The sequence below is a fragment of the Suricata suricatta genome, chromosome 2, assembly GCF_006229205.1.
Source record: "Suricata suricatta isolate VVHF042 chromosome 2, meerkat_22Aug2017_6uvM2_HiC, whole genome shotgun sequence".
NCBI classification, from domain to species: domain Eukaryota; kingdom Metazoa; phylum Chordata; class Mammalia; order Carnivora; family Herpestidae; genus Suricata; species Suricata suricatta.
Window position 1 is genome coordinate 44922940 of NC_043701.1, and position 70209 is coordinate 44993148.

Consider the following 70209-nt stretch of genomic DNA (forward strand, 5'->3'; position numbering starts at 1 on the left):
TCAGTAGGAGCATGGTTTGCCCAGAAACGCAGAGAGGTGAGCCAGACCCAGAATGAGGAAGGTGCCCCACCCCACCCGGTCCTACCCCACCCCACCCCATCCCACTTCACCCCACCTGCCATTCATCTGCATTTTCCCTGCAACTCTCCCAACCCCCACATCGCACCTACGTGCAGAGAGAGATTAAAACACTTGGTTCAACAAATGATGGAATAAATGAATAAACAAGTAATGACCAAGTAAATAATAGGCAATGCTGGCTTTCCCATCAGAGAAAAAGGAGAGAGAGAGAGGTAAACAGAGAGAGAGAAAGAGGACACTTTTCTTCTCTACAGAGGTAATCTGCTCTCCTCCTGTGCCTGCTTGAGTGGGGCTGGGGAGAGGAAAGCCTCCAGGCCTCTTGTTTGGGTTTCAGGTCTTGATGTTCACCAGACCAGTACATGTGGGCCTGTGCCTGTCAGGCTGGGCCCTGAGCAATGTTGGGAGATGACCAGACCTTGACCTTAAGGAACTCAGTCAAAGACAGTAGCTCCCGAAGTTGACTGCATCAGAACAACCTTGGGGATTGCTGTGCCCCAGCCAGAGAATTGCTGATCCCGTAGGTGTGGGGTGAAGCAGACAGTCTGCATTTCCAACAGGTGCCCAGGTAACGCTGATGCTGCTGATCCAGAACAGCAGTGGCTCCCAGTCCTAGTCCTGGTCAGAATTCGCTGGGAGGCTTTGAAACCACCCCGTGCCCATACCGCTTCCTTAACCAGCTACATCAGAATCTCTGGAGAAGGGACTCAGGTGGCAGAGCTTCTCACACTTCATCTAAGGCAAAAGACTGCTGCTTGTTCATTATTGCCAATCAGTTATAGAGCAGCACTTTCGAGAAATACACACACACAAAAGAGACATCTAGAAAAAATTAAATCAACCATAAAGTTGCACATATTGTCATTTTTTAATCCTTGGATTCAGCAAGCATAAAACTCCTCTGTCAATTGCCATAACAGTTTCCATATGCTTCTCAATTTCTGTACTTACTGCAAACTGGTAGCCAAAAGTTTACAAAATGACATCATCTATGGACACCTGCTTTCAGCAGTCCAGGCTAGACCTCTCACATTCAGGATCAGTCAAAGCCAGACAAAGATGACCAAAGCCTAACCTGCTCCTGGAAGTCATGTCTACCATCCTCAAATCTGGATGAGCATCAGATCCTCTTTCCTATATCCATAGGGTCCATCCTTATAAGGGCCAGAGTTGAGGGATTTTCTGACATACCTCTCAAAAACATCTGTACTAGGAAAATCAATAAGAGGAGACTTGTGGAAAGTACTGTTTTCTTGCAGTTAGATTCCTGGTTGTGAAGTCAGCAATTCTGAGTTCTGGTTTTAAATCTATCACTCACTGGCTAAGAGGCAAATAATATTTCCTCGGGTGTCATTTTCCTTCCCTGTGAACTGGGCAGAAAGGCATCTCTGGACCTGAAATGTCATTACTGTGGTTCCAATGATCTGGAAAATGCCTATCGTTCCATAGATTCAGTCATCAATGGCTGGGATGGAAATCACGATGAGATCCTCTCAGAAAGAATTCCCCAGCTAAGTCACACAGCTAAGAGGTCTGATCATTTTCATTTATTTATATCGAGAGAGAGAGAAAGCACACACAAGGTGAAGAGTGGCAGGGAGAGAGGGAGAAGAAAGAATCCCAAGCAGGCTCTGCATGTCCACCATGAGCCTGACACAAGGCTCCGTCTCATGAACCAAAAGATCATGACCTGAGCTGAAATCAAGACTCAGTAACTTAACCGACTGAGCCACCCAGGCCCCCCTAAGAGGTCTGATGATTAAACTGATGGCTGCTGTCCCTCCATAGGTAGATCTTGGCACCACCTCAGGGCCAGACTTGCTAATTTGAGTTGTGTTTGCCTTTTCCTAAAGGTGAGTTGTTGATTCTTTGACACTAAACCCTATGATCCAGTCATGTCATGGGTAGAGAAACAAATCTCGAAAGCAAGCACCCTAGAGGGACGTAAGTCCCAACTCTAGGACTTCCCTTCTCTGAGCTTCTATCTCCACATCTTCAATAAGGGTAATTAAATTAGGTGCTCTCAAAAGTCACCTGAAATGCTCAATATTAATTCACCAATCATTGCTAGACTTTAATCACAACACAAACATCTGTAAAAGATCAATATCACTTCTGGCCTAGACCATCAGAAACAGAGTGGCCAGGGTGATCTCCTCCATCTTGGCCACATTCTCCACTCACTTTCCCATATAAAACCTGTCATAGCAGCAACTAGACTGGTTGAGAGTGTGTGATGGGCCTGTCACCACTCTACTATGATGAACCCATTATCCTCAGAGGAGGTAGGGACTGTAATAGGTACCCTTCTGAGCTCCACTTTACATAGGGAATTATGACCCAGAGAACTGAAGTCACTCACCCAAGGTCACGCCACTAGAATGCAGCAAGCACAATTCTAACCAGGCAGCCTGGCTTCAGTCAATTGCTGTTGAGCCCCTACTATGTGCATATGATATAAGACCCTGCACAGAATCAATATTTGGGGACATCTCTGACGCTATTTATGCTTTGTTAAAAATCAATTGCTCCTTCTTCCCTAGCAGCCAAGGGAAATGCAGGAGAAGTTGGATTTCTCCTGTCAATATTCTATATACATGCCAAAGAGAACATTAGCAGGTTGTGCAGGGAGATGCAATTTTCCACATAAATACATCTTATTGTCACCAAATCAATGGCTTCAGTGCTAAGTTGGAGAGCACCATCTTTCTTAAGGGAAGAAAAAGCTTTTGAGTGAAATGCCAATTCTTCCTTCACAAACAGCCTCCTGGTAAGACTGACTGGCCAGGGTGGGGGGAGGGAAGGGGCAGGTGGTTGATGCCCCTGTGGGTTCTGAACTTTATCAGGAGACCTGGGTGGGAGATTTCATAGCAAACTGAGGAAACAAGAGTTGTATTTCTAAGGACCTTCAGACCTTAGGCAACCCTTCCTGCAGAAAGATACCCTAGCAGAGTTGTTAAGAGCATGGTCTCCTAACCCAGACTGCCTGGGTTCATATTCCTGAGTCTACCACTTATGGGATCTGTGACTTTGGGCCCATTATCTAATCCCTCTGTACTTCAGTTCCTTCATCCCCCAAACAGACCACAGAAAGATGTCTGAATATAGAAGTCCACCCAGTATATACATCAGCTGTTTTTATTTCAATTCCAGGTGATGTACAAAGCCTGCTATTTAGAAGTGCAGAAGTCAAGGGTTTAAGTCTCATTAAATATAGTTCCTTCTAAGAACAGTGTGATGGTCTTCCCTAAATGCAAAGCAGTGAGAATGCCCATCTATCCCTTCTTCCTTCCACTGTCCAATGGTACCCATCCTTGGGTTCCTATGGCCCCTCCTTGGCTGCCTGGTACACCCCAGCCTGGGTTGTTCTCCAGCTGTAGGGGAGTCAGGCTGAGAAGGGGGTTGATTTTTCCCTCTGCTTCTCCTCCCCTGCTTCTTATCCTTCTGGATCAGCCTGTGTCACCTTTTCTCCTCCTCCCTGAGGAGAGCTGAGACAGGGCTAGGCCCCCAGAAAGGATCAGGGGAAGGGCTAACTCATACCAGCTGACCACAGTCAACAAGCTTGCTCTGAAGACATTCTAGGGTGATTCTGGCCACAACTAATCTGCAAAGTCATCCACAGAGTAGGGCTTCCACCAGCCTAAAAGGGATGGCCTACTCTCTGATGCTTTCTAGGATTTTTCAAAAGCCTGGCTGGGGTTTAATTTTGCACTTTGCCCCAGTCTCACCCAGAAGCAGATCTTTCACCATATCCTGCAGGCTTGTATGTGAGAGATCCCCAGAACCCTAGCTCCAGGCCCTGGATTAACCCAAATGGTCTCACTCTCTCTGGACCCTCCAGCCTCCAAGTCTCCATCTGGAACTGAGAACTGTGAGGCTATGCAGTGAGGTGGGGGCAGCACAGGCCCAGGGGTCAGGAGGTCTGCAGTCTACTCCATGGTGCCCTTGCTCAAACGTGCAGACTAACCCACCCAAGTAGAGGGCCAAAGGAAACCCCTTCCCATCCTCCAGAGAAAGCCATAACCTATCTCCCCTGCTAAAGACCAATCCCTTCCATTTTAAATACTTTTTTTTCTTACTATTAAAAGTAATATATATCCTTGCAAATGTTTGGAAAATACTAAAAAGCATGAAAAAAGCAAGAAATCATCTATATTCCCATAATCTGGAATTATCTGTGTCTGACAACATGGTTCTACCCTCCCATAATGGATGTATTAGATGCACATGCTTCCACAAGACCCAAGAAAAGGAGTTAGGCCTCTATACTCACCTGGTACCATTGGATGTTGACAGGTGGTCTATGGGGCTCCCCGGAAAACTCAAAACCGAGCCAACCACATTCAGGGTTCAGACACACAGGACTGTACCATGAACAGGTGTAGGGCTGTGCCGTGGTTAATGTTATGTGTCAGCGTGGCTAGGCTGTGGCGCCCAGTTGCTTGGTCAAACTCCCGTGGAGATGTTGCTATGGAGATACATTTCAGATGTGACTAACATTTCAACCAGCAGAGCTTAAGCAATGCAGACCACCCTCTGTAACATGGATGGCCTTCACCCAACCTGTGTGAGTTCTTAAGAACAAGCACGAAGGTCGTCCTGAGGATGAAGGAACTGGGCCTCAAGTCTCCCACGTGGCTGTGGTCCATGGTTATAGTGCTGTACGGTGACCAGTGGTCAGTGCACTTGTGAGGAGCAGAGTGTGGTGTTCAGACTTGCCAAATCACCATGGTGTACACCTGAAACCAAAGTACATTGTCGGTCAACCATATTGCAACTTAAAAAAACCTCCCACATGAATGCTCAGCCTACGTCTCCAGCCTGCCTGGCCTGACCTACAGATTTCAGACGCAAGACTGCAACATCAGCTCTGACCTGCATTGCCAACCAGCCGGCTCACCTCTGGATTTCAGACTTGTCAGCCCCTACAACTGTATGAGCCAATTCCTTAAAAGAAAACTCTCTATAGGGGCTCCTTGGTGGCTCAGTGGGTTAAGCATCTGACTCTTGATTCTGGCTCAGATCATGATCTTACAGTTTGTGAGCTCGAGCCCCCACCTCCCTCGACAGTCTCCACGGACAGCATGGAGCCTGTTTTGGATTCTCTCTCTCCCTCACTCTCTCTCTCTCAAAAATAAAATATACTTTAAAAAAATCTCTCTGTATGTATATGCATCCTACTGGTTTTGTTCTTCTGGAGAACCCTAACATAAGCAAAGGTGAAATGGCCAAGCTGCTCTGGGACCGTCCAGGGGGAGTCACGGCAGGCCAGAGGCCAGAGAAAAGGAATGGTGTAGCGTGCCCCGGTGACTGTCATTGGCACCATCTCCACCCCTCCTCACTGGAGGTCTGTGGGCACATTTATCCATTGCAAGAGCTGTCCCAACAGCACCCTGCTGTGGGATCCCAAACAGAGGGAACCCAGAGGAGGAGACTGGTCTTCCTCCCTATCTGCCAGCAGGCTGCAGGGACTACCTTGGCCCGCAGTCAGCAATGTGCTATCCCCAGCACAGTCCCCGTCCGCAGGCAAGGGTAAGTGGGGCCAACGCATGGCAGACGCCAAGTTAGAGGCCGCAGATCCCAGCGCAGCTGGTATGGAGCAACAGGGTCTCAGGCTTGGCAAGGTGGAAGAGAGTCTGGCAGCAGCGTTTCCATGTAGCAGGAGTGGCTGTCCCCTGCTTCACCATCAAGGGCTCAGGGGACATCCACACATGAGCCTGTGCAAGCCAGAGAGCAGAGACGAGGGCCAGACTAAGAAACCAGCAGAAAGCAGGATTCTGACCAGAGGTGACCATGAGAACATGAGTTCCCGGGAACACATGACTGCCCAGGAGGTCACAGAACCTCCCCTGGGATGCAGGATAGCGTGCTTACACCAACTTGAGTTAAATCTCAAAGGACAGCTGTCATCACGTGGAAAGAGATATGAATGGTCAGGGCCGAGGAGAGAGCAGCCCTCACACTGTTGGGGACCTGGCTTCTCTCTTCTCCAGGGGCCAAGGCATGCTGGCTGGAAGGCAGGGCATAGCAGGGGTCCATGTCTTGCTTCAGGCCTTTCTTGGATTTTGATTAGTTAAACGTCTCCTTGTTTCTCTTGTTTCAGGTTTATTTCTAGCCTTATGCACTGTTGACGACTTTTGTGTATCTTGGGAAGGTGGGAGGGGCTGAATCAGGAGGGGCTGCTTTTAACTGTCATAACCCCCTAATCTGTCCCTTTCAGGGCTTCATCTTGTTCCAAGAATAGCTGAGGACCTTGGAGAAGAGATCAGGGTGGAAGGAAGTGGATTCTCTCCCACATTACTGACGGGCCGGCTGGGGCTGAGGGAGCAAAGCAGGGTTTCCACCCACCGCTAGGCCAGGAAGGTTATCACTGAAAGACCAGAAAACAGGGGCCCGACAGGGAGGCCATAGCCCCAGGAATCTGAACTTTTCTGGCTTCTTCCAAGACCTGAGGGTCATGGAAGGCAGCCCAGCCACACAGATGATCCTCATCCCCACTGGACAGATGAGAAACCTGAGGCCTTGAGGGGGACACTTTCGTCCAAGGGCGGACAGCTGGTAAGTGATACAGCAGGCCCAGAACCCTCACTCCCAGTCTGGGCGTGGGGCCAAGTGAGCAAGTCTTCCCAGCCACTGGCCTTGCTACCACACTCTCCCAGCCTGTCCCACTGGCCATTGGGAGAACAGTCTGGAGCAGATGGGGTGTCCCACTCTGGTTTCCTCTGGCTTGCTCCTTTGTCGTCCTGTGGCCCCAGGAAGCTCCTTTAGCAAAGGCCGTCTCCTCGCCTTGCCAGTCTGGCACCACCAGCCTTGGCCTTACCTCCCTTATGCTCATATTCCCAGGTTCAGTCAGATCTCCCCATGCCACTCAACCCCTGGCCCTGACCTCTGACCAGCAAAAGGCTGAGCCCAGGCCCTACCAGCCTCACAGACCACTCACTTTTTTTTTTTTTTTAACTCATGTCTTAGGCTTCTGCCCACAAGTCATCCCAAAACACAGGCAACCTGATCCAGAAGAAGAGTAAGGGACGGTGTCCTTATCTCCTCGCACTCTGCAGGCAGAGTGGGACACGGGGTGAGCCAGCACAGCGGCTGAGGATGTGGCCCCCCTGCAGGGGCAAGGCCATCAGGCTTCACTGGGCCTCCGTTTCTCATCTATGAAATAGGAATGTGAACTGTGTGACTGATAAGGTCCCTCCGGCTCTGATGTTCTCTGGGGAGCAGAATCAGACAACCAGAACTCAGGCCCCACTACCTCTTACCAGCAGAGCCTCCTGACCAGCCTCCTGCCTCTCTCCTCTCTCAGTCAAGCCGTTCTCTACCCAGTTCTTTCCACAGTGCCCACGTGACCATGTCTCCTCCATGATCGGTTGCTCCAGTGGTTGCTTTGTCCAGCCCCCACACCTCCTGGCCAGGGCTCTGTCCACCGACCAATGACACCTGGATAGTCCCCACTACCATCTGCGATGGACTCCACACCCACAAACCTCCACATGTCCCTGAACTTGTCTCATCCTCTGGGAGGCCCTCCTTCTACCTTGACCACCCATTCTACTGGCCTCCACAACTTCACCTTCACCCTGTTAGCTCTGCTTGTCCTCTGACCCTGGTGGCTGGATTGGGGACCCCATACTCACTGGCCTTCATAGCCCTTGCCTATTCACTGGTCTGCGTTCCCCCCATGCTGTGACAGCCCCTATGTCTTCTCTCCCTGCACCCTGCACTTAATAGCTGCTCAGTAAATGTATGTGGCCCTCATACTGAGGACAGTCTTCTGTCTTCTAGCCCGGTGCTCTGGGAGTCCAGGAAACACAGACCTGGGTGGAAACATCCAGATTCCACCCACTGTGTCCGGCCTTCTCAAATCCCTCTGTCTCTGACACTCCAAGCCTCTTGCCCTGCAACCCCCATGGCCATCTGCATCATTTGTTCACTTGACAAACATTTGTTCAGAACCTATTCCGTTCCAGGCATCTCTAGTAATGCCTTGCACAGGGTCTTGCACCTTGTGTGTCCTTAATGTCTGCTGACTTAAAATAAATTTTTTTAATGTTTATTTTTGAGAGAGAAAGACAGAGCGCAAGTGGGGGAGGGGCATAAAGAGAGGCAGCCACTGAATCCAAAGCAGGCTCCAGGCTCCCAGCTGTGAGTACACAGCCTGACACAGAGCTTGAACCACGAACTGTGAGATCATGACCTGAGCTGAAGTGAGACACTTAATCGACTGAGCCACCCAGATGTCCTTCAATGTCTGCTGACTTTAAACTGGAAGAAACAGTGACAATAATGGCATCTCCTCACATTTCTAGGGAGTGGTTGTTCCCACCACTCACAGTGGTATGTTTGGACCTCCATGGCGGGTGTTATTATTTCATTGTGCAGTGGAGGAATTCAGGAGAAAAGGTGAAGGGAGCAAGATGTGCATCACAGGGGTCACAGCAAACACTGGAGCAGGGGCAGAGGTGGGACCCATAGATTGGATCCCTTCCTGGGGGACAACAGCAGCCTGTCGCTCACTGCCCTCAGGATCCCCTCCATGGGTTTCTGCCCAGCCTAGTCCATGGCACCTGCTCCTGGGTGGAGCCTCACAGGGGACAGTGGACTGTGAAGCCACAGACATGAAAAGCAGGAGCCACACCCTAAGTGCCACTCAACACTGGACCCCAAACTATTCCAGAAAATACCAGCCCCACAGCTGTTCTCCAGGCACAAAGTTCAAGGCTCCTTCATAGGCAGGTAGAAACTCTGCCAGAGGAGACTTAATCCCTACTCATCAACATGATGACTTGTTTTTCTTTAGAGTTGAGTGACAACATAGCTGGTCATAACTCATGCTTGGACCTGGCCTTCCTGAAGCAGGATTCAGGAGAGGAAAAAAAGAGAGGGAGGGAAACCAAAGTAAAATCCCACAGAACCCACAGAAAAAAATAAAAATAAAAAAAATGATCAAAATCAATGCCTGTTTTCCCATCAAGGCTATCAAATTATATTCTGGAATCCCACTGCAAAAGCAGACTCTGCAGTCTGAGGCTAAATTGGTGTGAACACAGCTAAAATAAAGAGCGTCATAAGCCTGGGGGACAAGATGTCACCTGGCCATAAATTGCAGGGGAGCATCCCCTTATCTGCTATGGTGCCTGGTCTGGCAAGGCTCAGCCCCAGACAAGAGAGAAGGTCAGTATGGGGGGCCCCCACAAGGTAGGACAGGAGTCGGGCTGATGTCCACTGCGTGGCGCAGGCCCTGCCTCCCCCACAGACCTTGCTCTGGACTGAGGTACCATCTTACACCTTGCCTGGACTGCTGTCGCAATTTCTCTGCTCTCTCCTTAGCTCCAGGCTTGCTGTCTCCAATCCAAGACTGCCTGCTGCTCAAGCAAGCCTCCTAGCACGCAGACCCAACCCTGTCCCTCCCCTGCTCAACCCAAGTCCCTCTAAAATTCCAGTCCTCCAACGTCACCCTTTCCTTTCATAGTCACACACAATGACTCGACTGCCCCCAGCCCATCAGATTTACAGAAAGTCTGGACTCCCCTCACCTCTTGTCACTCCCACACATTTTCCTGGTCACCTTTCACACTGAATTCTACTCCTCTTCAGTTTCTGCTCCCGTCTGTGTTGGTCAGAATACCTGGGTAGTAAGCGGCAGAGACCTATCAAACTAGCTCAATCATGAGGGAGGAATTGTTGGAGAACTCCCTTATGGGCGGCAGGGGCAAAGCGGGCTTCAGGCTGAACTGGAACCAGAGGCTGCAAGGCCACCAGGACCTCCTCTCCCCATCTCTTCCGTGCTCCCTGGGTGCAGAAACTCATTGTCTTACTTTGGCCTCTCCCAATGGCAGCCCACAGCCATGTAGCTGCTGTGCTTGGTCTCTCTCACTTTTTCCAAGAGAAATAGTTTCTCTTTGATGCAATGTTTTAAAATCCCAGGGAAGGACCATGATCGAGTCAGTTCAGATCAGCTATCCATTCCCGTACCAAGCAGCTGGTGGTCAGTGCAGGAAGGCCTCTCATGTTCTCAGCCTGCTCAAGCACACTGGGCCATCCACAGTGGCTGCTGCCATCAGATCACATGGTGTGAGGGGCTACTGGGTGTCTCAGTCAGTTAAGCACCCTACTTCAGCTCAGGTCATGATCTCACTGCTTGTGAGTTCGAGCCCCACACGGGGCTCTTTGCTGACAGCTCAGTCTGGAGCCTGTTTCAGATTCTGTCCCCATCTCTCTGCCCCACCCCTGCGTGCACTCTGTCTCTCTCAAATATAAAATTTTAAAAAACATTAAAAAATTAAATCACGTGGTGGGAGTAGAGCTCACACTCTCAAAGTGGGCAACAGTGTCCCCCAAGAAGGTAAAGGCAGTTTTCGGAGGGTAGAACAAGCTCGGATCTGACAAGGTTGGTGGCCCTCCAGAGAACCACAGTACATAACCAGACATACAGTGTGTCCGTAGTATTAACATTTCATAGTGGGGAGAGTAATTAAGGAAAGAATCTAAAAAGGCTTGTTTCAGGGGCAGGAAGGGTGGTGATAATGAAAAAAATCAACAGTGAGCAACACCAGAGTAGAGGATGACGCACATTTCAGAAGGATGGGAGTATTCTGGACAAAACAAACAAACGGCCCAAACAAACGGCCCGTCCCCTCCCGCTTCCTGCAGCACCTCCCCCTCCCCCACAAGCACCACGACACACGCTGCTGTGCACAGTCCTCTCCTGTAGACGGAAACTAGGGAGGCCCATCACAGCCCCCGTTACTAATGGTGACTGACCGCTCACATCCCGCCCAACCCCCTTACACCGGTCAGCGCCACAGTCCTGTGGCCGCTTTTCCTTCCGAGTCCTTGGGAGAATCCCCCACCCTGATCCTGGGTCTGCTACCCTTCTCCATCTTGGATGCCAAGCTAAATGTAGAAATTTCCACCGTTTGATTTTACTTAGCAAACCACCCACCTTCCTTCTAGACCACCCTGAGTTCGTCTTTCATAATCAAAAAGAAGCCTTGAAGGCATTTCAAAAATAAAAAGCCTCTCCACCCTGGAGTCAGCCCTCAGGAACACAAAGCTCACAAATGACAATTTTGCATTCGCTTGCTCAGATCACAGTTGTAAGCTGGGTTTCTTCCACCAGCACGGCCTCTGAAAGCTAAGAAGGCGCTATCCAGAGGACACCCAAGAGGCTCAAGCACCTTTTTTTTAAATTATTGTTTTTGTAGTTGGTTTTTGACCCATTACACTTAGAGAGGTCAAGTTCAGACTCCCATGACCCTCTAGCCCCTAGGTCCCTAGGGGTGAAATAAGAATTCACAGGCACTGATGAGGGAAGGGCTCCCAGGTGAGACTGGAAGAGAAGGAGGAAAGCAGGACACAGAAAGCAAATCAGTCCCACAGCAGTGAGATGCCAGGCTGGGTCCCAGCCTCCCCTGACCCCACAGGAGCCCTACATTAGTTACACCTGGAGTTTGTCCACCTCCAGCCCAAGGAGCCCCAGCCAGTCAATGGTTAAGCACGCCTTTGAGCATGGGAGATGTAAATTCCTGGATACCTGGAGATCCCTATCTCATACAAAACGCAGTTCTAGTTTTCCGAAGAGCACTCCAGGGCAGAGGGGATTGGTTTGGAAGCACAAGGACTGCCCTGCTAGGGAGGGCTAAGGCCGAGCACCCGTGTGCTTGCTCTGCAGATCCTCCTAGAACCAGAGTGGACTTAGCTTCCTTGCAGCCTGTCCCCCGTTCCCTGGCCCTACCCTGTCCCCACCCAGCCAGGCTGCATTTACCCAGCTCCTTGCTTCTGCTCACCCTGACTCCTGCATCTGAAGTACAGATGTGCCCTTCTCCATCTGTTTAAGTCAGTCAAGGTGCTTCTCCAGCACCTTCCCCTGATGACCCAGCCATCACTCTCTAGGCTGCCCTGCACCTTGTACCATCTCTCAGCTCCCATCTCTGTTACTTATGCCCAGACCTCATGGGGTCCACATCGCTTCCCTCTTCTGGCACACTCCTCACACAGGCTATGAGATTGACCTTGAGGTCAGAGCCTTTGCTCTCTGTTGAGCAGGGTCATTGTGAGCCCTGGAGATGCCCAGTGACAGGTGCTGAAGAGCACTGGTGAGCCTCACGCCAACACAGCAGCTCTCTTTCTGAGTCTGCCCACCCTCCTGAGTCCTGCCAAGCGATCATCTTCTGCCAGGAGCCCAGAAGTCCATCTGACTAAGTCCAGCAAGCCATATCCTGCTCCAAAACTTGGAATGGGGTTTCTATCCTGTCACCTTCAAATGAATGGGGAGATCTGGTCAACCTTTCCTCAGTTTTTCCCATGAAGAGTCCCCCAGCCCCACTGCCACACCGGGCCTATGCTCTGTGCAACAGAGCAGGGAGGAGAGAAGAAATAAACAAAGGAAGGAAGACCCGGGCTCTACCCTCAGGAAGTGATCCCTGCCTCCTCCCCAAGCTGGTTGGAGGCCAGCCTCAACTGCTTCAGGGGCAGAGAACAGTCCACATTGAGGAAGAGCCAGGGACTGACTCTGGCCTGTGAGATGTCAGGGGAGAGTCACACTCCACAGCTGGTGCAGTCAGGTAAGGCTGCCTGGAGGAAGCAGGTGGAGGGGAGGAGGAGCTGAGGGATAGAAAAGTGTCCCAGCAGAGAGACCACAGTAAACACCGAGTGTCTAAGTTTCTTGAACTCAAGCTGAGTTCCTCCAGGGCCTGTCTCCACCTTGTCTGCAACCTCCAGGAAAAGTTAAATGCCCCACTAATCACATTCCTCAAATGCTTTCCCCTCATATTCTAAGAGGCTGGAACTGCTGTTTAAGCTTTTAAACTCTCTACACCAGGCCCACCTTTAGAACAGTTGCAAAGGTGGCTTCAGTGGCTCCAGAGAGCAGGCCTCACCTCCCGAACCCTGACCCAGTCCCAGGTTGGACCTGTCACCACCCAAGGCCAGTACTGCTCAGTCTTGCCTGACATTAGGATCTTTGAGCAATCTGCTGAGACATACCAATGAGTTCCTTCCCCTCCCCCACCTATAGCAAAATCCCCAAGGGTGGGGGCCTGGCATTGATGCATTTGTTGACATTGTTGTTTGTTTTGTTGTTGTTCTTGTTGTTCTTGTTTTCTAATGTTTATTTTTGAGAGAGCTAGCCAGCTTGAGCAGGGGAAGGGCAGAAAGAAAGGGTGACAGAGAATCACAAGCAGGCTCCACGCTATCAGCACAGAGCCCAACGTGGGGCTCGAACTCACAAACCTCAGGATTATGACCTGAGCCAAAATCAAGAGTCCAATGCTTAACACACTGAGACACCCAGGATCCCCTAGGTTGTTTCTTTTTAATTTAGCATTTTATTTCAGATTTACAGAAACATTGAAAGAATAATCAAAATTGTGCCATACACCCATTGCCCACATTTATTAATTATTTACATTTTGCTTTGCTGTTCTGTGTGTGTGTGTGTGTGTGTGTGTATTTCTCAGCCAGCTGCAAATAACTTAGAAACATGGTGCCCCTTTACCCCTAAATGTGGAGGTACTTCTTAAAGGCAAGAACATTCTCTTACCCACAGTGTAGTTATCAAAACCAGGAAATTGAACATTGATAAAGTACTATTATTTAATCTCGCCTCCACATTAAATCCAATGATCCCAATAGGCACAGGAGCTTAGTAAAGTCCCTCAGAAAATCAGGAAGCCCGGTGGGGATGACTGCCTAAGCCACTCTGTGCTGTGGCCACAACCACAGCCCAACGCCCTCTCCTCCCTTTCTCAATTCCTCTCTCCCCGAGTTGGGGACCTAAGACCCTAGCAAAAAGGGGCGGGCCGATATAAGGCATTAACCCCTTGTGTGCAGGCTGGACGCAGAGCTTGGCCCCTGGCTGCAGAGGCAGAAGCCGCTGCCCAGCACCTGCTATAAATAACCTGGAGGGGCAGGCTGTGAGGAAGTGTCACACCGCCCTGGGGTGGGGGTGGGGGTATGGGGGAAGAATTGTCCCTGGGCCCAGGGCCTTACCTGGGCCTCCTCGCTGGTAAGGAGGGAGGTGGCCAACTGGGCTCTGGCTGGGGGGTGGGAGGGGAGGAGCAAGCGGGGCGGGACCGATACACTAGAGAGGTGAGCTCTTTCCTGAGCCACCACCGACGAGCCACCACTGAGCCACCACTGAGAGCATGGGAGGTTCCACTGGGGCCCCGCGCCTCCTCCACGCCCCACACCCCCTCCTCTGTCTGCTCTGCCTCCTCCCGCCGCTGCTCAGAGTAAGTACTGCAGGGCGATAGGGGTTGGTCTCGGTGTGGGGGCGCCAGGGAGCGCGGGGCTCCTGGGGTGGAAGGCGGGTCTCTTTGCTTAGTGACTGGTCCGGGTTTCACTCAGCCCAGCTAGGAGCTGGGTTGAGGAGATCTCCGAACTTGGTGGCCAGGTTGAGGTTGGGGATCCCTGTATGGGATGAGGGGATGGAGATGGATCTCCTGCCGGGATGAGGGGTGCAGGTGGAGGGGAGATGAAAGGAACATCAGCTAGGATGGAACACAGAAGCCCTTATGGATGAGCCGAGCATTCTGGGTGATACTCATGTCTAGGATGAAAATGTATCCTCCAGTCCAGAAACTCCCTATCCCCTGTCCACTTTGTCCCCTCCCTGGTGGGTGCCTCTCCATCTCCCCATCACACCCTTCCTCACCCCACCCCAGTTCTGGCCCTTCCCACAAGGGACCACCAGGGCTGTGCCCCCGCCTCTTGCCACCCTGTGCCTCCCGTCCTCCCAGTGCCTTAAACCAGGCACCCCCAGTCCAAGTTGAGCAACAGGACAGAGGAGGCACTGGGAGGACCAATCTAGCCAAGGGTTTCTGAAAACTGTGGGCACACCCCCACCCCTGCCTGTGGCCAGAGTCAGGGTGTGAAGGTGGGTGCCGCAGTTGAGGATGGATGGGACTATACAGAAAGAGCTGAAGAAGTGGGGGTGAGGCTCAGACAAAATGGTTCCCAGAAACAGATGCAGGAGGAATCTACCTCTAACCTTCTCCCCATTTTACAGATAGGGAAACCAAAGCTTAGAGAAAGAGTGTCCTAAGTCACACTGCCCATGAAGATCCAAGACATTAAAGGGGTTCAGAGACACAAAAGGGACCCAGAGGCCACACAATGCAGCCAAGAAGCACCAGGCTAGAAGTCAGAAAACCTGGTCTTGTCCCAACTGAACCACACGCCAGCCTCTGGGACTGTTTCCTGGGCCTCGATGTCCCTGTATATACACAGAGGACTGTTTACACTCGTTCAACAGATAGATAGTGAGCATCCATTGACTGTTGGCAAAGTGGCTTTGCCAACACTCCTGATTCAAATCCCTGCTTTTCCACTTAGTGCGTAACCTCGAACAGGTTACTCAAATTGTCCAAGCCTCAGTTTCCTCATGAGAAAATGAAGGTGATATAAGTGCTTCCTACATAGAGTTGTCATGAGGAATAGTTGAGATAATATTAGGTAATATTAGATAATAGAGTAAAGCTCTTAGTACTGTGCCTGGCACAGAGTAAGCACTCAGTAAATTCAGCTATGGTTCTGTGCCATGTACTATAGATAAAGCATGATACACCAGGGACTCTGCCCTCCCAGTGGGTTAGGTCATGTAAAGGAGAGGGGCTGTCAGTGCTCCCCATGGGCAGATGGCCCTGACACATGCCAGGTTCTTTTAATGACATTGAAGGCTGTACTTGGGATGAGTAGAGGCTGTGGGGTGGGTTCACTATCACCTGCTCCACCCCTACCCCCACCCCAGATCTCCTGGGCTCTGAGCTCTTTTGCCTCCTGACTCTTGTTCTCAAGATACATGCTCTCCAAGAGAGTTGGAATTTAGGCCCAGGGCTGCCCCTTGACCCTCCCCTCTAGGGGCCATGATGCCAACTGCAGAAGCTGGTGAGCCAAGGAGAGCTTTCTGGTCCCTGCCCCCAGAGCCAGGCCAATGCAGAGAGATCTGTGGGAGGGTCTCCTTGGCTCTGGGGGTGTCGGAACTGAGAACCTCAGAGGCAGCAGTCTGCATCCCTTAGAGTCAACCAGACCCTACTGGAAGTTTTCTGGGAGACCTCAGCCTGTGACTGAAGATCAGTTAGGTGCCCAGAGTTGCTCAGCACATAACCTCCTGGAGAAGAACTGGACTGTGATCTCTCTGGCCCTAAAGTGCAGGCTTCCTTGTGGTAACAGGATTTATTTCTGGGTCCTCGTCCAACTATTCCGAGATTTCTGTTCACTGTGAAAAGAGAACACGGGACCCAGAGCAGGCGCGAGGGAGGGAAGGCGATGCAGGAGGGGCCTGGTCTCCAGCCCTCTCATGTCTTGAACTGGCATTTAAAGAGGACGATGCATGGTGGAGACAAGCAGGTGAAAACACCAACCAGGGCTCCTGCCCTGTTGAGTTGATAGCCTAGCAGGAGGCACTGCAGAAAGAAAATAACGGCAAAGAATAAATGTGCATTTGTAAACTCTGGTCTTCGGAACTAAGGAAAGTGTGTGCAGGTTATGATAAAGTCTGGTGAGAGGTGGACAGGACAGCAGGGATAGGAACAGGGTGACCCTAGAGGATGACCAAGGGGAGAGCAAGCAGTGAGGGAAGGCCCCAGACAAGCCCCAGCCAGGAGAAGACATGGTGTCAGGGATTTGGGGTCTGCTGGGTCCTGGTGGGATCAGATTCCTGTCCTGAAATCATGGGGAACCCTGGAAGCTTCCTGAGTAGGGGAGGGGCCTGCCCTGATTTGCCGTTGTGGAAGTTCCAGCTAGCGGTGGGGCAGACACCTGGACCCCAGAGGAACGGAGCCTTGACCTTGGTGCTCCTGGTTGCCCTCTGAGGCCTTGGGGAAGCTGCTTCAGGAAGCAGCATGTAATCATGGCGCCTATCTTGTGACCGGGCTGGGCTAAGGGTAGAAGGTAGACAATTATTTCCAGGCGGAAACCGAGGTTGAGTGGGGCTAAGTTATATGGCTGCTAGATTCTGGAACTCTTGATTCTAACCTTTTGAGCTCCTTGGCTCACCCTCTGTGAAGATCCCAGGAGTCTACCAGCTCCTCTTGGCTGGGTTCAACCCTTTGGACCTTTGGGTGGCACCCCCAAGGTCTCAGAACAGCACTTCTGTGGCCTCTTACCCTAGGTCCCACCTTCTGGTGGGGGCCTCTGTCCCAAGGAGGCTCAGCAATGAGACAAGTCCCTTCGTTCCAGAGGCCTGGGCCCTCCCTGAGTTGTGCAGCCCTCCCCTAGACTAAGGCCAGGGCCCTGCACACCTTCCCCACAGACACAGGGTCTACGGTATGGACGGGGTTTCAAGGGCCGTTTGCCAGGAGCTACATCATAATCACTTTTCCCCAAAATTCACCTACTCTCTGAGTAGTTGACTAAAGCCAATCATCTAATTTAATCTCTCTGGATTTTTTTTTGTTGCCACTTTGTTGATGTTTATGTACTTTTCAAAAAACCAATTTGTCTGAGAGCACTGCTTACTTAATTTTGTATTCCTGGTAAGTCTTAAATTTGCAGCACTCTATGAATTACAGGACTATTCTGTATCCTTTTAGCTGCCATTTTCTACTTTATCTGATTTTAGCCATTATTAGGACTGCTCAGCCCATTTGTCTAACGCCACTTTCTTCAAAATTCTAATTTTTTAAAAATGTCATTTCAAGTCCACCAAAGGGAAGGATAGATTATTCAGTAAGCTTATGTTTATTCTATTTGGCATCTACCCAGGGCTCAGTCCTGTTCTGAATCCTGATGCACATTACCTATTTTAAGCTTCAAAATGCCTCTAGGGGGTAAGACCATCATTCCCCCCATTTTACAGATGAGGAAGCTGAGGTGAGGTCGTGTGCCCAAGGTCACTCTCTGGTAGTGGCAGGGTCAGGATTCAAAGCAAGCAGCCTGACTCCAGATTTTCCTCCCTCTACAAAAATTTAATTAGGACACTCAGATACCAAAACAAATCAGAATGGAGTGACTTTTAGGTCAACTGGACATTAGATGAGTTAATGAGCAAGGAGATAATTTTAAGCCTAGTGACCTGCTCTAGGGCCTGCTGCCGGCCAGCTCCCTCCCCCCTGGAGTGGGCCTCCCTGCTCCTGCACTTTCTTCATCCTCAGACATCTGTGTGAGGGCCCAGAGCTCTGCAGAGGTAAGGAGAGAGGCGTAGAGAAGACAGCCCCAGGCTGTCAGAGAGCACATAGTAAAAAGAGGCTGCAGACTTCTCCAGGGGAGTCGTTGGATGTTAGAACTGGATGGGAGAGGGGACATCTTACGATGAGGCACCTGGGGGACCCCTCAGGGATTGGGGGGGCCACAGGAAGCTGCCATGGCTCTTGAGGTCCCCATTTGAAGTGTAGCACCTGGTAAGTTAGAACTGAGTATCTAGTTTCCCCTTCCAGGAAGCCTGCCCAGATACTCCAGAAAATAATTACCTACCCTCCGCCTCAACCAGCCCGAGCTCCAGTACTGCCTCCTGTGTGTCTGCTCAGCATCCAGGGTCTTCCTCCTTTGACCCTCCTACCATCCCCCCAGCACCCTCTTCTCCCCCTCCTACCCCCTTCCCTATCCCCGCCTTCTCCCCATGTCCAACATCCTCCTCTCCTCTTTCTCTCAGGCCAGAGTTGTTGTCCTTCTCTATCCCCTCCCAGCTCAGGCTCAATGAAACCAGTGAATGGAAAAAAAAACAATGGGGAGGGATCCTCTCCCTCCCAGAGGAGTCCTCCCTGACCTTGGGCAGAGAGAGAGGAGGCAGGAAGGGCGCTCACCCCATTCCTCGCTGGCGACTGGCAGCCTGGCCACAAGACCTGTGGTCCCGTAAATCTCCCAGGCTTAGACTAGGGGCTAAATTTAGATGAAGCTCTGTAGCCAGAGCAGGAGGGAGCCCTCGGCTGTGCCGACACCGTGGCTCCAGGGACACCGTGGCTCCAGGGAGGTGGCACCTTTGAGGCCGGCCTGGTCCTGGGGCACACGTTCTGCCTGGATAGGGCCCAAGGGGGAAGAACAGCAGCTGGCATCTTGGCTCTGACCTGCAGCCTCCTCCCCCTGCCAGCACCTCTCCCCTGCCCCCTGTAATATGAAGGCTTCCAATTCTGGGCACACAGAGGCCCGGACCAGGAACTGGCTGGCCTCAAAGGGGGAAGTGAGAGAGAAGGAATCTGACAAGCAAGAAGAAAACCCAGAACCTGAGCTCCCAGAATTGGGGGGAGGGGTGCAACTCCACCTGGCCGATGGGATTGTGGTCTCATCTGTCCATCCGTCCATCCAAGCAAACAGTTATTGAGCATCTGCTATGTGCCAGGCTCTGGACTGGGAACTGGGGACACGGATGGGAACCAGGCAGATGTGAGCCACCTAGAGTCTCCCTGGGTAGAGGTGAGGGGTAGCGGGTGACGTTCTGCCCCTAGGACGTTCAGGAGCTGGGTGCAGAAGGCTCAAGTGTTTCCTGCAGAAGAGAGTATAAGTTATAGAACCCAAACCTCTCCATGTGCAAGGTCCTGCCCGGTTGGCTGGGTCTGCCTACACTCCTGTGACCCTGCTTTCTGCCTAGGGGCCTTGCTGCACGGGTGAGAACAGCTTCTTACTTGAGTGGCCTTCCAAGCCCCCACCACCACCCTGTTTGGGATTATGCAATATTCCCAGCATCTGTGGACCACGGCCCTCCTTCAATTCCTCACCCAGGACCGGACGCTTTGGTATATCTGACCAAGCCACAGTCTACCAGCCTGGCTGTCCAGTCCTGCCTCCACCCCTTACCTGCTTGCTGTGTGGCCTTGGGAGATGACTTTACCTTTCTGGGCCTCAGTTACCTCCTCTGTACAATGGGATTATTCGCAGCTACCTCAGAGGCTGTTGTGAGGCTTAAATGAGCCGTCGTAAAGCACTGAGAGCTGTGTCGGGCACATCATAAGTGCTGATTTCACATTTAAGAAGCCTCTCCTTCTCACCTGTCTCCCTCTGCCCTGTAAATGGAATCCTCAAACCAGAGGCTGGCTGCCTCCTGAGCAGACTCTGTGCTTTCCTGCCTCCAAGACTTTGCTCTGCTCCTGCCCCAGCAATCTCTTTCTGCTCTTCTTACCCCTGCCCCTGCCTTGGACCTATGTTCCATGCTTTTGGACTGAGCTCCAATGCCCAGCCCTCCACGGAGCCCCGAGTTTTCTCAGCCAGCATTGACTGGACACTGCTGTATGGTGTGCCCAGTGAGAGGGCTTCAGGCTCGTGCCCAGGGTTCCCAGCGCTGGGAGGAGTGCTGAGGGCTAAGGGGTATCGGTGCTGGCTAGGGAGTTGGGGAGGGAGGGACTCTGGTTCTAGGAAGCTTTTCTGGATAAAGATTTGAGTTGGGCCTTGGGACTCTCCACAGTAGGGCTTGAACCCCCACCCCCTATCTCAAGCTCTCTAATTGGACCCCTCCCTCAAGTCCTTCTATATGCCAGGCTCATGACATGCGGTCACTTGTTTAATATACCCCAAAACCCTATGGGGTTTTGTATTATCTCCATTTTAAAGATGCGGAGAGTCAGGTTCAGAGAAGTTAAGTCACCTGGCCAAGGCCACAGAGCTAACAAACAGCATGCCCAGAGCCCTGAACACTGGGGTGTTTCCAGCCTAGCTGCTTCGAGAGCTCATGGCCCAGGCCTTGAGGTGTGACTATTCACGGCCACGTCTCTGCTTTCTCTGGCCCACTGTGTGCGTTCCTCCTCTCTGCCCACCCACCACCAGCAGCTCCTAAAATAGGGACCTCCAGAGTATGTTGTGGGTTTGAACTGAGTCAAATCCACACAACCAGCTTCTTAAGGAGAATAGAACATCTTTGGCTGCACTGGCTTATTGGACCCATGGAGAAGTTACAGAAGCTGGAGCCCAGATCTGGGAGTTATTCCCAAACCTCTTCTGATCTGTTCTTCCACGCTGCTCTGGCCTGAAGGGCACACATCAATACCGAGCACGGTCACCTGCGCCCCAGTGCTCTGCTCAGCAAGTGGACTCAGCTACAATCAGAGACCATAGCATCTGATGCAGGGACAGCCCCGCAGCGCCTGAGTGAGGGAGCCCTGACCCCCCTCCATCTGTGGGCTCCGAGCCAGGGGCTCAGACTGCCCTCCCACAGGTGAACATGAGACAGTTGAGGGATGGGGTCAGAATGTGGCAGCTTGCATCTAAGACGCAAAATCTGATCGGCCTGGAGGCCCACAGTCAACACCACGCATCTCTGTGTGGAGCATCGTCTCTGCCGTGACTCAGATGATGCTGACTCCCTGGAAATTCTGTCCCCTCAGGGAGGGCATCGCCGGCTGCTTCTCAAACAAGAAGGGGGTTGGGAAGTATACGATGGGTCAGGCTTAGAGCCCACACTCTCCCCAGACCCAGCTGAGTGTGGGGCCTCAGAATTCATCTGGGAATCCAAGACAAAGAGTGTCCCCTCCCCTTCCTAGCCCACCTCACAGCTGGCAGGGTCTTGCTGGGCAGCAAGGCCTTCCTGACGCCCGTGACACTGATGCTGAAGGGCTCCCAGTAGCCCCAGGGGATATGGGGACAACAAGATCATGGCCCCCAGTGTCTGTCCTGTAGGCCAAGAAGCCAGAGCTCCCAGCTCATGCCCAGAGAGCCCCTTACAGACACAAACACATACACACAATGCACCCTACAAATGTACTACTCACACAGCCACAGGTGTTACACACACATAATACACACCCCCCACACACTCAACACACACACACAACACATGCCTCTGCTCTCCAGCACCTCCTTCTGTACCCAGCCTCCCAGGAGAGACTTGGCCAGTCGTAGGTGCAGTGACTGCCTATGAATGGTGTCCCTGCTGCCCTCGGCTCTCTGAGAAGCAGCAGGCGGTGTATACCAATCTGGCCACGTGGGGTCATTTATTAGGAGCTCCAGGCCAGCATGCTGAGGCTAAACGTGCAGCCTTGAGCCCCAGCACAGGAAATAGACTGAGCCGCATGTGGGGAACGTGATGTTTGAGGGCTGTTGGGCTCTAACTCCGGGGACATCCTGCGGCAAACATTGACCCCGCTGCCATGGAGAGATCAGGTGACTGGCAAGAGAAAGGGGAGGGGCTCCCCACTGGTGGGCAATGCCTTCCAGAATCTTGGAATCAGGAATGTCAGGGTTGGGAGAGGCCCAGAAGTCATTTTGCATGCACATGCACATACACACAAGAACACAAGTGCACACACACACACACACACATGCACACACAGGCCACAGAGTAGGAAAAGTGGTGACCTTGGGAGAAATAGCAGGCAATTCGAGAGTTAGGATCCTCGAGTGCGCGACTCTCATTCAGTCCCACACCTCTCTGCCTTTGCACATGTTGTGCTCTCTGCCCAGGATGCTCTTCCTGGTGGCATCCTTTATCAGCTGGGCAAACTCCTACTCAATCTTCAAAGCCCACATCAGCATGACCTCCTCCAAGATGCTACCCTATTCCACCTCAGCAAGTTATAGATGCTGTAGCAACTTGGTCACCCAACCCTCTTTCCTACCAGAAGATGGGCTCCTTGGGGCTGGAGATAACCACATTCACTTTATGCCTGCACACCCAGGACCTATTCTCGTGGTTTTTCTCAGGAGATGGGATCCTGGATGGTTTGCATCTTTTGGATGAAATTGCCATGGTTGCAACAACCAGGTCTATTCCCTGGTGAGGAACAGTGCCAACGTGGTCCCTTCCTTTTCCCTTCTCATTCTTCTGCTTGCCCCCAAAGTGTTACCTCTTCTAGGAAGCCTTCCCTGTTTTCCCCAATCCAGGCAAAACTCTTCCATGTGGAGACACCTTTTGTTGTAACTGCCTGTTTCCCTGTGTGACATTGAGAACATTATCTACTCCCTTCTGTACCTTCTAAGTTTAGGGGATCCCTGCCTGGCCTGGGACTACTCGAAGGACAACCATTGGGTCTTCCAACTACATAGTAGGCATTCTACAAATATTTGTTAGGTAAATGATCAGCTGGTGGACCCTCACCTGGCTTTGCTGACAGAAGGACACGGGGCACATCTGTCCTGAGGAGGAGAGCTTTGGAGGCCGCGGACTAGAAAGCACAGATTCCCGCCTCAGAGGTCAAGCTGCACTGGACCACTCACTCAGACCTTTTCGGGCTTCCAGGCCTTTCCAGGCTGCCGTCTTGCTGCCTGCATGAGTGACAGAACAGATGCTACAAGGGCTAGCCAGGGCCTGACCTCTGACCCTCCCCTGTCCTATCCCCTAGGCTGCCGGGCCACGCCAGGTGCCCACAGACCAGCCCCTGTGGGCGATGCTGGAGCAGTACTGCCATGAGGTGATGACTCTCGCCAACCTCTCAGGTAAGCCGCCTGCCACCACACTGTGGCAGACCCCAAGAGATAGGGTGAGCCTCGGGGCCAGGAGGGGGAGGCATCTCTCCTGGACCACCCCAAGCTCTGTGGGGTGGGGAATGCTGGCTTCTGGTCCTGGCTCTTGTTTCTGTCCTTGAGCGGACCCCCTTCCCCATCTGGGGCTCAGGCCCTTCACTGATGATGAAGGACGTGGCTGGACATTCTCTCCCAACCCTCAGCTCCCAGCTCCCTGCACCTAAAGGAAGCTAGCTGGGCTGGCATTCAAGAGCCAAAGGAGAGGATAACCCTCTGTTTATAAACTTGAACAAGACCAGCAGAAGGTGTAAACCGTATTCTCTGGTTGCCGTGGCTACAGGTGTCTCCTCCTGGTAAGGACTTTCAAGACGGCAGCTGGGCCTCTGAATTCTGACTCCTCAGAGTTTTCCTGACTCAGAGTCAGGGTCAGCCACGGCAGAGCTCAGAAAAGCCTTGGGCTCTTCCAGACTCTGGAGAGCTGTGCCCAAGCCCTGCCGAGTGATCTGGCCACCTCAGGTCTGCACCTGCAGTAGCAGAGGGAAGGAGAAGGGCTTGCTGCCAAGGCAACAAGGAGGCAAGGGTGCTGTCCAGCAATGGGACACTGGGTCAGCATCCAAGAGAACGGCCTTGTTGCCTGCCTGCCTTTCAGTGCAGGAGTCAGAGCTCAGGTGCGGGTCAGACAGACCCAAGTCTGGATCTCACCTTCTCCACCTAGAAACAATGTGACCCTGCTGAGTCACCTAAGCCATCTGTATTAGTCTGCTAGGGCTGATGTAAAATACCACAGACTGGGTGTCTTAGGCAGCAAAAATTTATTTTCTCACAATTCTGGAGGCTAGAAGTTCAAAATCAAGGTGTCAGCAGAAGTGGTTTCTTCTGAGGCCTTCCCCTCCTTAGCTTATGGTGACCATCTCCTCCCCTTTGTCTTCATGTGCTTTTTTTTTGTCCACCTCTGTGTCCTTGGTTCCTCTTCTTTCTTCTTTTTTAAATTTTATTTATTTATATTTAATTTTTTAAGTGTATTTATTTTGAGAGAGAGAGAGAGCACAAGCAGGGTAGGGGCAGAAAGAGCGAGGAGAGAAAAAATCCCAAGCAGGCTCTGCACTGTCAGCACAGAGCCAGTGCAGGACTCATACTCATGAATCGTGAGATCATGACCTGAGCTGAAATCAAGAGTCAGATGCTTAACCCACTGAGCCACCCAGATGCCCTCCCGGTTCCTTTTCTTGCAGAGATCCCAGTCACATTTGGATGAGGTCTGACAGTGACAACCTCATCTTCATTTTGTTACCTGTCTCCAAATAAGTTGCATTCTGAGTTATTGGGGGTTAGGACTTTAACATATGGATGGGAGGGGAGGGCGTAATTCAGCCATTCAGCCCACAAGACTGTCTGAGCCTCACTTTCCTCGTCTGTTAGAAACAGATCCAAGTCAGGCTCAGCCGCTTACTATGGAGTTTGAATGAGAGATCATGGGGACAGCCAGCATGGGCCATGGCAAGTAGCCTTCAGCCAGGAAATGAAAGACCCCCATGTCAGGGGGTCCCCAACCAGAGCTCTCTGTTCTCAAGAGGCAACACTGGTTACCAGCAACCCCCCCCCCCGCCTCGCCTTCTCCAGCACAGGGAACAGATCCTCCCCCTCCCCTGACCCTGGGGGTGGGGGTGGGAGGTGGGGGGGGGGTGTCTGCCTCTCCCTAGAGGTTCAACTTCCCCAAATAGGCCTCCCCTACTTAACTGATAATATCATTCATCTGTCTGTAAATGGAAGACTACATTGATATAATTTGGGAACAAAAAGTTTTTACCCATCAAAGAAGACCATGAGGACTCATTAGCCCACCACCTGGGAATTTTCATGTTTTTACTCCCCAGCAGTTTATCAATCTATAGAGCCTCATGTTTTTTTCATTTTTGTTTTTTCACTGATCCTGTGTCCACAATTCTGTTACCTGCTTTTTTCCTCTTAGACCTCAGGGTGAGACGCACCACCCTTCACTCACCATGCCCTTAGGTTGGGACACATAGACAGGATGCCCTTCAGCCTGAGGTTCCCACATGAAAGTGATCTCCTTTCATGATTTCAGTGATCTCCACTGACTGAGGAAGTGGACCATGACTAAGTTTAGAGACAAGTAAAACCAAACAATCTAGTGTTTAGACATATGTACATATGATAAAACTAAAAAACTAAGAGCCAGGGAATGATAAATGAAATGTTCAAGAGAATGTTCCCTCTGGGGAAGGAGTATTTAGATAAATATGTAAGTGACTGGCAACTGTCTAGTTTTGGATTCAGTGATAGATTCCTTATATTTACCGCTATATCCAAACTTCCATAAAAGAAAGAATTAAAATAAAACAAATTTAGGCCATGTGTGGGCTAATGATGACAAGTGGTTATAAATCAAGGGCTATGACCAGTTAAATTGTATGCCTCTGAGATGCAAATAAAGGAAAACCACACATAATCACAAGAGACTTCGGGCAGGCTTTAAATGGATTATTTGTTATTTTGTTCATCACGGAGTCACCTACTAGGGCATAGATTGTAAGGCATATTATTTATTCAGTCCTCAGGCAACATAAGGATCCTAACGGATTCATGGATCCCTTGAAATAAAGTAAGTCTCTGGAGCGCCTGGGTGGCTCAGTTGGTTAAGCGTCCGGCTTTGGCTCAGGTCATGATCTCAGGTTAGTGAGTTTGAGCCCGGAGCTGGGCTCTGTGTTGACAGCTAGCTCAGAGCCTGGAGCCTGCCTCGGATTCTGTGTCTCCCTCTCTCTCTGACTCTTCCCTGCTCATGCTGTCTCTCTCTGTTTCTCAAAAATAAATTTAAAAGAACATTAAAAAAATAAAAAAAAAAAAGAAACTCCCCAATCCAGCATGAGCAGGTGTGCGTGCACGCGCACACACACACACACACACACACACACACACACACACCCTAAGGCTGGTCAAATGGGAAAAGAGTCTTGGCCAGAGAGATAGAGCTGCTGACAAGGCCTAGAGCATTCTGATGGGTGCTGGAGACCGGTTAGTGAACATGGCCATCCCTGTCCTCAGCGAGCCATGGATCATTAGAGGAGACAGTAGAAGAACTAACAACCTTGGTGTGATATAGACCAGCCCCAAGAGATGGAGGTAATGAGGAGGGTCACCCAACCCAGACAAGACCAAGAAGAGGAGAGCCAAGCTGAACGTTTGAAGGGCAAGTGGGAGGCAGCTAAGCTAACTGGAGTGTAGGGCGGTGAGGGCATTCCCAGCAGAGGGAACAGCACATGCAAAGGCGTGGGGGTATAGAATGCTTCCAGGGAATGACAAGCTGTTCCGAAGAGTATCTTAAGTTTGGCAGGAGGGAGAGCAGGAAGTATAGACAATCTCAAAGAGTGTTCTTTGTAGTGCTAAAGAAGCTGGGCTCCATCCTGAGGGCAATGGGGAGCCACTTTTAAGAGGAGAAATGCCATGACTTTAACTGTAGAAAAATCATTTCATCCTCCCACTGGAAGAGAGAAGGAGCCCAGTCTGGCTGCTGCAGAGTCAAGATGGCCCTGGGAGGGGGTCAAGGGAGAAATTCCCTTTGTCCCTCTATAAATGAGAATGTGGAATTGGAAAGTTTCTGAGGCCCTTCCTGATCCCACAGTCTGGTCCCATGGTTGGGCTTGAAGATATCATCTCCCCTTAGCCACCCTGCTGTGCCAAGATGGCATAGGATGTGAGGGGAGGAGTGTCTGTCTGGCCTGGGAGCACCATCTTCAGCATCACCAGACAAGAGTAAGGTAACTTCTGGCCTCTCCCAAGACTCCATGCCCTCAGCAGCCCCATTATAACTCCCAGAAAACCCCACAACGTTGACCTGGATCTGCCTACTTCTTGGGTATTCCGTCTGACCAAGCACAGCCCCTTGGAGAGGCAGAGACAGACTCTATCTCCTTAAGCGCTGTTTTCCAGCTGACGTGTGATAGACAGTGGGATGAACGGGAGCAGGTGTGTGATTCCCTGAAGGCAGTGACTGTGAGATGCTGTGTGTGTTTCCAGCATGCCCTGCAGGCCTATTCGGCTGTGCACTGCAGGACCAGGATGGGTGCCCACACTAGCCTGAAACTGTCCACTGTCACTGCCCTGACATCAGAGGCAGCCCAGGGGCACCGGCCTCACCCCATGCTGCTCCCGACACGCAGGTATCTTCCCCAGTACTTGTCACACTTCCCTGAACTTACCTGCAACCCGGGGTCACACACAACCATCCCACTACCTCTCCCCCAGTGTCCGGCCTGAGAGCCCATCTCCGTCCCATCTGCCTCTGCTTCCTCAGTTAGCAAAAATGCCTAGACTTTATCTGTAGTTGGATTTCATCTAATTGAGGGAATTTTTAGCTCTCTACAATTTCTTCCTCATTTACCTATTTTCAAACACTCAAGTGAGCTATAAAATCAACTCGTTCCAAAGCTGTTTCCTCTCTGTCACATCTAGAATAACAGATGATGATGCTCATAATAATAAGGTCCATGAAGAAAGGTCCGTCATCCTGGAAATCCGGGCACCTTGGGTCCGTGGGTCTGTGCTCGGGCCCTGACTGTCCAGTCAAGATGCAGAACAGCTGTTGGCTCTGTCGCTAAAATAGTCACTTCCCAGAGGAATCTTTATTACAAGTGCTTTCCCGGTGAAGAGAGATCCGAATGTCCCAGACCATCCTGCTCTGCAGAAGGTTGCACATGGGACGAGAAGTCTTGGCCTCTTGTCACTGGGCACTCACCACACCCCGAGATAGCTAACTCCTCTGCACAGTGGCTCTGGGGATAAGCACATTCATAAGCTTGATCTCTCCCTTTCCCTTTGTACTGTGATTGGTGAGTGGAGGGCCCTCCTTTGTGCATGAATGAGACTCTGTCCCACTGAAGACATGGTCTGACCCCACCAGCCGCATTCTGGCCTATGTGGGATCCTGTGGGGTAGGGACTGGGCGCAGTACTCTGCCTAGGGTTGGGTTTGGGACTCAGGTCTGAGGCTGGGGTTGGGACTCAACCTATCCTCCCCCACTCCTGGCATTGGTTGTTAGGAACGCAAGGGATCTTTGCCTCTGCGGCTGCCCAGAGCCGAGCCAAGGGCTCCAACTGTCCATACAAGAGGCAGAGGATGGGTTGGCTGGCCGATCTGCACCTTGTACCTGCCAATCAGTGAGCCCTGGAGAGAGTCCAGCATTCATCCTTGGCCTCGGTGCTCTCTGGCTCTGCCAGGGCAGTGAGAGAAGCATTAATATGGAGGCTGGTGAAACTGGAATGCACAAAGGCAGCCCAGACTGCCTCCTCCCCTCTCTCTGCTTCAGACACTATGCTAGTTCAGGGTGGTATTGACCTTCTCTGGCAGCTTTGGCCCCAGAGGAGGCCGGTGAGAAGAAGGACAAGACTAGTTCCCCGGAGACCTCCAGCGAGGCTGGGACTGGGTCCCAGCTCTCCCTGCCCTCTAGAGATAGAAACACACACTCACTCACACACACAGGCACATCTCCCTCTGCCTTTGCATCTCATAACTCAGAACCAGAGACTCCCAGGGATGGGAGGGGCCTCAGAGAACCTTTCACTTTTGGAGAAACAGCGGGAGAGGAAGAGTAAGAACTGGGTTACCATGCAGGGAGATAGAGAGAGAGGCAAAACCAGCACCCAAGCCCTGCCTCCTGAGCCTGGGTCCACTAGTCAGCAGGCATGATCAGCTGGCCACTCTGGGCACTCTGACTGTGAAATCAGAACAACTTATGGGCAAATCCATATAGAGGTGTTTAGGTCCTACATGCGTGCGCGCCACACACACGCACACACACACACACACACACACACACACACACACACACACTGGTATCAACACTAGTTTCAGGTGGCCCTGCCCAAAGCCAAGAGGAATAGAGACACATTCTCACTTTATTCTTTCTCTCTGGACCTCGGGATAGTAAGACAAGGGTGTTTGAAGTCCTCCAGATAATTTTAGCCAATGTCTTCCCTGGACTTCCCCTTCTCATTAAATGGCAACACTGTCTTCTCCCCACTCACCCATGGTGAAGACGTGGTGCTCTCCCAGCCGCCTGGCTCCTGCTGGAACCCAGGCACCCACCCCTTTCTCCAATCTGTCTTCGCCAGGGCAGGCAGTCCTCTGAAATACTTCTCCATCCCAGCCCCACTGCCTGGTACGAGTGTTCAACCATTCAGCCCGCTCGATCTCACTAGACTTTTCCGCGGCCTTCCTGCTGCCCTCAAAGCCCCTCCAATCCACTTCCTTCCCAGAGGACACCGGGGCTTTTCTAGAGCACAGAATTGCACGTGGACTCTCGGCTCCCCCCGCCTCCCGCCTCCAGGGCCCTGGCTCTTGGAGGGGAATCTTGGGCGTCAAGCTGCTCAGTCCCGGCTCTCTGTGAGGGAGGCCCCGGGGGCGGGGGAGGGGGGTGTTGGTTGCCCTGTGATGCCTTGGGGCCTTCGGTCCTCAGACGGGGCATTCCACCACCCCAGACCCACCTTGTGCATGCCGGTCGCCCTCGTCTGGACGGTGCCCGCGCCTGAGAAGGCGGACCCCAGACGGGGCCGAGGACAGGGGACCGGGGGCCGCGGGGGCTGGAGGCTGGGCTCGACCGACTGGAGCCACCCGGCCCCGCCCCCTGGCGCCGCCATTGGCCGCGACCGAGCGGGTGGACCCGCAGCTCCGCGCGCTCCGCATCTCCTCCCGGCGAGGGTCCGGACTTGGCAGCCCCGGGCGGTCGGGCGCGGCTCCCCGAGGCTGCCCGGCAGGTCGGGACCGGGCTAGCAGGGGCCGGACGAGCAGGGGCCGGGACCGGCGCTCTCGGGACCGCTCACTCTGGCACCCAGTCCCTCGCCGCCACGCCGGGCGCGCACTCACACTCCCTGTCGGCGCGCGGCTCCCAGGCGCGATGGACGCGGCGCTGCTCTCCAGCCTACTGGAGGCCAACTGCAGCCTGGCGCTGGCCGAAGAGCTGCTCTTGGACGGCTGGGGGCTGCCCCTGGACCCCGAGGGTAGGCGGTAGGCGAGCGGAGCGGGCGGCGCGGGCTCCTTCCCGGCGTGCTGAGTGCGCCCCAGGCCCCGCGCTCCGAGCGCCCCGCGCAGCCGGCTACCCGCTTGAGCCCCTCTTCTCTCTCTCCCGTCTCCAGGTGCCTATACCTACTGCAACACCACCTTGGACCAGATCGGGACGTGCTGGCCCCGGAGCGCCGCCGGAGCCCTGGTGGAGAGGCCGTGCCCTGAGTACTTCAACGGCGTCAAGTACAACACGACCCGTGAGTGCCCCCCTGATCCGCCGCGGGCTCTGCGCCCGGAAGAGCGCTTTAGGGCGTGGGGACCGCTCCGGACCCAGCGTCGGAGACCTGTTGAGGGCCGTGGCAGCGTCATACCGCCGGACCTTTTATAATGTTGCGGGCGCTCCCCTGTCCCCACCCCACGGTAGCTTCAGACCTCCGTAAGACAGTGGTTTGCCCAAGAGCCCAGAACGGGAAGGAGGAAATTCTTCCTCCCTTATGAGGGCAAACCTGCCTCTCACAATATATCATCTGAGTGCCTGAAGTTCCCCTTCTTTGTTTAGCCAATGCTATCCACACCAGGGAGGAGGGACTGCATATGCTAGGTTTCCAAACCCCAGGGTGACTGCGGTTATCAGACTCTTTACTACCAGAGAAGACGGAGGGCACGAGGCAAGAAAGATGGAGTGTGCCTCGTGTTGGGTGGGGACCTTCGGAACACAGGCACTTCTGGGCCAAAGTGTGTGGGTGTGACCTCATCCCTACCTGGATGTTCGGACTGGCCCCCTGGGCGGTGAGTCAGGGCTCCTGGGCACCGTTACTCCTATTGCCCAGGTAATGTGTGGTGTCTGAATTAGGACCACCCCCCACCTCCCGGGGCGGACAGCCTGTGCCCTCCTTCCTCCTGGCACATCACTGACTGGCTTGACTCTCTGGAGAAGGCAGTGGTGGAAGCTACTGGAGTCACAGAGCATCCAGTGGGGGGGGATGCAGCATGGGCACTGGGAGTAAGGGGGCCGGAATCTATGCCCTGCGCAAAGTCTCATGGGGGCCAAGTGGGCGTGTCTTGTGAGGGCTTTGGACACAGCATCGCTGGCCCACCTTGACCCGCCACTTGCATCTCCAGCCCTAGCCCACCAGCAGAGAGAGGTCCTCCTGAGACCTTCAGGGGAGCTTGGACTGTTTATCTGAAGCCCCTCAAGGTGGAAACACTGTAGCAACCTCTCTGCATGTCTGTGCTTGAACATAGCACAGCCCCCCCCCTTACCCACACTTGCACATGTGCATCTCCCTCACCCCCCACCACCCACACACAACTCTTCAGACTCTCAGAGGCTGAAGCCTTCAGTGAGAGAGATGGCTAGAGGGCAAGACAGCCTTGCCTGAATCTGATGCTAAGCAGCACCCCCTTGTCTGCCCCAGCGCAGGGCTCTGGTGGGCCCGGCGAGCGGCTGTGCTCTAAAGGGCCCATTGGCTGAGGTGCTCCTAAGGAAGCCCATGGTACAAGTAGCAGAGTCGCTGAGGACGATTTCTGCATTATCCGAGGACATGCTTCCCATCTGTGATAAAAACGACCCCTCTGGGAGGAAGTGAGGTCCCTGACCCAGGAGGTATGCAAGCAGAAGGAATGACTCCCATGCTCCTTTGTAGTCCTGAGATTGTGAAACTGCTTTTAGGGTCCTGTGTGCCAGATCACAGGATCATAGGGTCTGTAGTACAGTCTGGGCCAATTGAGGTGATGAGGCATCTCAACCTCATGGCCTGTGGACCTAAGGGAGCTCTTCTCAGGTTCCTGCCTCAGCCTGCGCTGTCTCCTGCTCTCCCCAACCAGTCTGGAGCTCCTTGAGGGCACAGCCTGGGTCTCTTCTTCAGAACTGAGCACGGTCCTTAGTCAGTCCTCTTACTAATCAGCTACTATACGCGAGCCACTGACCTGTCATTGACACCCTCGCTCACAATTGCAACAGACAAAAGGAATACAGTGATAAATGCCCTGATGGAGGAGAGCAGAGGGGCTGTAAGGTGGGGGCTAGGGGAAAGACAAGGCAGGGAAGATTTCCCGAAGGAGATACTAGAGCCCATACCAGACTACTCACGTCACATCAAGTGAGAGGCTGAAAAAAGGTCAGGACGCCACCGAGGTTGGCAAATGGAGTGCCAATTAGCTCCTGGTACCTAATGAGCAATTTTCCTCATTTGGACCAAAGTGCTGCCCACACTTGGCATGGGGTGCTGGGAGCATTGCCATTAACCAGTGTGGCCAGCTGAGGTGGGAAGAGCGAGGAAGCTAATGGCAAGGGAAATGTGATTGATTTCTCCCTCCCCTGCCTCCTGGACGCTGTTCGCCCTTGCCCTTGCCCTATTTGCCTTTTCAGTGGGATCTTTCCTTCACGAAGGATGCAGGGAGGAAAAGAGCTATGAGAAGCCTTGGGGCAAAGGAGGCTCCAGTTCTGCTGGGCAGTTCCTGTAGCAAACCCCTCACTGAAGCCACGTTCTTTAGACAACCAGCATTCCCAGCCTAAGATAGCAGCTTACCCTTAGTCCCCATGAACTTTCTCCCACTCACCTGAGCACAGAGAATCTGCCACAAAACTACCAGGAGTGGATCGTTTTCCAGGCACCGCCTACCACTGAGAGAACTTTGCACACGTAATCTCCCTCATCTCCACCTCCCCAAGGTCCCCTGATACATGTGCTGCTTTTATGCCCATTGTGCAGATAGGAAAACTGAGGCTTAGAGACACAAAGTGACTTTTCAAAGTTATATCATCCACTCCCATGCACCAGTGCAGGCAGAGGAGTCTGCAGCCCTCGCTCTTAACCACAGGGCGGTACTGTCTCCAAAAGAGGCAGTTCTTGAGGAGAGTTTAGAGGGACAGAAACAGGACTCGTGCCTCTGCCCTGGAGGATCTGGGAGGGCTTAGCCTCCTGAGCTGGACTTCTAAGGACCAGTAGGACTTTAGCAGGTGAAAATGTAACAGGTGTACAGGCGGGGGATGCAACCATGCTTTGTGCCTCGGGACTGGCGAGTGCTGCACAGAGCACAGGGAGGAGGAGACAGAAACAAACAAGAGCAGAGGGGTGGATGTTGGTCAGATGATGCAGGGCATTGCAGAGGACGTCACTGTCGGTGCAGAGGGAACCTGGGGCAGAGGAACTCGGCTTTGGGGCACAGAGCCTCCAGAGACAAGAGGAAGGGTTAGGAGACCACTGCAGCTGGCCCAAGTCTAATGGAGGCTGTGGGAGCAGAGGAGGGGTTGGGTGCAGGAGACTTTGAGTACTTGTCGGGTACAGGAATGTTGTGGGATGGGGATGCAGGAGAAGTCAAGGATGATACCAGGAAAATGCTGAGCATAGTTGGAGATGCACAGCCCCTCCGGTGCTGGAGGGACATCTCTGGGTGCAGGTGTCCATTCAGAATGCGTTTGGCCGAAAGAGGAAAGCCCAGGAAGGCACGTCCTGCTAGAGACAGGCATTGAGAGTTCCTGGGTGTGTTGTTAGCTGACTGCTACAGGTGGCAAGCATGGGAAGCCACTCAGAGCCTTGATCATTGTCACTCAGAGACTATTTCCAGATGCAGCACCGCCGGGGAGAAGGATGGGACTTGTCCCTGGTCACGCATGCGAGTCCCTGCAGAACCAAGTTACATTTCTGTGTGTCCGACTTCCCTCTCGGGTTCTCCCCACACCCACACTTCATTGGCCCAGGCTCCATGTGTCTGTGTTGTCGTTTGACCTCGGTTAACTTGTTAATCTTTACATTGACCCTTTGATGGAACTGTAATTTTATCCTTATATTATACATGGGGAAATGGAGGCACAGAGAAGTTAATTGACTTTCTGATAGTCACAACGCTTGTGCTCTGCTGCCTTTCAGAAAGCAACTGCACCTACTTAGAGAAGGGATTGAGTGACAGGATATCAAGGAGTTTGTGGAATCACTGGGTGGGCTGGAGAACCAGATTCGGGGCCCCCAGCCGAGAGCTCAGGGCAGGGTTGGCCCAGTGAGGGAACCTTACTCTCCGTGAGTGAGACCCAGCCACCAGACGGGCCACACCCTTGCTACCACTCCTGCCCAGGGTGCTTAAGCTTTCTGCAGTGGCCGCTGGGAGGCTTTCTCCGTTTCCATTTTGTGTACTGCCAGCTCATGAATTCCCTTGGAGTGCGGGGTGGGGGGTATGGGATGCTCTAGGTCCCACACTCCAGCTCTGACTACTGCGGAGCCTGGAAGGTGAGAACCTGGCATTTCCGCTCGGTGGCAACAAGTGGCCTCTGCCCATCCCCCCACTTGCCAGATTTCCCCTGAGCCCATACAGGACGTAGGTTCAAATCCTGGACCATCCAAAATTTCATCATGTCTATACATAGTATAAATGAGCTAGATTAATTCTGACCCCCTTCCTGGGCCTCAGTCTCCCTGTCTAAGGAGAAAGGAAATGGATTAGCCCCGGGGGTTGGCCAGAAGCAGACAATACACTCCCTTTCCTCCACCTCCCACTGTCCGGTGCAGACTCTGAGCCCATGTCTGTATGTGCATGTCTGTGTGTCTCTCCGTCTCTGTTTCTCTCCATGTGTGGCTCTTTGTGTGTGGCTGTGTTTTCTCTTTCTTCCTATGTGTATGTCGCTGTCTTCTCCAGTTTCTCTCGTTTCCTGTCTGCTTCCTTCTCTCTCCCTCCTTCCCTCCCTTCCTCCCTCTTTCCCTCCTTCCCCTCCTGCACTCCCCTCCTTCCTCAATTTTTTTCCTCTCCCTCCTTTGGTCCCTCATTTTATCTGGCCTGCTCCCTCACCTCCTCTTGTCTGTTCCTGTGGCCATTGTAGCTGCAAGGGAGGGTCCTGCTGCCTCCCAGATGGGGTTCATTTCCCTCCTGCAGTCTTGCTAAACCCAGCCCAGCCCAGCCCCCCAGTCTCCTTGACCTCAGACTCCCACCATATCCTGTTGGGAACTATTGGGCCCGTGTGTGCTGAGGCATCTGTCAGGACAAGGGGAAGACAGACACCCCACCTAACCTAACCCCGTGGAGAGGACTGTGAGTCCCTACATCTCAGAACCCCATTCTAGAGACATGCTGAAGCACTACTTGTGTTGGAAACACATAACCTGAGTGGCCTCCAGCCAGAAGCGTTGGGTCTCCTGGCTTGTGTAGAAATCCCCTTTTCAGCCCTGAGGGGACAGGGTGATAAGGGCCAAGCCCTGTCCTCAGAGAACCCCAGGCTGCTTAAAGGCCAGACTCACACAAACCGACAGGGATTGGAAAGGAGAGGGTTCAGTGCACACGGGGGCATTCCTGGAAAGCTTTCTGGAGGAGGTGGGAGTGCTTCTTGAAGGTCTGCAGCGTGGAGACGTCCCATGTGTGTCACATTTGTGGCAAGGGTATGAGCCTCTGGAGGGTTCTAAAGAGAGCCTCGCCTCTGAGTCGAGGAAGTAGAAGTGGTGAATCCAGAAACTCAGATAGGTGTTCTTAGTCCCCAGTGAGACCCAGTCACACCCTGACCCCTGAGGCCCAGGAGCCTGCTTGGGTCCCTCCCCTGCTATGTAAAGGTGGGAAATGTCTGGTCCAGAGAGGAAGACACTTGCCCTGGGCCCCGAATGGCATCCGCTGGCTCTGATAGCTCATGGTACCTACTCTGGCATTTTCCACCTCCCGTGCATGTGGCCCGGGGTGGCCAGAAACATGCTCGTGGAGTTTCTGCCGTCCCCCTGCCTGAGGACCCTTCATCTCAGAGAGGACTGAAGGCGCAGCCACTCCCGATCTTCCCGCCCTCCCTCTCCAGGACTCCTCCAGGGGCTTACAGGCCCTCTTCTTGCCCAGGCTCACCCCTTAGTGACTTGGTGGGAGTGCTGGCCTCTTCTCACTGTCAACAAGGTCTTTAAACGTGCTTAAGACCTGAGCCTGCCTTCCGGGGGTTCCTGAGAGGGACTCTTGAAGAGACTTTTCTGATCCTTACTTTTAAGTGAAACAGCACAGCCAACATGGTAGGAGCACATGGGAGGAGGCCAATTCCAAAAGGAAGGGAAAGCAAGATGGGAAGACTTCCCAGAGGAAGTGCTGGGTGGGGCCTGGAAAAAGTGGGCAGTGCCGTGCCAGCTGGAAGGGAGAGTGGGAACAGATTGGCGAGGAGACGTGAGTCAGGGAGAGAGGGTCACGGAGGCTTTGAATGCCAGACCAGGGTGCAGGTCTCGATTCTGCTACTGGTAGTGCTCCCAGCTGCTTGTTCATAGCCCGATGGTGCAGGAACAGAATACTGTGGTGGGACACTGCTTGATTTTCAGGATGTGCTTTGAAATCTAAATCCAGGCTGGCGGAGAACTTTAGGAACCGTCCCCCACACCCCCCCAATCCACCCTGCAAGCAACAACCTGCTGAGTCTGGAATCCCACAGCAAAGCCCCACCCCCACTGACTCCCAAGGACCACGCCCCAAAGGCCCCAAGTGCAGTCTACTCACCCAAAATCAGGTGCTCCAGAGTCTGGTGGGAAGTTCTTTTCATAGCACCGGCAGGGGGGGACGCTGGGATGAGGGACACCAGGAGGAACCCTGGCCCAGATTCAGGAGAGCAGATCTAAATCCTGGCTATGCCCTGATTCACTGAGTGACAGGGAGGTCCCCCTCATCCAGGTCTCAGTGTCTTCATCTGTGTGAAGGGGACAGAAAATATGCTGACCTTGTGTCAAAACCAGGGAGATGATGCTGTTGGGATCCCTGTAGACAGTGCTGTCAGCATGGAGAATAAAGGGTGGTGTGTGGCCCAGGCCAGGGAGCAGTTGTATCTTCGGGACCATGACCTTGAGGGTCCTGTTCATGCCAAGGATGGTTGTCCTCATTCTGAGGATGGTGTGGCCTCTGTCATCTCTAAGAGCCACCACAAGTCAGTGGCCCTGGATGGTGTTTTGGGAGAGAGCAGTCTGCCTACACTCAGCGGGCTTGACCCCCAAAGGCCTCTGGAGAGAAGCAGGTCCTTGGCTTTCCAGAGAAATGTCATTGTTGGTAAAGGGAGGACACAGGATTCTGCCAGTCTAAGATGTCTACACCCCACATTACTTCACAGAAACTCCAGTTGAGAGCCTGTTCTTTTTTATTTTTTATTTTAAAAAATGTTTAATGTTTATTTTTGAGAGACAGCATGAATGGGGGAGGGGCAGAGAGCGAGAGAGACACAGAATCTGAAGCAGGCCCAGGCTCCGAGCTGTCCGCACAGAGCCCAGTGTGGGGCTTGAACCCATGAACCACAAGATCGTGACCTGAGCTGAAGTTGGACACTTAACCGACTGAGCCAGGTGCCCCTGAAAACCCATTCTTATTCTGGCCAGGCCACTGCCTGCTTGACTCACCTTTGGGCAAATCTTTCTCCTTTTTGAGCCTCAGTGTCTCTGTATTAGTTGCGGGGGAGGGGTGAGTTTGCCGAGTTCTCATGGTCCCCAAACCCTGATGTTCCTCTGTGCCATGGCAGCCTCTGCCTCGGGGGTCCCCCTGTTCGTCTTCTCTTCCCCCTTTCCCTCTGTACGCCACAGGCTGGCGTCATGGCGACAAGCCCATTGAGTGTTGCTAGGGCTGAGTAGTAGGAGGAAGTCTTGTACAATAGACACTGGAGCAGGGGGTAGGCGCCTCCTCCCACTTGCACCAACCCTGGGGAGGGCAGTGATCTCACTCAGTGAGCTGCCTTCCAGTCACGCCTCTTCCTGGTCTCATGGGCCCCGTGTGGTCTCCATTAAACTGCTCTCTGCCTCCCTGACTCAGTTTCCCCCCTGTCTGCTCTAAGTGGAGACACTTAACCCTGCAGTGCCTACTCAAGGAGGGAAAGGCATCCTTAGTGAAAAAGCCTTTGGAAATAAGGAGCTGAGGGTTTTTCAGAGGCCCCAGGAGCAGTGTCCCCACAACCCTGAAGAAATGGAATCGAAGTTCCCTGTCTCTCATCCCAGATATCATGAGCAGATGGCCCTGGGGAGGCCCTTCCCAGCCTGATGACTGTTGACAAAGGCAGATTCCCAGTCTCTCAAGCCAGGTCATGCCAGTTCTGAGCTTGAAGGAGCACCACCCGTGGCAGCCCCACCACCAGTGGGCTGTGATCAGATCAAGACAGAACAGAGGCAAAGCCCCGGAGCTGGCCGGCCCTGACCAGCTGCAGCAGCATTTCAGCAATCCAGGCATGTTCATTCTGGGAGAAGCACTGTGTTTGGGAAACTCAGGGGAACTCTGCTCTTGGCACCATGACCTCGCTCCGCTTCCCCAAATGGTGTCTTCACTAGAGGCAAAAAAGCAATTTGTCATGCCCCAAGGCATCATCGCCTTGTCCAGGCAGTGGGCATTAAGAGATAAAGAGGTAAGGGCCAAGATTTCCCAGACAGGAAGGATATGGCCACATCTGAAGCAGCCCAACTCCCGGGGAAGATCGGTAAGTGGGCTGAGGATGCGATGTCCAGCCCCTCAGGCGTCTCCTGCACTGGGGATCTGAACATGAAGGAGCTAAGACACCACAGTGGAGGTACACATTGCTGCATCTTCTGGAACACAGGTGCTGGGCAATCACCAACCTGTCATTGTCCCTCTTTGGGCCCCTCCAGACCCAATGAGGAAGAAACTGCCTCCCCCTCTTGAATTCCCAAGAAGATGCCTGCCCACTCTGTTTCCAGTATGCTTTCCTGGGAATGGTTGAGGCTTTCTTGCCCAGAATCTGGAGGGTGCCTGAACAGCAGCTTTGTACTTTAGACTGCCACCCCTCCCTCACGTGGGACCGTCCTGAGAGTGTCTGCAGCACTGGCAGTCGTGCTCGGTCCACCTGTGGCACTTGTGCCTCTCCCTCACTTGTGTGACCCCAGATGCTTCCTGCATGTGTGACTGCTTTGCATTGACTGTGCAGCTTCCAAAGCCTGGGCCCCCGAGGCAGTGGTCAGTCTTCTTGGCCCACTCCAAGTGAGTCTCTCGTCTTCATCCAGAGTTCCCTAATCACATAGACAACGGCACCACCTCGGTCATCCTGAGCCCCTGCACACTCAATTCTGTGTAGCTCTTACAAGAAAGGCTTGAGAAGAGGGCAACCTCGGCCTTGCCCTGCTAGCTGGGAAAGAACAACCCAGAGTGGGCTAGGAGGAGTGAGCAGTGGAAACTTCAGGGGCCCGGAGCAGCCTTGGAGGCACCTGGAGGACCTAGGGCTGAAGCTGGGCCTTGAGAACAAGGCATGAATCAGTGTGATCTTCTTGGGCTGGGCCCAGGGACAAAGGCTGAATGCAGGGTGGGAAGGCTGTGTCTCAGGAGCTCTCCTATGTCACACCCTGGCCTTGGTAGGGAGTGGGGAGTGGCGTCGTTCTGCTGTCCGCAGTGCTGAAAGTTCCTGTCCGCACAGCGACCTCATTCCTTCAGTAAATATTGCTTCTGGCCCTTGCTGCCTCCCTGCCATCACCTCCTTTCCATTTTCTTTCCAGATGTCCAGTGACCATGCTGCAGCCCTCCCACCAGTCCCATCCACTCCCCATGCCCAGCCTGTCTCTTGCACCCACTCCCCCATAACTCCCACCAAAAATAGTCCCTGTAGTCCCTGTCCCCATGCCTTGTCATGCCTTGTCAGTTAGACTGTCAGATAGAAATGCCAATCTACAGAGCACTTGAACGTGACATAGGGATGTTTGGAGTTGCCAAAATGGCTCAAGGGTACTACTGGCATTTAGTGGACTGAAAAGTTCTACACAATAGAGACTTGACCCACAATAGCCAATAGCATCTTTGAGAAATGATGTGCATTACTTTTATTGAGAGGAGAAACTGAGGCTAAGAGGGAAGGGACTTAGCGAGGGTCACTTAACCAACTAGCCAGAGACAAAACTACAGCTAAATATAAGCCCCCATCTTCTTCCAACCTAAGTGGCTTCTAAACCATTGACATGACTGTCTGAACCAGGAACTCTTATCAAAAATGGGTTGGCATCTGAAAGAGGGAAAGGCCATTACAATGGGAGCTTTTGACAGACCAGGGCCACGTTGGGGGAAGAGATCTGGCACACTGCTGGGAATAGGGACCAGGATTCCCAGGCCACAGAGCCCTAAAGAGAGGATCTTGTTTGCATCATCCAGACCCTAATGCCCATGGCAGGCCATGCCGCACACCATCAGCATTGATCTTCTGCAGGGGCGCTTCTGTTGCTATGGTAACAGGCACCCACCTCACTACATCCATCCCTATGATTCTTGTCTGACCACCTGCCCTCAGAATTTCTGCACCCATCCTCCCATAGTTCCGAGGTGTGGGGGGCGGGGGACTCCTGTTTTACTCTCTCCTGTCCAAAGCCGTGCTTGAGGGCACAGTGTCCTCATTAGCCAGTTCCCCTGGAGAATGGGGCATATCGGTCTTCCAGTCCTCCGGTACCTGGTGTCTGCAGCCAGAACCTCATCTCACAACTGGGCCCCCAGAGGGAAGCCCCTTTCCACCACCACATCCCACATCCCAGACCCTGCTTTCCAAGATTTGGGCACATCTCAGTTGGTTGGATGCAGCCCATATGTATTTGACGGCTAGTTCCTGAGGGGGATCCAGAGACTCCCATATGGTCTCTGCCCACCTATCCCAGGGAGCTTAATGTCAGTAGCAAAGGAAAAGAAAAAAAAAAAAAAAGAATGAGGTCCAAAAAGATGAAGTCCATGGTGAATTATGGCAAATAGTCTAAAATAGCTTTTTGGTTTTCAAACTGTGGGTTATAGCACAATAGTGGATTATGAAGCCAATTTAGTGAGTCATGACCAGCATTTGTACATAAAGTAAATAGAATTCATTAGAATAGGAAGCAAAATCTTATAGCTGTGATCAAGATAAACGTTGCTTTGACTCACCAATGTAGGGGGTGGGAGTGGGGCGGGGGGCGAGTACCGGATTTTGACATGAAATAGATATATCGCTGTGGTTTGAGCACAGTAGAATGTGAAGGCCTATGTTTCAAGAGATGGCGAGACCTAGAGAAAGCATTTAGAGGGGGAAAAGGAGTGATTCCTTAAATGCCTAGGGAGTTGGGGAAACCTTCAGGAGGGGATAGCATTTGAGCTGGGGTGTCAAAGGCACATAGGAGTTTGTCAGTGAGCCACGGGTGAGAGTGAGGCGGCTGTTTCAGGGGTGCTCCAGCATAGCTCTGGCTGCATGCCAGGCCCTGCTAGGTCAATTGATAAGTGCCACGTGGAGTGGTGGTGGGAGGTGGGTGGATCCCAGAGAAAGAAAACCAGGAGACAGAATTCGTAAAACCTGGTACCCTGGGGGACACTGACGTAAGGGACCAGAATGGTCTCAGATTTGCAGCATCTCTATCCTGACGCCCTCCCATCCCCAAGCCCACCCCATAGTCGGTGCCATCATGAGATATCAGACTTGGGAAAGTATTCTGAGTTCCCCTCTTTGGTTAGCCCTACACTGATCAGCAAGACCAGACTCACACCCCTGAACAGCTCAGGCCAGGTAATGAGCCAGGGATGAAGCTCAAGTCTCAAGCTATGAGGACTCTGGGGTGGGGGACGGGGGCTCAGGAGAGAGAAATCTGTGAGATGGGAGCAACCAAAGAGGTCTTCCTGGGAGAAGGAGCTTAGCACTGAACTTCAGGAAAGCTGGATGACATCTATGAACACATTCCTGCAAGACTGATGTTCTGTGTTTTGAACCAGAGCTGGTTCACCTCAGACAGGCCTGTTGAGAGGGACCCTAAAGGGACTGTTCATTTTACAAAAGATCTGCCTTTCCAGGATATTTTTACATGGGTCCTTTTGACTCACTTCACACTCTGTCCTTTAGTTCAGTAACATCACTAACCTGCTCATCAAATTCTATTAACACACAACCTTTCTGCAATAAAACAACCCTGAGGAATGAGAACATCCAAGGGTGTCGAGAGTGGGTGTGGGTGCCCTGGTGAGGGACGAGGAGCTGGTGTCCTCACGTTGGGGTCAGAACCACCTTGACTCCCACCAGGGCCAGGGTCCCGCCTGAGGCAGCCTCGAGCTGACAGGAGCCCCAGGAGGCGGGAACAGACCAGTAACAGCCCTGAATTTAAAAAATCCAGGAGCTCAGAGCACCAAATTAAAAAAACAATTAAGCCAATAGAATCTCCCCATTGTTTCTACTCTCTAGCAAGTGCTCCCTCAATAATTCCGTTGCTTATAACTCACCGTCAGCTCAACAGAAGTGGGTTTCTAAAGTAACTTATTTCAGAACTCACTGCTTTCAAAAACAATCTGAGTTCCCCCTCCAACTCTGTGACTCTGCTCTGTGAGCTATTTATTTTAATTAGCTTCACATTATATATCTAACATCAACCCCATAGAAAAATCCACAAACAACTGCCCATGAGCCAGAGAGCAGAAAACCCCAGTACGCATTGCCCCAAAGCAATGGGTCATTCAGAAGTTGTAATGAAATGGGGGAAGTCAGATACACACTAATGGTGCAAAGCAAAGGCTGGCAAAGGGCTTTGGAGTTATCGGGTGGGAAGCTTCCTCGTGCGTGGGGTTGCGGGTGGGCTACCTGGAGGGGGTGGCTTAGGAGCCAGGACTGAGAATCAAGCTAGCATTTCAAAAAAGGTAAGTCTAAGCATTCCAGGGCCTTCCTACATCACTCATATACATGAGACATTGGTGCCCTGAAATGGCTTTTCACACATCACGTTCCAGTGTTAACTGGACTCTGAAAGATTATCAGACACTGAGAGATCTCACATGGTGGGTGCTCTCCCAGGCGGTGGCAGCTCAAGTCTGGCAACTCAGTCCTGTTTCCCCAAACACCCCTCATTCCTGTGTACCCCTGCTCAGTAGCCTAGGGGTTGAGAACAGGCAGCCTAAAGCTAGACCTTCTGGATTTGAAACCTAGCTCTACCTCTTCTCATTTTTATATCCTCAACAAGTAGGTTAATCTCATTGTGCCTCAGTTTCCTCCTTTGTAAAATGGGTTAATATTAATCATGGGGTTTCTGGGAAGATTGAATGGACAGGTGTACCTACAGCGGTTAAAAGAGGTTCTGGTCTGTGGTAACAGCTAGGTGAAGGGTAGCTGTTATTCATTCATTCATTCATTCATTCATTCATTTTAGAGAGAGAGAGAAGAGAGCACAAATGTGGGGGAGGCACACAGGGAAAGGGAGGGAGAGAGAGAGAGAGAGAGAGAGAGAGAGAGAGAGACTTCCAAGCAGACTCGGCACTGTCAGCACAGAAACCAATGTGGGGCTCGATCTCACGAACCGAGAGATCATAATCCTGAGCCAAAATAAAAAGTCAGACACGTAACAGACTGAGCCACCCAAGCGCCCCGAGTGGTAGCCATTACTAAAACAGAAGTGCTGGCACTGGTGAGGAAGGTACAGATCTCCTACGTATAAAATGAGAGAACGGAAATTATATGGTGTGCTGAAAGCAGCAAATCTTCAGCCACAACCCAGGGCTCACGATCAGGTTCAGTTTCAAATACAATTAAAGAAGGTATACAAAATGCTTGTCAAAGATAGTATCAACAACAGGTTTATTCATGCCTTTTAGCTGCCATGTGTGGGAAGCCTTTTGCATGATCTTCACATAAATGGCTTTCACGTGAACTTTTAGACGGGTGTTGTGTTTCCTGGCTAAGAGAAGCTGAGAAGTATGAACCTTATCCTGTGGGCCCCAGGGAGCCAGGGAGAGTTCCTGAGGAGAGGAGGGACCTGCCTCTCGATGGTTGGCATCTTTTGTAGGGAACGCCTACAGAGAGTGCTTGGAGAATGGGACGTGGGCTTCACGGATCAACTACTCACTGTGCGAGCCCATTTTGGATAATAAGGTGAGTGGCTCCCACCAGCCCCAACCCTGGTCCTTGTGCAAACATCAGGACTCAGGTTGAGCACAGAAGATCCCAGGGTGACAGACCCATCCTTGTGCAATCCAACCACACCTTTTTGCACTTGTTTCCCCTCCCCTGCTCAGTGACACTATAGTAGAGAAGGGGAGGGACCCCCCACCTTTGGGAGAGCTCCGGCTAGCAGAAGACACAACCAAGATGGCACGTGACACAAGAAGGGAATGATGGTGTGACCAGTGTCCCAACATCTAACGGGCTGTGTGACTTCCTTCCTCCATTGGGCCTCAGTTTCCCCATTTGTCATTCTTTAAAAAAATTTTTTTAATGTTTGTTTATTTTTGAGAGAGAGAGTGAGTGAGAGAGAGCAAGGGAGGGGCAGAGAGAGAGGGAGACACAGAATCTGAAGCAGGCTCCAGGCTCTGAGCTGTCAGCACAGAGCCTGACATGGGGTTCGAACCCACAAACTATGAGATCGTGACCTGAGCCAAAGTCAGCCGCTTAACCGACTGAGCCACCCAGGTGCTCTGACCCCCATCTGGCATTCTGATTCTGTGACTCCACAGGGAAACCAGCACAGCCCCCAGAAGGGTGGGCCCCTTGAGAAGCCGGGTCCCGCTCAGACCTCACCAGCCCCCTTGTCCAGGAACCAGACTGCAGGCCCCTTGCAATGCCAGCCTCCTCCCCTGTGCAGCTACGCCTCATTCCTGACCCAACATGATACGTGCCCTCTTCATCCCCCTCTTCCTTCACCCATCACAGCCCCCAGGGAGGCTGGAACTATCCCCCAAAAGAAGTTCAGGTTCAGAGGAAAAACATTTATCTACCCTGAGCAAGTGATTCTACGAAGTGTGAGCCAAAGGGGGTCTGCAGTGGGGCCACAGCAGTGGCCAGGGGGACAGGTCATCAAGAAAAGAAGGGGGCTCTTGCCAGACCTCTGTCCTCCCCTCCCCACCTCACAGCCCCTCTGAGCAGCGGCAGACCACAGTGGGGGGAGGGGGACAACCTGCCCTGGCCAGAAGGAGTGTTTTATCACTTGGTTTGAACTGCCAGTACATGGGCATCATTAAAAGGAGATCAGCTTTTACTTGGTTTTAATGTTGTTCCTAACTTCCCTACAGACACTGCACCCCCTCACTGCTACATCCAGGACAGACTGATTCCAAGGTCCCAAGACTTCCCAGAGCGTGCTGCTTCTGGGGCAAGAGAGCAGGTTGGCTCCATTGTACAGATGTCGAAACTGAGGCCCAGAGATAGCAATCAACTCACAGTCCCTCAGCCAGCGACGGTCTGAGCTGAGATTAAACACAGGGGTGGCAACTCCCAGTTCAGAATTAAAGAGACAAAATCTATAAAATCCAGAGAGCCACACCTCGGGCATATCTCAGGAAACGCTGTGTCCAGTCCTGCCCCCAAATTGCATGTCAGGAGGCCTGATTACAGCCATTTCTACCAAGAGTCACTCACGGCCAACAGGAGCCAGATGTGAGGATGACACTTGAAGCCTCCCAGGACAGGACACACAGGGTGGCCGTAGCTAGAGTGCCCAGCCAAACCTTCATGCGCCCCGTGTCTCCGTCTGCCTGTGTATGTGTCTGTCCAGGAGAGGAAGTACGACATGCACTACCACGTTGCCCTCATTGTCAACTACCTGGGTCACTGCGTTTCTGTGGCAGCCCTTGTGGCTGCTTTCCTGCTCTTCCTGGCCCTGCGGTGAGTCCACCCCTACTCACCGTGGCTTTTCCCTGCCCTCCCCCCACAGCACGCCCTTCCCCACTCCCAGACATTCTTGCCTCCACTCTGAGGGCCCGGAAGCCAGTGGACGGAGGTGCCAGGGGGAGGTGCCAGGCCCGCAGGATGCAAAAGGGGAACTGAGGGATCCAGCCACGGCCACCACAGGCGGGAATGAGGCCACTGGTGCAGACCTGCCATCACCCCAGGCTGAGTCTCTCTCCACCTGGCCTTGGGAGCCGCCGTCCCCGCTGATCCCTGACCCTGGGCAGAGCGCGTCTCCACTAACTCCGGCTCCTCGCCAACCCCGACCTGGGCTTCCCACAGGAGCATCCGCTGCCTGCGGAACGTGATCCACTGGAATCTCATCACCACCTTCATCCTGCGGAATGTCATGTGGTTCCTGCTACAGCTCATTGACCACGAAGTGCATGAGAGCAATGAGGTCCCTGGGCTTGGGGCTGGGGGGCTCTGGGCTCTGGCGGCACCCTCTCTTGCCCGGTCCTCAGGCGGAGGCCTGGCCTGAGCTCACCTCTACCCCAGTCACTATCCCTCCAGAGCTGGGGCCAGAGGCAGGGCTGGGTAGGGGTGGGGGCAGGGGGGCACAGCCAGACCTGGGTCTTGGAAGCAGCACTAAGCTCACAGGAGACTGGTTTATCCTGTTCCACTCCCCGTCTTCTGAATTCAGGCCCTCCCAGAGACCCCTTAGAGGAGAGGCTGGAATTACGCTCTGATGAGCTTTATCTCACTTAATTCTGATGAGACACCTGTAGGGATTATGTTCCCCATTATGCAGACGTGGAAACTGAGGCTCGGGGAGGTTACTTGGCTCTGCAAGGATGCCTCTACATCAAAGCCAGCAGGGGCTTGCGCAGGCCACCCCATGTGTTCGCTGCCGGCTCCTGGATTTGTGTCAGCTACTGCTGTACTATGTGCAGATCACTGAGACCAGTGAGGCCAAGCACAGGGTTCTATGGCACACCGTTAGAGAGCCTCAGTACGTTTTCTTTGGACAGTGGACCTGCGCAGACACGCAGCCTGGTTTGACCCTTAACTTGGCCTCACATTAAGCCCAGCCTCAGTACTAACGGAGTTCAACCCCATTTTGGGCGCCCTGCAGCCCAAAATTAGTTTGAGCTCATGAACAGTCGCTTAACTTGGAGAAAAAGCAGGGATGGGAGGAGGGATTCTCTAGCTTCCCTTCTCAGCAGGGCTTTTTGAGAAGAGGAGACTACCACAGGGGGCCCAAATCAGGGCTGGGACCATGGGGGAGAGCCGCGGAGGCGGAGACCAGCGCAGCACAGGACCATCCGATAGCCAGTGCTGTCAGAGCCCGACAGAGAGGGTGCGCCGTCCACTGGATGGCAGAGAACTGCCACCACGGGCTCCCCTACCAGTCCCTGTACCTCAGCCTCGGCTCTGCGGGTGCCCAGGGGACGAAGCCTAGGGAAAGTTGGCCAGGGAGGGTCTGTCGGGTAGAGCTCTGGCCTGGAGGCCTGAGACCTGGCTGTGGCTCGCCGTGGCCCCAGACAGGCTTTCTCTCTGCCTGCACGTCCATCTCCCGTCTGCAGGCTATTAGGAAAGGCAGCCCTGCGCAAAGGGACAAGGGCAAGTTCCCCTCTGCCGGGAAGGCAAATGGCAACAACTTTCATTTCTTGGTGCCTGCCTTAGCCACTCTCATCGCCTTCAACTGCCCTGTAAGATGGCAGTATTATTTTCTCCGTGTCCCACTGAGGCCCAGAGAGATGTGGCCTTGGTGAGTCTCCCTCCGTAGCCAGCACAATCATACTAAGCCCAGAATGTTCCCAAACCAGAGATTTGGAGAACCTTCCGTAGCAGCAGCTCACCTTCATAACCCCCATATTATTATTACATAACGACTTTTTTTCATTGACTCCCTCCTTTTTTCCTACATACAATTTCATATTGGGATGGCAACCAGTCTGACTGGCTGTGGGTTGAAGGTGGCTCTCAGGAAAATGACCAGGAAAACACAACAGTGGTTGTTCAGTTCTAGCCCTTGCCTGCAGAAAGCTCAGAGCCCGGGCTCCCCTTTCTCTGTTAAGAAGGGAGATTAGACAGCGCTGGGGAGAAGCCAAAGAAGGAACCAGTGGAGACAGGCCCTCAACTGGTTCCAAAACCAGAAGGGAAACGGCGGAGGCTGGAAGCTTCCCAGAGTGAGAGTGGAGGGTATTTAACACCATGCACATTAGACGACTTGGATGTTTTGCCTTCGGTGGGTGCCCAGGTCGCGCGCTTGGGCCCTGGCCCCAGGCAGCCCCTGACCGCCACCTGCCCCGTGCAGGTCTGGTGCCGCTGCATTACCACCATCTTCAACTACTTTGTGGTGACCAACTTCTTCTGGATGTTCGCAGAGGGCTGCTACCTGCACACAGCCATTGTCATGACCTACTCCACCGAGCGCCTGCGCAAGTGGCTCTTCCTCTTCATCGGATGGTGTGAGGTTCCCGGGGGGCTGCAGGGCCTAGTGGGGAGGGGGCACTGCTGACAAGGTCACCTCCCTTCATCTTGGGTCCAGGGATGGGTCTGCAGCCCTGCCTGCCGTCCCCAGGATGGTCTGAGGATGCAATCACTCCCTCCATAGCTGGTGAGGAAGAAGCAAATTTTTCCTCCAAAAGAACATTTTACAAATAGCCCTCCTCTCTTTGCCTGGAAAGGCCAACCAAAGACCTATGTCTCTTACCTGGAAAGAGAACCCGGCCAGCTCCACTTCTCGGTCCAACAGTCTCAGAAAATCATGCTGTCCCCTCATCTGTCTCACCTGTTTAGAGGGGGGTGCTGAGGGGGGAAGGGTGGGCTCAGGGTCTAGGACAGGCCCCTCCTAGGGCTATGGATGGCCATGCACTTGGCAGTTGGTTCCAGACCCTCTGTGGTCCCTTCACCCTGTGTTCTACAGTAGGGTTCTTGTCCATCTGTCTGTTCGCTGTAGCCTATGTGTCCTTCTTTCAGGCATCCCCTGCCCCATCATCGTTGCCTGGGCCATTGGCAAATTCTATTATGAAAATGAACAGTAAGTAGGGCCGGCCGGCCACAGGGGTCAGAGGGCTTTTAGGAAAGACCAGCCAAGGGCTCCGGCCCAGCCACGGGGCAGGATCTGAAGTCCTTCCAGGACAGATTTACTGTCCCCTTGTCCTTAAATTGAAAAAAAAAAAAATCTCTGGCACCCAGGGGTACTCATGTGGTAGGAATCAAGGCTCCTTTAAAGTGCCCTAATGCATGACCCCCCTTTGGCCTTTGGTAAGGCCTCCCCCTCGGAGTGGCAGGTCTGCCCAAGACAGGAGGCTTTCAGCCCAGAGCACATCCAAGGATGTGTCACTGAGCCTTTTTCACAGACCCCTGGTGCTTGTTTTATTCAGGCATCCCACTCTCTGCCTAGGGTACATTGTCCCATCTTGGGACTGTCCTTGCACCAGAGATGCTGATTTATAAGCCACACCCAGGTGATGGCAGTTCTGGCCATGGGTCAGTCAAGGAGTGGCTGGGAAGTGGGGCGCTTCCAACTGAAAATAGAGGGACCAGGGGGGATTCTTATCTAAGACAGTGTGCACTGGATGACCTCTAAGGTTTGAGAGGACACAGCTGAAATTTCCCCCAAGGCCATGTGGCCCTTCCTGAGGGGCAGCAGGAGTTGTTGGCTGAGCCAGACTGTGTCCTGGTCCCACCCTTCCCCTAGACGCAAGCTTCTCCACCCGCCAGCATCCCCGGTGAATAACCAAGCCTCTGGGAGCAGCAGGCTCCTTTCACTGGGTGAATGAGGCTCAGCTCAGAGAAAAGCCAGGGTTCAGGTCCAGAGACAGCTCCTGCCTCTACATCTGCTGCTTTGTGCAGCTGAGGACCTGGCACATGGAGCGGCAGGTTCCAAGCGGTGCAGAAACAGGTGGTACAGGGTGCCTGGGCCCTGGGCCAGGAAGTGGGGGGACTGGCTCTCCCATCACTCATGAACCTCCAGCGTGGTCAGCCCTGGAATTCGGGGGGAGGGAGGAAGAGGAGAAGGAGACGCAGTTCTCTAGCTGGGGAGACCACGCCCTCCATGGAAGGAAAAAGGCAACCCAGGGATGAGCCAAGAAGGTCCCAAGCTTTTTGGGAATGCACAGCCCTAGAGATTGGGTCTCAGGGAGGGTCAAGCCAGAGAAACCTGGGCCCGGGTCTGCTGTGGTGCCCGGACTGTGGCGCAGCAGGCCACTGACAGCCACCCCGTCTTTGCAGGTGTTGGTTTGGCAAGGAGCCTGGTGACCTGGTGGACTATATCTACCAGGGCCCCATCATCCTCGTGCTCCTGGTAAGTCCTCATGGGAACTGGGACGGGGTGGGCGCCAGGAGGACAGCAGAGGACCTACCCAGCAGAGATACTGGGGAAGGCTATGTCCTGGAATGGCCCCTGCACACACTCTGTACACGCCACCCCCCGTCCCGGCCCCCTCCCACTCTCCCTTCTCCACGCTCCATGCCCTGGTGCATCCCCCTCACCCCTGGCCCTTGAGTTCTTTCTCTGGGCAGAGAATGGTTCTGACTAGCAGATTTCTAGTGCCTCCCACATCTGATGTCCCCTTGCCAGGTACTGAGACAGCCAGGCGAGGGGGAAGTCGGTGGTAATAGAAGGGTGTGTGGACTTTTGTTCAGCTCAGACTGCCTCCCCGGGCCCCCCTCCGGGGCCCAGCCTACCGCCCCCAGCCTGGAGCAGTGGCACCAGAATGGAGCGTAATGAGCAATTGTTCCTTGTCCAGCTCCCCGCCCTTTGCCAAGTGTATTCGCATCTAAGGTATAATTGCCGCCACATCTTTAATCCATAACGAGCTTTAATTAAGGTAGAGTTTAAGTAGAGGCTGCATTCTGCAAAAACGAACCCATTATATATCATACGCTTTAAAAAAGAGACATGCAAAAAAGCCCCATAAGAAATTGGCATTTATGTAAGACTTATTTCAGGCTTGGTAATTCCAGGCTCCTAAATGCACCAGCTTCCTTAAAGGGCCACCCGCTCCTTGTGGGATATGATTGCCATCGTCCTCTTGTACACAGCAAGTGCCTAATAGGGGTTCATTGGTCTACCTTGAAGACAATTACTGTTTATCTCTTTCATTTCCTGACTCTCCTCCTTTTTGTGACTTCTTCAGGGATTCATATGACCCCCATCTTCAGAGTGTCCTTGAGGTATATGAACTGGACATGACTAGGAAGGTTTTCTACCCACTGCCTGAAATTTCACCATCAGAAATTCCACCTCGTTTCCAAGGCAGGAGTAGTGATTGTCCTTGGAGTCCCAGCTGCAATGGGTCACTCATCCCCACCCCCAGTGTGAACGGGGACCCATCCCCTCCCAGCCAGCTCCTGAGAGCCCTTCATGGAGGGACAGGGCTTTTCATGAACCCGGGACCCTGCCAAGGAAGTCTGGCCTGGGAGGGAGTTAAGCAAGAGTGGGGAGGGAGCCCTGGCCGCAAGGCCATTGGGCAGCAGTAAGGAAATACGGGGAGACAGGCCCGGGAGGGCTCCATGTCAGCCCCCACTCCCCGCTTGCCCTTCCATGCCTCTTTCTCTGTGTCCACCGTTACTTCTCAGCCCAAGAGCCGTTGGCTTCTCTCCCTTTGGGCCCAGCGCATGGCCAGCTCTTACACATACAGGGTCTCGAGGTTCCAGAATGAGCCTGTCCAGTAGCCGCATCTTCATTACTTCCAAATCTCTTATCGTCAATGCCTGGAAATGGGAATGATGGTCCCCATTTTACAGATGAAGGAACTGAGATGAAACTGCCAGCTGAGCTGAGACTCGGGCAAATCGCCCCCCACCTGCCCATCCTCTCCCTCGGATACGTGCTTCGTACTCTGCCCCCCTGCCCTCCCCTAGGGGTTCGCAGCGGCATTTCTGCTGCTGGTCGACATGAATGAGCTTATCTCTGAGTTCCAGAAGTGAATGGGCTGTTTCAGTTTGTAGGAGGCTCTTGTCCCTGTGTTGTCATGGGAAAGGCATGGGGCACTTCTCGGGTTCCGCTCTGGACCAGACTCAGGGCTCAGTGCTCTCCATGAGTATTTTCACCTGTGCTGACCTTCTCAGGCTCCATGGCATCCCTTTTGGACCACTGAGGAAGCAGAAGCTAGGGAGGCTAACTGAGCGACTTGCCCAAGGCCGCACGAATGCCAGTTGAACCCCCAGAATTAGAGCCATGTGTCAAGAATGTATGTGGGGCATTCCAGTGCGAGGTGGTCCAAGGAAGTACAGTGAGGGAGGGGGGAGTGGGAGGTAAGGAAGGGAGGAAACCAAAAAAGGGTGAGGTGGTGAGATGGCTTCAATGGACACGACCGCGCAGAAGAATCTCAGAACTGCCTGCTGTGGACCGTTTGGAAGCTGGGTTATGAATCCACATGCTCCATGCCTCATTAGTGGAGGTCGCTCTGGGGACATGAGACCCCCATATTTCCAGGTCCCTCCCCTTCGAGGCTGAGTGAGCACCCCTGGCACTGACTAGTTTGGTCAAGGCTAGGAGACAGTAAGCAGTGCTCACTAAAGAGCTGGGATTTGCGGAGCGGGGAACGGTGGCGGGGAGGAAGGTCTGGGAATGGAGAGCCCCATGTGGCTGGATGGTGAGAGGCTCCCTGGAGGAGGGGATAGGTGCCTGTGGGAAGGTGAGGTGGAGAAGATGCGGTGGAGGGCGAGGCTGGGAACTATGCTCACAAGGGAAGAGTGACTTCCGGGCTGCACAGACCCGGGCCGTGATGCAGTGGGGGCAGCCTCACAGGAGTAGGGAGGATCGGCCTTGTCTCCCAGATCCTCTGCACTAGACCCTGTCCCTGCTCTTGGCATCAGCACATGGGACAGGACCCTGCAGCCTAGAGGTACTCGGCAATTCACTGCCAGAATGGATGGGTGTGTGGGTGGATGGATGGTGAGTAGATAAGCTGCTGAATGAATTGCTGAGTAGATGTTTGGTTGGATGGATGGATGGATGGATGGATGGATGGATAGGGGTAATTGAATGAATTGGTGAGTGGGTTGATGAATGATGGATAAATAGATTTAATGCAGGAAATATGGCAGAAATGAAAATAGATTGTGATTCCAACAGCCTCTACTCTCAGAGCAGTTAGAAATAATCAGAAAAGGTCAAGTATTTTGTATCACTTGTATGAAAAAAATTAGGATTGACCTATGTGTTATGGTGACCTTGTGATCCGAGGAAAGATGCCAGAAACCCCAGAGGCCAGAAGTGAGATGAGCCTTAGGAAGACCCGTAAGGCTCCCCAGGCCATGCCGCCGCGGGCAGGAGAGCAGCAGGCTGTGGTTGATACGTCTGCCAGTATCCCCCCAGTTCCAGCCTGGGGGGTGTACTCAAGTCTCAGCAGGCCTTAAGAAGTGATGGCTTCTTGGGACAGAGACTTGGTAAAAGGCGAAAGATTTATGTGATCTGAAGAGAAACCAGAGTATTCGGGACAGAGACTTGGGAGGAATTTGTGTATGAGTATGTGTGCACATATGTACTCACGTGTGTGCACATGCGTGAGCTAGCAGACACCCTCTGGCTCATGTGGAATCTCACTTTCCTGTCTGCTCACACTTGGAGATGAATATAGGGTAACCCTGGCGTGCCCACGCCCCCAGATACACGCTCACAAATGAACACGCTCTCTGGCTCTCTGAGGCAAACACACTCGCACAGGCACAGAGAACTGACCCACCGGAAGGTTTGACCCGCCCCAGATGAGTCACAGACAAACTGATGCAGACGGACAGGACGCTTGTGGCCCACAGTGACCATACACAGCATGAGAATGACTTGGGAGGCCCCCTGGGCGGGTCCCGGGAAGAGGCTGAGTGCCTGGCTCTGAGGCCGAGAAAAGGCTCAGAATGAAGATAAATGAGGCCCTTCCAGGAGCCTTGGAGTCAGCCTAGCAGATCATTCATCTCCATTGCCTCAGATGTGTCTGTGAAGGTTCTAGAGCTTTCCTGGATGCAAGGGAGGGGTGGTGAGAGATTAGTCATTCCTCATGGCCATGTCTGCTCCAAGGGTAGAAGGGCCTCAGGGGAGCCCTCAGTCAACAAGTTGGGTCCCGCAGCAGAGAGGACAAGGGACTGGGGGAGAGCCCTGGCCCCGGCTTCTGGGGTGTCCCCGAGTAAGACAGGGGTTTGGGGACTTTCTGAGGAGCTGCCTCCCAGGAAAAGTGGCCTTTGTGCCCTTGTTCACTGCCTCTAAGGCTGCTTTTCTTTCCTCGGGTTTGGAGGTGGGGAAGCAGGCTCTGGAGCCCTCAGGTGACAAGGAATTGAGCAGAGTGTCTGCCTGTCCTGGTGAGGGAGAAACAGAGGCGTCAGGCCCCCAGACAGGGGTCGGGGTGGCCAGCAGGATGGATGTGTGCATGGGACATGGCTTCAGTGGGTTCCAGGGGGCAGGAGCTGCCTCTCCGTTCATTCCCCACCTCACGGTCCCTCCTTTTTGCCTGCCTTCCCCTCCAGATCAATTTTGTATTTCTCTTCAACATCGTCAGGATCCTAATGACGAAATTGCGAGCGTCCACCACATCGGAGACAATCCAGTACAGGTGAATGGTGGGCACCTTAGCCCCCGGAGGGGAGCCTGCCTCCAGCCGGGCCCTCTCGGTCCTCAGAGATCCTCGCCCGGGGAGCCTGCTCAGGGTCCCAGAAGAAACGTCACCTGAGTGAGGCCCCCTGCCTGCTGTGTGGTCTGAGACCAGTCTTGTCACCCTCTCATCCCGCCCCCCTCAGGAAGGCAGTAAAGGCCACTCTGGTTCTGCTGCCCCTTCTGGGCATCACCTACATGCTCTTCTTCGTCAACCCTGGGGAGGACGACCTGTCGCAGATCGTGTTCATCTATTTCAACTCCTTCCTGCAGTCATTCCAGGTGGGCGTATGACCTGGTGGGGACTCCTTCCTGACCTAGAATGCTCGGGCACCAGTGTCCCCCCAGAGACTTCACGCAGACACATGTTCACCCTGAAATACAAATGGCCGCTGGTACCCCCGCCCTAGGGTGGGCTCACCTCCTGACTGGGTCGTGGTCACCCTAGCCTGCACCTTGCTCTGAGGACTCGGGGCAACCTGTCCCTTGCAGTGGGCCCCGGTACACCTGCACCACGAGGGCTGGGCTCCCCCCAGCTCCGGGCCTGTGGGGTCCTGGGGGCAGAGCATTCCCAGCCACGCCTGCAGAGTGGCTCGCCAAGCAGGTCTCTGACTCCTCCCTCCTTCCTTTCCAGGGTTTTTTTGTATCTGTCTTCTACTGCTTCTTCAATGGAGAGGTAGGAGACCAGGCTCCGGGGCAGCCCTCAGTTCCCACTCCAGTGGAGTCGCCCAGCCTTTTGAGCATGCCTGGGTCCCTGGCCCCACAGAGCTCTGCCTGGCCAGGGGCGGGGAGGGCTGGGGAAGCCACCCCACTTTGGCACACAGGCATCCTGCCTGAGGGTCTCAAACCAGGTTAGAAGGTCGACTGCGCCGGCCAGAAACAATATGCCAGCACTTCACAGATGCACTTGGAGAGCTAGAGGAGCAATGAGCAGAGGGGTCCAGGCTGCGGGGTCCCATAGGAGAGGGAGGCCCGAACACAGGTGGTGACAGGGAAAAGCACTGCAGGAGCAAGTCAGGTGTGAGCCTTGCACCCAGGGCTTTATGGACCCAGGGAGCAGGAAGGAAACCGGCATGTTCCCACACCACAGGGAAGGCCACATCCCTTCAGGCCAACTCCAGGGAGCGAGGCACGGGGGAGCCTGGTTAGCTCACAAAGCCCAGAATCTTAGTGTGCCAGCTTGGGAGAGAGGCTCACACAGTCCTCTGGTGGTTGGGGACACATGGTAGGTTATGGGGCAGAGACTAGACACAGTCCCCAGGTCCTGAGAGCTTCCAAACAGGAGGAGTGCCAGTGCCACCCTGGGGCCCATCACCGTCCTGTGCAGAGGGCAACGGTAGGGTGTCTCTGCACACGTAGGTTTCTGTCGATGAAAGCAGAGTGCAGATGGGGAAGTTCAGCAGCAGCGACAGGCCAGGGCTGGAGGGCAGGGAGAGACAGAGCTGCTAAAGCAAACAGTGAATGTCTAGGGGGCATTTATGCTGTCCAGCCATGTGTTAAGCTAGCATATGGGGAGCATGACCCATTTTGCAGAAAATATTCCTGCCATACAAATGAGAATGATGCGGCACCGGCAACGATCAGGTTTTGAGACGAATAGAACGGTTAGCTTTTCATCTCAGCAGTACACGCTGTGGCCAGTGAGGCAGTCTGTCAGCGGGTAGAGGAGGTTGGAGGAAGGACTTTGGGGGGGGGGGGGGGTGCCCAGTATGCAAGAGGAGCTCGTGGTTCTGCAGATGCCCCGGGAGAGGGAGAGGCAGAGGCAGATCCGTGCAGAGCTGCTGCCTTGTTCCCACCATAGTGACGAGGGGCAGAGGGAGGGGACAGGGAAGGCAGTGGGGTTTAAAGGAAGAGTGGGGAATGGGAGCTTCTCCAGGAGAGGGACGAGGACGGGGGGGGGGGGGGGGGGGGGGGGGGGGGGGGGGGGGGGGGGGGGGGGGGGGGGGGGGGGGGGGGGGGCCTGGTCAGTGGAGAGGAGGGGAGAGGAGCCGAGGCGTGAGATTCCAAGGCCAATGGCTTCAGGGGAACCAGCCAGTCTCTGGGTGTGAGGGTGGCTGTCAGGAGGGCACCCGCCTCACTTTAAGGGCCCTGCAAGGGCCAGGGACTCCCCGGTCCCAGGACTGGCCCCTGCAGGCCTGGCTGAGCCTCTGCCCCTGACCCCGCACCCCTGCAGGTGCGCTCGGCCGTGAGGAAGAGGTGGCACCGCTGGCAGGACCACCACTCCCTCCGCGTGCCCGTGGCCCGGGCCATGTCCATCCCCACGTCGCCCACACGGATCAGCTTCCACAGCATCAAGCAGACGGCCGCCGTGTGAACCCTCTGCCACCCTGCCGCCCGTCACTCCACCTTCGGGACAGCTTCCCCGTCCTTGTCTGGCGCCCGTCTCTGGGTTCACCTTGCTGCACAGGCCCTGGTGGGGGTAGAAGGGAGGGAAGAGACCAACTCTCCCGCCGGTCCAGCCCAGGAGAGGCTGTCAGGAGCCAGGGCTGGCTGAGCTGGAAGTGTCAGTGCAGAGGGAGCAGAGGGAAGTCACAGGGACCGGACCCACCCCCCTCCCAGAGGAGAGAAGTTTACCCGTCTTCAGGCATTTGCCCACACCAGCCTCTTTCATTGCATCCCCATTCATAAATGAGAAAACTGAGGCCTAGAGCTAGGAGGGGCCTGCCCAAGTCTTATAGCTAGTTCTCAGCAGGGGGTGGGGGCTGCCCTACTCAGAGCTGTTGATCTCCCTGCCTTCTGCCTCCATGCGCGGTGCCTCCCTCTGCAGTTGAGGGGGGTGGTCACAGCAGCAGGAAGTAAAGGGTTAATTTGGCTTCATCCCAGGGGTTCTCAACTATACCCCACCCCAGACCAGGTCTCTCTGCTCCTCCCCAGCCATCCTCCTGTCCCTGGGGTCCTGGAAAACCTCCTGCTTCCAGTCTTGGAGACCTCTTCTCCATAGGCTCAGGGCCTTGGGGAGGGACACATGTGGAGGAAGACCCAGCGAGGGCAGCCATACACTCAGGCCAACTAGATGCTTAGGCCAGAGAAAGGAGGAGGAGGAGGAGGAGGAGGCTGCCCCCTCTCCCCCCACCACCCTGCCCCGGGGGCAAGGAGTAGGGTTGGAACATCAGAAACCAAAGTGGATCTTTGGTGATTGGAACGAATCTCCCAGCCCCCCACCTCGGACTGGGTTTCATTTCAGCCTCCCCTTGGGAAACATCTCTGCTGTCGGTGCAATAAACCATGCCTCTGTGGAAACGGCCTCCCCTCAGGTCAAGTCAGCCAGGCACGCGAAGGGGTGCTGTGGCCAAGGATGGGGGGCTGGAGCCATGCTCATTGGCAGAGCCCATGGCCCGGTGCCTGGGGCTGGTTCTCCGTCTCTGACCTGTGTGTCTGCAGGCCTGTCCCTTATTGTTCCCCCAGGACAGTGTCCCCCGCTCCTCCCCAACCGAGGACAGTTTCATGCAGCACAGAGGACAGGTGCAGCTCACGCAGCATGCCGCAGCCTGTCCCAAAGGCCAGTGTCCTGAAATCCCAGAGGCAGGTGTAGACAAGGCTCCACAGTCTTGGGAACAACAACCATAAGGGGGTTTCCAGGAGAGGGTGGGAACGCAAGGGACCCAGGGGCCATCAGGCCAGGATTCAAAAGGCCTTTTGCTCTAGGAATATCCCGAACACATTTTTTTTTTTTGTAATCATGTATCCCATCTTGCATTTTTTTAAGTTGACCTCTAATATTTTTTACATACATTTTTTAATGTGCAAGAGAGTGATATCCGGCATTTGGCAAATATTTACATTTTAAAATAAAACTGCCACAACACTTTAAAATACATCATTCAGAATCCCAACACAACCATTGAATAACCACCCTCATCTGTTTAAAGAAACACGCTAACCAGCTAGCTCTCCTTCAACAGTGGGAAATTTTTTTTAATGTTTATTTATTTTTGAAAGAGACAGAGAGACAGAGTGTGAGCGGGGGAGGGATAGAGAGAGAGAGGGAGACACAGAATCGGAAGCAGGCTCCAGGCTCTGAGCTGTCAGCACAGAGCCCGACGCAGGGCTCAAACCCACGAACCGTGAGTTCATGACCTGGGCTGAAGTTGGACGCTTAACCAATCGAGGCACCCAGGTGCCCCACAACAGTGGAAAATTTTACATCGTTCCTTTTCTCTTTGAACTTGTGTCCTCATTCTATTTCCTCTATAGAATTTTATAGTAATGCAGTCTTTTTATGGTAGAAAGTCTTTCATTGCTCACCTTATCGTACTTCTCTGCCACAAAACATATTTAGAAATTGAAATGGAAATATTTTCTGTGACCAGAATTTGTGGGAGTTTTTTGAAAACGTCTTCCAGATTGAGTTGTTACAATTGATTGACACAACACAGACACTGAAAGTATGAAGTAAAATGTTAAACCTCAAAAGGAAAATGTATTGAAAACACATCTTAATGCATAGAAATTTCATTGTTCATGAATCCATGAGTGAATATTTATTGCTGGAATGATCAGACTCAGTATCTTCTCTCTTTTTTTTCCCCCATTTTTATAGCTCCACACACTGAGAAGCCTTTGCACATAAATAAGTAGATGTCACATGAATAAGTAGATGTCACTCAGTTCTCTGAACTCCCAAGATGTACACCAAAAACTGCATAGTGATCCATCATCAAAAATTATGTGTCAGCCATTTGATTAAGTCCTCTTTAAATCTGGCTGGAAAAACCAAATTGAAAACTGTCAGCTTTGCCAAGGCTTGGCTACCCAGGGCCCTTGGGAGCCTGGCACTTGGGCTGGGCTGAACCAGGAGAGGTCCATTGCGAGGCAGTGCACCTGCGTGACAGGTAGCAAAGTGGGGACACGAGGTGCCTGTTGGAGGAGGAGCCTGTAGAGGGCAGGGATGCCAGCAGGCATGGCAGGTGTGGAGCCCCTGTGGGGTGGGACGTGGGAGGTGACGTGACATTTCCCAGCTGGGAGGGTCTGTGGGGGAAGTGCTACCTGTGGGCTGAAGCCTCAAGACCCCTCCTTTCCTGTGAAGGAGGCTACCTAGCAGCAGAAAAGAAAACGGACAAAGCAGAATAAAGAGGCTCACAGAACGTGACCGCCAACATGTGGAGGTACGTAGCCAGAGACACACTCAGAGCCTCACAGACATGGAGGCACACACTCCTGGAGCCACACGGGGAGGTCCAGGTGGACACAGAGAGCCCCCTGGAGACCTGCACAGGTGCACCCGGACACTGGATGCACCTGCGTCCATCAGTTGGTCATCCCCCGTTTACTGAACACCCCTCTGCGCCACGTGTGGAAATAACACCACAAATCACACGAGGTTCCTGCTTCAAGAAACTCAGAGTCTAGTAGGGAAGAAACAGCTCCCAGACGGTACAAAGTAAAAAGCAGAAGGGATGATCTGTGCTCTGAGTCTCTGCCCAGCTGGACCTATAATGTGTTTCCACATGTCGTGGTGAGGGGAGAAGAGGGTAGGGCCTGAGGACCGAAAACAAGGCAGGTTCTGCGGCAGGCACTTTCCTCAGCTCCTTGCTTTTTCCACACCTCTGAGCCCACACGCATGGTGGCCCCAAGCCAGACGAGGTTTGGGGGACACAAGAATCTCGGACACCCTCCCCTATTCCTTCCTCCTCTCCCCCAGTCCAGGGCATCTGGATCCAGGAAGTGAGGCAGCAGGTGGGAAGGGGACTGTCACAAAACAGGTGGCCCCTTCACACGTCTGAGGCTGACACAGGGTGTGCCTGGGGGCTGCAAGGCCCAAAGGGAGCCCTTTCCTAGAGCAGCACTTCAGCCAGGGTCAGGAAGAAGTCTGGAAAAGAGCTGTGTCTCCAGTCAGGGAGCCTGCCCAGGGGCCCACGGCTCTGAGAACACAACCTGAGTGGTTCATCGGAACCAACTGGGTTGCTCTCTAAGAGCAGACTTCGGGAACCCTCATTTCCACACTGGGCGGCATCTGGGAATCTGCACATTACCAAGCCCCCCAGGCGTTTCTGTTGCTGTCTGGTGTGGAAGCCATCGAACAAGGAAACACCTCATCTCTTTCTCCCAACAAACACTTTGGAAAGCTGGGGGACCCGACCTGCCTTTCTGGAAACCTCTAAGGGAAGGCAGCTGTAATGGAAGGGAAGGAGGCAGGCATGAAACATGCAAAGTTATCCATCAATATGCTTAGTGTGACTTCCAGGCTTTGTCCCCAGAGATGCTGCTAACCTCCCGGGGGAGCCGCCCCACTTAGAGAAGTTAGTTAGCAGGAGGAATGGGTGGGCAGCGCATTGAGATCACTGCCCCATCACCGCCCCAAATACTTCTCCCAGATTTTGTTGGAAGGGATTTCTTTGCTCAAAGCTTGAGGCCCTCCTGCAGAGCTGTAGCATGCGTCTCCTGCCACAGAACCACCACAGCGGACCCCATCTAGCAAATCCCGCCCATCCTACAGGACCCTCTCTTCCAGGAAGCCTTCCTGCCAGCGTCCTCAGTCAGACGCATCCCCGCTAGGAGCTCCCAGCGCAAACATCCCCAGGCTCCACCGCCAGGCTGGGAACTGCTCCAGGCACGTGCCCTTACTTACACTCCTCTGCACACAGTAGGAGCTCTAGAAATATTCACTGAATAAACTGGCCTTTCGTATTTGTTCCACCCAGAGCTAGTAACTCACAGGTTAGCAGGACAGACCAAAGACACGAAGAATCTCAGACGTCTATTCGCTTCGCAAAGGGGAGAAAACCCATTCTCCGGCTCCATACCTCCCGTCACCACCAGAACCAGGGCCCAGGCCCAGCCTGCAGGCATCCGCCTCTCCACATGCAGGCAGGAAATTGGAAGAGCACCTCTACATCTTTCTAAGACTCTCCTGCAGGGGTCCATCTGATAGTCTCACGCCCAGGGGCCCCCAGGCCTTGATGGGCCCTGACTTCCTACAGGCGAGCCGACCGGACCTGTGCTCTAGGGCTGTGCCTGGCGCCCCATCCTGGAGGAGTGGAAGCACCTCTCCCAAGCACACGTGAAACCCCACGTCTGTCTGAGGACGCAGCAGGAGCCACAGATGCCGCCTGGAGAAATGGAGGATGAAAGCCAGGGCCACAGAAACCCCGGAACGTTAGCTGCTGCACTTTGGAAGAACTAACTGTGCTTCTGCTGTGAAAACAAGAAAGTAATTAATTGTGCTTTGGTAATTGGATCTGCAGGGCACCGAGGGAGGCCTCCTCTGGCTCACGGAGGCCCAAGCACGTGTGATAAACAGTCCGGCATCACATGTCCCCACGGAGGCCCCTCTGCTCAAGAAGACAGGGAAACCCAAAGACCTGTCTTTCCTTCCTGCTTCTCCCCGATTCTCGTCTCCGTGTCCCCTGGAGAAGGCTGGCGGTGGACCCATGAGCAGACGCCTCCTGTCCTTACTCTTCCTGCTTGGCCCGAATACCTTGTCCTTTCGGGGCTTTCCAAACATGCACTATGGAGTCTGGGCCTCTCGTTCTTGGTTCATGAACTCCCCCGGCCCTGAGGCTCCAGATTTGTCTCAGTCCTCAGTGTGAAACAGATGCTTGGCTCCCCCCACTTGCAACCCCTCAAGGTTGCACACCTAAATGTTAAGGTCTTTATGATTCGGGATCGTGGAGTGTGAGTGTCCAGAAAGAATTCTGGAGACATTTCCTGTGAAAAGAGGTGCTTCTATTATAGCACAGGGACGGGACCCACGGGCCGAGAGAGCTGCACTTGTGACTACATGGAGTGACTAATTATATTCTTTCTAGTTAGTGGGGGCGAAGGAAACCTGAGTCTCTAAGGAATTTGTGTATGCTGAAGGTGAGGTTTACAGGACCTTGAAGGTCTGGCTATTGTCAAGATAAGGCTACCCTGTATTATCTAGTAAATCTAGATGTTAGTCATGAGACCCTTTAAGAATGTCATGTTCTGCCTGTCTCAGGTGTGCATCAGTGGGCCACAGGCTGTAAGATGATTTGTTCTTAGTCATACTTTTCCTGACTTTGTTTTTCTCAACATTTACATCTGAAGGAATAACAGAAAAATGCCCTTCCTTGGAATTATAATGGGTTCTCTTCCTTACCTAGAAAAAGATAGGGGCACCTGGGTGGCTCAGTCGGTAAGCATCCAACTCTTGGTTTCAGCTTAGGTCATGAATTCTCAGAATGTGAGTTCGAGGCCCGCATCGAGATTTGTGCTGACAGTGTGGAGCCTGCTTGCAATTTTCTCTCTCCCTCTCTCTGCCCCTCCTCCACTCGCTCTCTGTCTCTCTCTCAAGATAAATAAAAATTTAAAAAGAAACATAAATGTATAAAATGTACAAATACTGTGCATTAAATAGTGCACAAAATTTCTACAGAAATCCTCAAAAGAACCACAGACCCACATTTAAGAGCCCATGACCTCAAGATAAAATGAAGACGCTCTAACGTACCTAACTGCAGAGTTTCCTGCATTGGCGGTGTTCAGGCCTGCCTGTGTCAGAAGCACACGGGTTTCTGAGCCCACTCCAGACCTCCTGGCACACAATCCCAGGAGGTGTGAATTCGCACTTTTAACAGGCTCCAGGAGTGCTTCACACAGAAAGGCCCTGGGAGTCACCAGCCCACAGGTCTTTCTCCCTCCCCCACTTCATTCCCTGGCTCACAAGACCCTTGGCTAGCTGCGTCTCCCACTGTGACCACCTCACCCTAATTATTTTTGAAACAGAGAGAGAGCATGAGAGGAAGAGGTACAGAGAGAGGGAAACAGAGATTCCCAAGCAGGCTCTGTACTATCAGCGCAGAGCCTGATGCGGGACTCGAACTCACGAACTATGAGATCATCACCTGAGCTGAAATCAAGAGTCAGACGCCTAACTGACTAAGCCACCCAGACGGCCCAGGTCTCAACTTTTAAAAGAATGCTAATAAGGATTTTTTAAAGCTTGTCAGTGGTTTGGTGGTTTTTTTTTTCCTTTCCCCCAGTCTTGCTGTGCCACAGCTACCAATTAACTTGTACCCAGAACAGTGGGTTTTGGTGACCCCAAAAAAGGTTTTAATTAGCCTAAGTTGTTTTAGGTAGCATAACTGCTTTTGCATTAATTGTTGGTGATTGAGTTTTAAGACAGAACAAATGCAGATACTGTCTGGGAAAATTCTACATGGGCTCACTTCTGCACCAAGTCCAGAATATTACAAGAGGAAGCAGAGAGCTTTGCCTCCCAAAGCCAGAGGGGCTCTCTCTTCCCAGCCTCGCACTCATGAAGCTTCCATTGGTTCAGGCTCAGGCTGTGGCTTGGAACAGAGGCATAGAGGGTCATCACCGAATGCACTCCACCTTATGTCCGGTACAGCCCCCTCCAACGGCATCCTGCAAGCCTGTGGCTCCGTGAGATCGATCACTCATGGAAACTGAACACCCACTGCACGCTTGCTCCCTACCCGGCCCTGCTTGTCTAATTGTCTCCCTGGGCACAATGTTCTTATAAATTCACCTTCTCAAGAGAAAGCCAGCATTTCACATGGTAAGAAAGTCCACAATGATAGATGGTAGGGAAAACACCAAAACGAACCACAATCCCCTGAGGGCTCCCCCACAGTGCATCTTGGCTACGTTGTCCCTGCTCCAAACACACGCATGACAGAGTCCGGGCTCCCACAGAGTGGATGGACACTTGCTAATTCAAACAGCCCCCTTTCTCTTTGAAATCCAACTGCACATGACGAGGATAGATACCTCCCAAGCCAGTTCTGGGTTAGCGTTCTGCAGTCTCCTCTCTGGCCAGCTTGGAGCGGCCCTAGGCTTAAAACTCAAGCCAGAAATGGCTCACTCATTGGCCTTTTCCACTTAACACTAGTGCCAGCCACCCCCCTGGGCCCACACGGGTCCATCTATCTACCTGAAGCTCTGCCAGCAGAGGGCTGTTGCCTTCTTTTTAAATGAGGATGTGAAGTTTCTGTAACGGTGAAGGCTTGTCACTTTAGGTTATACAAACTGCCCAAGGTCACACTACCTGTAAGCAGTGTCGGAGCCCGATTCCCATGTGGGTATGAGAATTTAGGCCAAGGACAGGAACTTTGCCCTTAACCAGCTCTGACAGCAGACTTCAAGGAGTGAGGGGGAAAGACACACACTTGGCTGTCTCATGGGCAGATTTAGTAAAAACTGCACTCATTCTGCTCTCAGAAAAGGAAATAACCCCCAAAGACAATAGCAAAAGGACCGAGTGACTCAAGTGACAACTCACCTCTCCGCTCTCCAAGCAAGGGCCCTACGTTACGGTTCCTTTTATAAATAACACTTCCCTCAGCACTCATCACAGCACCGTGCGTCACCCAGCCGTGCACAGGTTTATGCCCTAACTAACTGCCTGGGCCACTGACTCGGTCCCTGACACAAGCCCTGACCCAGACAAAAGAATCTTAAAGTCTCACAAATGATACCTAAATGGTTTGGGTAAATCCAGGTATCAAGGCAAACAGGAATGCGCTGAAAGAAGTTCCTGATGCCAAGTAAAAACTGTTATGTTCTTTTTGGCAAATATCCCCCAAAAGGGCTTATGTTGAACAGCAAACAAGTGGTAAAAGCAGGAAGATGAGCAAGTGCCAGATGAGAGAGAGAAGAAAGGGGAAGGAGAGGTGCAGCGAGAGGAGAGGGGTGAGGGGAGAAGAGAAAGGGAGGGGAGGGAACGACAGAAGGGGAAGAGCGTCTCTAGCTCGGGCATTAAGCAGTTGGTGGGCGAGGACAGAAAGTGAGGGGCATGGAGACAGGAAGTATCGATTCTGTAGCACATGGCAAGCCTAGAGTCTTCTTGCACCTTCTCTCATCTTCTCGAGTGTGCACAACACCTTCCTCCAGGCAAGACCTACAGACAGTTCTATTAACATAAGTCATCACTGATAGAACTAGACTTCCTATCCTGGCTGAGAATCACTGTTCACAAACTCCAAAGTGTGGGGCTGGAAGGAAGGGTCTTGAGTTGTAGGGCAAGATGATATGCAGTAAAGGATTTAAACGTTGTAGTAAGTGACTGAGTAGGGCTCGGGTGCAGTTAGGATAGTGACTAGGACAGGAAGTAAAGTTAGTAGGCTTCTCCAGAAGTCCTGTCCCTTACAGACTACAAGCCCATCCAGTTAGCCAAAAAGCCAAGTCCGAGATTCTAAGACCCTGATCAAGGTGGCTCTCAGCTCAAGGTCTACCATTTTTGATTGCACAGGCTCAAGCTTTCCCCACGTGTTCCCGCTGCTGTTGGAGAACATGTGGATTACCTTTCACTGAGGTTAGATATCCTGAAACCCTTCTTTAAAGGCAACATTTTCTTAGACACTTAAGACACTCATAGTCATGAAAGATAGAAAGTAGCAAAACACAAATGTCAGCATAGGGACATCATCATGTACTTTGAACTTGGTTCAAAATTGGTTCTGCCCTCAATTAGCTGATTGAACCTGAAAAGGTTTAGCTTTCTTTTCCTTTTATGTGAAAGGACAATAATACTGCTTAAATTATTATACGGATGAGAAGACAGAACACAGAGGAACCCTCTTTGAACACAGCCTGGCACATGGTAAATACCCTACGAAAGTGCCTTTCCTTCTGGAAACCCTGTGCCACTTCACCGAAATCTCTGGACAGAATCGGAGCAGGGGGGCAAATGGGACGGGGACGGGGGGGGGGGCAATTCATCCCCCAACTCAAGATGCCCAGGGTTTGTGCACATTTAAGAGACACCTCAGTGGAGTATCACAAAAACAGTGCCTGTGAGATTCATCTTTTCTGGAAACTTAGGTGTTGACGTGACCCGTATTGTCAAAAACCCTAGGTTCAGAAGGCCCCTCCCCAGTTTGGAGGCGGGGGCCTCAGGCTCTTTATGGCCCCCCCTCAAGCATCCGTGTCAGCGGTGGCTCTCCCAAGGTGCTTTCAGAATAATACTGGTGTGCAGGCCCCACCCTGCAGAAAGTTCTTAAGCTGGTTTCAGAGACATGGGTGTTTGTTTTAAAGCTGAAGTGATTCTAATGTGCAGCTGGGGTTAACATCTTTTATTGCTGCCACGGATTTAAAAAGATACCCTTTCCCGTGCCAGGAACACTACCATCCGGCTGGGAGAACACCATGTCACAAACACAAGCAGGGCTCCTGGACCGGAGGGCGCGGCCACAGGCTGCTTCTCTCCAGCGATTCTTGTCCAAGCTCCCAAATTATATCCCAGTTTCCAAAGAGACCTTAATTCCATCCACATAGTTATAACACAATTACTGCTTAGAGGCCATCCAATAAGCAAGAATTATTGAAGAGGCAGGAAGAGGTTAATTTTGAGGCACAGCAAAATTATTCATCTATTCACTTACTGAATCAACTAAATTTCTTTGTGGCGTTGGCCAAATGCCAAATTAAAAGCTGCCTTTAAACAGACTATCAGCAAAGATGCCAGTGCAGGTTTCTTTAATGTGAGCAATGCTATCAAAGCCTCTCCAACTTAGCCCCAACTAAGAGATACAGAAGAACTATTAGCTTTTCCTGGTGATAGAAGGTTGTGCAACTATATCCAGAGAGAATTCGGATTTATTTCCAGGGCATCCAGTTCTCTCATGAATAGACTCCACTGGCTAAAGCAGTTGGTACCACTCCCCTAAGTTTACACTGGTTTAGGGAAAAGAATATAAGGGTCTCAAATGAATGTATTTCAAGTGATTTATTGAACAGAACAATTTTGCAACTTGTCACAGACAGCCATTTGACATGACATCTCTAGTACCATCACACCCAAGTAGTAAGGCCTTTTCTATATTTTTATGACTTGGCAATAAATTCCTTTCCCAGAACCTCCATCTCTATTCAGTGTTTCACTACCATGAGCTGCTAAGCCATATTAAGGCTCTGAGCTCCTGCAGAAGCCGGGCACAGGCCACCTGACGTAAGTCCTCATTGTGTGTTCAAACACCCTCAAACCCAACCTAAGTTCCAAACTAATGCCTTCTTACGTACAGTCCACGAAAACCAGTTCATATCTGACCCTTCCCCGTCACTATTTTTGGAGAAAGTGATGAACAAGGGTAACGTCTCTGAGAGACAGTGCTATTGATCTAGCTGATACATATAAATATACAAATAATAAAAAGGCCTCACAGTGCATCAAGCCGGAAAGACCCTGGCTTTAAATACACATTGAGCTGGAACAGAAGAGAGGTGTGTTGTGTGTGTGCACGCACGAAACGCGCACGTGTAAATAGTCTCTTCATTCGGAAGACGGCTCTTCACCTGCTTGTGCTCCGAATCAAGCTCTGCTCCTGGCCCACCGTCCCCACTCAGGTCATCAGTCACTTTCAGAGACCGAGTGTGTTCTCTCAGGAGCAACCAAGCACTGCCCGGGGCGGGGGGAGGCGGGGGTGGAGAACTGAGAAAGGGAGGGCTTGCAGAATTAATATCCAGCACTGAACTCATGACAGATGTATTTGCCAATGAGAATGGCTTTACTTCTAATCCCTTTATGATCCAAAGTAGGCAGATTCCACTATGGATTACATGTATCTTCACCATTAATGAGTTCATAGCAACGTCTGAGGTGGTGATGACTGACTGACTACGGAGGTACTTGCTGGAAAAGGAACCCCATGAGAAAAAGGAAAGACAACCCCCAGCTCCAACGCGAGAATGCTAGATTATGCACCAAGTCAAGAGCTATAAGAAATAGGTGAGAGAAATCCCTAGAAAATGGACACTCAGCTTATTCAAAATCTAGTTCCTTCTAAGTTAATAACGAATGCTTTTATTAAGCAAAAGAGAAATAAGCTTCAGTAAAAAAAAGGCTTTCTTCCCCAAGAGGTTCATTCAAAAATTTAAGATTCATCCAAAGTCTACTCATTGAATACCTACTATGTACAGTACTGTGGTCAGCATCATCGGAGAGGAGAGAAAAATGAGAATCTCTGGGAGGAGACCCACTACGTCAACTGTTCTTCACACCCAAGGCAGAGGAAAGATTCTGGAGACCACCCTGTCCCCACCCTACACTGCCTGAGAGGAGGCTGAGACGCTAGACGAAGTCCTAACCCTGGGAAGAGTTGTTCACATTCACACATCCCTGAATATTTTCCTAACAAATAAATACATGTATTCTGAGTGTTCTGTGCAAAAACGTAACGTAAGTAAAGCCCCTCAAAAGCTGAGCCCAAAACTACTTGGCTAGAATCACGACCCCAGGACGGTGGAGAACTGCCAAGTCACGCATGGTGCGTGGGGCTCCTCCAGCATCAGGAGGTCAGTGATTTGTGGGGCCACCTGAGAAGCCAAGTTCAAGCACACCTTGTAACAGCAGGTTTCTGCTCATGCACTCCCCCCCGGAGACTTAGCAGAGCATTACGGTTGGCAGCCCTGCGCCCCCATGGCAGCAGCTGCCTCCCCTTCGGGTGCCCCCCCACCCAGTGCCCCTGCCGCCCGCCCCTCCCACCTCAGCCTCTCCTCGTCTCGTCGTTCCAGCTGCTCGGGGAATGCTGTCTCTCTAGCACAAGGCATCACTTCGTCAGAAAAAGAGAAAGAATAGGAAGAGCGAATCTAGAGAGACAGAAAGTCGGTGAGTGGCTGCTTGGGGGTGGAAATGAACTGTGATGCTAAGTGCACATGTAACTTCTTTCTGGAGCGATGGAGATGTTCTCAAATTGGACTGCAGTGATGGTTTGCACAACGCTATAAAATACACTAACCATCACTGAATGGACTCCTAAAACTGGTGAGTTTTATGGTATGTAACTTTTACCCCAGCTGTTAATTGAATACAGCTGTTAATTGAAAAAAATGTATTAACTGTGTTTGCCATTAAGCATGAACATGTCTACCGAACGGTGGGGAAAACAGCTCCGCTGAAATTGCAGAAACATGAGCAAATGGATTACAAGTTTGTTCAGAATTCCTTCGACTTTAATTGTGGGGTAAGGTCAGGCAGCCACTGAGGAGAAAATGCAGTCCCCGGTAGCAAATGCAATGCTGTTTGTAACGTGGATGTGATAAGAGCTATTCTTTTTTTTATTAGGACAAGTGGTCAAAAGTCGCCAAAACTGTCATCATTCCTCGATTGTTTCTTTTTTACCAGTCTCTTGCCCTTCAAAGACGGGATACCTGGCCTCCACATCAGCCCACGTGATGCTGCCGTTGGCCAGATTGCAGACCACACTGGGCAGTTCAGAGACCTGGAGCAAAAGGAAGGAGAATTCCAGGAATCAACCAACTTGATTAAAGTGTCAGAAAGAAGATTCACCCTGAACTCAGGAGACCAGATAGGGAGCCAAACCAGTGTCTAACTAACGGCAAGGTCCCTCTACACACTGGTCCCCACAGAATGTTTTCCATCACTCCCACTGACACCTCCTGAATTATACTGACTTCTCTCCCAGGCCTGTGCTCACGCTTTCCTCCCAGCCCTGAATGTCTACCGGCCCCCCAGGATCACTCAGTCCTCCCCCAGAGCCCTGCCTAATCATTTTACATTTGTGTCACCTGAAGCTACTTCCTGTGTTAAATTTAAGCCTGAGAAGAGGAGCTAGCCAAGTAACACGAATGAGGGGAGACTGGCAAAGTGGAGAGCCCCAACCAGGGGGCCAGCTGTCCCTCAGCCAAAACAGAACACTGGCTACCACACAGCAGCAGGTCTTACACTGGACGTGCATCAGACTCATCCAGAGGTCTTACTGAAACACTCATGCCCACCCTCTATCCATCTACAACCTCCCAGTCCACCCCC

At 52.7% G+C, this 70209-nt stretch overlaps 2 protein-coding genes across 4 annotated transcripts in view; one reads left to right on the plus strand and one right to left on the minus strand.

The window, feature by feature from the left end:
• The first annotated feature begins 14051 nt into the window (after positions 1-14051).
• CRHR2 (corticotropin releasing hormone receptor 2) lies at positions 14052-57755 on the plus strand. 3 transcript variants are annotated; one of them, XM_029956010.1, is made up of 13 exons: positions 14052-14086; positions 23283-23376; positions 30552-30677; positions 44100-44185; positions 45804-45913; positions 46259-46376; positions 48237-48390; positions 48902-48962; positions 50159-50231; positions 54392-54477; positions 54662-54797; positions 55150-55191; positions 56689-57755. In XM_029956010.1, the coding sequence occupies exons 2-13, from the start codon at positions 23328-23330 to the stop codon at positions 56827-56829; spliced, it is 1182 nt and encodes a 393-aa protein (XP_029811870.1). In that variant the 5' UTR covers positions 14052-14086; positions 23283-23327; the 3' UTR covers positions 56830-57755. The 3 variants fall into 3 exon arrangements, with proteins under 3 accessions (XP_029811870.1, XP_029811856.1, XP_029811861.1); XM_029955996.1 differs by lacking the exon at positions 14052-14086 and adding an exon at positions 14226-14312; XM_029956001.1 differs by lacking the exons at positions 14052-14086; positions 23283-23376 and adding an exon at positions 30314-30416.
• An 11605-nt stretch (positions 57756-69360) lies between these two features.
• Positions 69361-70209, minus strand: part of GARS (glycyl-tRNA synthetase) — a 45555-nt gene continuing 44706 nt past the window's right edge. Inside the window, exon 17 of the mRNA XM_029925606.1 lies at positions 69361-69658. Within this exon, the coding sequence (XP_029781466.1) occupies positions 69533-69658 (126 nt within the window). The 3' untranslated portion in view covers positions 69361-69532. The remainder of the gene's footprint in view (positions 69659-70209) is intronic.

Bases quoted from the DNA above. Each gene is read 5' to 3' on its own strand.
- CRHR2 (XM_029955996.1), top strand. From the start codon at position 14,226: ATGGGAGGTTCCACTGGGGCCCCGCGCCTCCTCCACGCCCCACACCCC. The intron at 48,963-50,158 runs GTAAGTAGGGCC...CCGTCTTTGCAG, and splicing joins TTCTATTATGAAAATGAACA to GTGTTGGTTTGGCAAGGAGC. The intron at 54,478-54,661 runs GTGAATGGTGGG...CGCCCCCCTCAG, and splicing joins TCGGAGACAATCCAGTACAG to GAAGGCAGTAAAGGCCACTC.